General features: G+C 35.7%; 2 protein-coding genes and 1 long non-coding RNA gene across 5 annotated transcripts; 1 reads left to right on the top strand and 2 right to left on the bottom strand.

The window, feature by feature from the left end:
- Window positions 1-2,794: 2,794 nt before the first annotated feature.
- On the bottom strand, window positions 2,795-8,635 carry LOC126810013 (scavenger receptor cysteine-rich type 1 protein M130). Its single transcript, XM_050534915.2, has 6 exons — window positions 8,420-8,635; window positions 6,127-6,441; window positions 4,679-4,996; window positions 4,187-4,510; window positions 2,917-3,311; window positions 2,795-2,818 (listed from the first exon to the last, which is right to left on the bottom strand). Exons 1-6 carry the CDS (start codon window positions 8,505-8,507, stop codon window positions 2,795-2,797), a joined length of 1,464 nt encoding a protein of 487 aa, XP_050390872.1. The 5' UTR covers window positions 8,508-8,635.
- A 32,560-nt stretch (window positions 8,636-41,195) lies between these two features.
- On the top strand, window positions 41,196-43,802 carry LOC126808428 (uncharacterized). The gene is made up of 7 exons (XR_007674636.1): window positions 41,196-41,210; window positions 41,591-41,810; window positions 41,975-42,023; window positions 42,515-42,702; window positions 42,838-43,019; window positions 43,339-43,531; window positions 43,677-43,802. It is a non-coding gene; the product is annotated as an uncharacterized LOC126808428 (long non-coding RNA).
- Window positions 43,803-50,489: 6,687 nt separating this feature from the next.
- On the bottom strand, window positions 50,490-58,382 carry LOC126808425 (uncharacterized). Of its 3 annotated transcripts, none has more exons than XR_007674633.1 (7): window positions 58,368-58,382; window positions 57,592-57,811; window positions 57,377-57,425; window positions 56,982-57,169; window positions 51,562-51,755; window positions 51,010-51,202; window positions 50,490-50,639 (listed from the first exon to the last, which is right to left on the bottom strand). XR_007674633.1 is itself a non-coding variant. In XM_050533128.2 (6 exons), the coding sequence occupies exons 1-6, from the start codon at window positions 52,851-52,853 to the stop codon at window positions 50,536-50,538; spliced, it is 951 nt and encodes a 316-aa protein (XP_050389085.1). In that variant the 5' UTR covers window positions 52,854-52,893; the 3' UTR covers window positions 50,490-50,535. The 3 variants fall into 3 exon arrangements, 1 of the variants encoding a protein (XP_050389085.1); XR_007674634.1 differs by lacking the exons at window positions 50,490-50,639; window positions 51,010-51,202; window positions 51,562-51,755 and adding exons at window positions 55,680-55,822; window positions 56,155-56,347; window positions 56,666-56,847; XM_050533128.2 differs by lacking the exons at window positions 56,982-57,169; window positions 57,377-57,425; window positions 57,592-57,811; window positions 58,368-58,382 and adding exons at window positions 51,938-52,125; window positions 52,326-52,386; window positions 52,643-52,893.
- Between the last annotated feature and the right edge of the window lie 2,566 nt (window positions 58,383-60,948).

The following is a 60,948-nucleotide window of genomic DNA, read 5'->3' as shown; positions in this document are numbered from 1 at the left end:
TTTCCATCGACCTCATATGTATTCAAACTATTAACCCTATTTGTTTTTCAAAGATATATCAAACTCATTATGGTGGAAGGGCTAATTATTGGAGAAGTCGTCTTACGAATTACCATAATGGTTGTCTCAAATTATTGTGTTAGACCTAATAATAGCATCCCATTTCATGTCACAGGTTAATTAGCAAAGGCCAAAGTGGGCTACATCCAGTCCATGTCAACTAACATGGCAATGATTCAGAAAGAAAGGCATGGTGGTAGCCTTTTCGTTCTGTGAACAAAGCAGGGTATGGTTACCCTTTCTACGACCCCTAATACAGCGTAGTGTGGTGTAATATATTATACCTTGAGTTATGGAGTTGCCACCATTATTGCAGGATAATGTTGTGACATAGTTGTTACAAGTTCTACTATCTTCAGCGCTACATTCCATTAAACTGGCTTCATAACCATTACATCTATATCTTTTATTTATACGTGAACGATGAACATTGAAATTGTTTCCTGGAAGGATTCGTCCACCAGATGGAAAACCCAATTCTCTACAAACAACATTGACAGCATTTTGATCAAAGTCATCGGCACAGACTGTTTTATAATCATTCCCTTCATTAACCAGCAGAGCACCAGATGAATTGCTGAATTTAGAACTAAGACGAACTGAAATAAACCAATTAGAGATTAAATAAGATCAATACCAGCGTCCAGTTACCCGTGTACCTTAGTCAGACGTCGTGTACACAGAAGAACATAAGAAATTAATATAATTTAACTGAATATATTTCCCTACCTGAGCCATAACAGTAAATGCCGGGGTTATTGTAGCAGGAATTTGCTTCATAAGTCCAATTTCGATGTTCACATAAATCTAGAACTGGTTCATTATTACGACAACTGAAATAATTTTTCCAATATCCTCCTGTTATATTAGCAAAACGTGGATTATTATATCTTTCGCCTTGTTTATATCCTAACTGTTTACATATCCGAGTGGCTTTTGAGTCGTAGAGACCGTAATCATCACAAAGATAATTCCAGGTATTGTTGTATTTCACCTGTACACGACCATTATTAGATTTATCACCATCAACCAGTCTGTATTCATTTACTGAAAAATAAAAATGACACTGCATTACATACTTTTAATTAATCCTCTGTATTTTAATGATGAAATGTACGTGACAAGGAGTAGGGTCGCCCGTCCATCCTCGTGGGTTTTATCTGGGTCCTCTGCCCCCCCCCCCCCCTGCTAAAGATACCTACGAGCAAGCGCATTATTGAAATAAAATTAAACCATATATGTAAGTCCTAAAATGACAGAGTTTGTGTCGAGTTTACGTTAAACCCCATTTCTCTCTCTTGAATGATGAAATGGGGTTTAGCATCTCATTTACTACACCGACTATATACATTTTAAACATAGCTCTAGTTTATCGCTATAAATAAAATCATACTATAATTTCTTACTGCCTCCGCCGCATGGAGGGGGCTATATGGCCGAATGGTTAGCGCGCTGCATCATGAGTCATCTGGCGTGCTTTCGATTCCCCGATAGTACGTGAGAAGGAGTCGGGTCGCATGTCCAACCTCGTAGGTTTTCTCCGGGTCCCCCGTTTCCCCGCTAACAATAACTTATAAAGAGATAATAATATTTGTCCCCCGCCTTTCGAAGAAATGGGTTCGTCTGTCTGTCTGTCTGTCTGTCTGTCCGTCCGCCTGTCTGTCCGTCACACTTTTTGGGACACAATAACTCTGCTTCTAATTGACCTAGAATGTTCAAACTTGGTGTAGGTGTTTATTAGGTCAATGCCTTGATGGAGTTCGAAGATGAGCATTTTCTGCTTAGGGTAAGCAGAGATCAGCAATTTGATTGGTTGATGCTTTGGGACACGATAACTGTAGTTCTAATTAAGTGGGAGTGATGAAACTTGGTGTATAGTTTCATTACATCAATACCTTGACTAAGTTGGATATTGAGCATTTTCTACTCAGGGTAGGCAGAGCGATAAGCAATTTGATTGGCCGAGACTTTGGAACACAATAACTCGCCTTCTAATTGAGCTAGAATGTTCAAACTTGGTGTAGGTGTTTATGAGGTCAATGTCTTGATAGAGTCGAAGATGAGCATTTTCTGCTTATAGTTAGTAGAGATAAGCAATTTGATTGGTTGATGCTTTGGGACACGATAACTTTAGTTCTAATTAAGTGAGAGTGATGAAACTTGGTGTATAGTTTCATTACATCAATACCTTGACTAAGTTCGATGTTGAGAATTGTCTGCTTAGGCTAAGGAGCAATAAGCATTTTGATTGGTCAAGACTTTTAAACATAACAACTCTGCTTCTAATTGAGGTAGAATGTTTAAACTTGATGTAGATGTTAGTCTTGACTAGTCTTGACTGAGTTCAATGATTCACATATCGAGCTAAAGCTAAGCAGAGATAAGCAATTTCCTTATTGATGAAACTTAATGTATAGTTGATAATCAGTTTGCTCGATACTTTTGAAAAAAATAGATGTGCGATTAATTAATATGTGTCATCTATTTATTTGGGAATTTCGGCGGGGGACATCAGCCTCACTGTTGGCTTGTACGACTTTGGTTTGTTTATAGGTCTGTCAGAATAAACCATAACTATCGTTTATAATATAAATAGATATAGAATTAATTCCAACCAAATAATACAGGTATTTTTATTTTATGTTTCTTGTGTTTTGTAAACTCTTTTGTATGATTGGATCCTATATTCATGTGGTTTGTCTGTTTGTGCCACCCTGTTTTTAGATAATATAACTTATGATTTTAATGGTGAAAGTTTCTGAAGTTCGGAAAAGTCTGAATATTAATGTCCAGAGCGAAAACACAGGAAGCTTGTGGCCAAGGATATTCGCAACATAACAAGGCGTAGTGCCATACCAGATACATTCGGTATTTTGTCTGTCTTGTTATTCCACATTTGTGGACTAAAAAGGCAAAAATAAAATAAAAAAACTTACAATCGTCATCATTGTAACAGTATACTCTAGCATCTGAATGAGAACTACTACAGTAAATATTGTTATTATTCAATTCTGTGGCTTGACAGGACTTCAAACTGGTTTCAGTACCATTACATTCCATAGCATACAGCCACATAGGCTTAGATCTTTCTCCATAATAGTCATATGAGTAGCTATGTTGATAGCCAGCCTCTCTACATGCAACTTGGCTTTCTTCCTCACCCCAACTATCTGAGCAGATTGTACCCCATATACCATGGTAATAAACTAAAACTTGACCATCAGAAGTCATCATAGTGTCTCCATCTTGATCTGAAACAAGACATTGTTAATTTATTATGGTGAAACTGGAATTTAACAACTTATACTTTGAGCTTAATTCTGGAAAATGATTGATTTTAACAAATAAGAATTTTAAGTATTTCAGGTGATAAATTCTTTGTTTTTGTATATTTATGCGTATGTATTACGGTGGATGGGGTCTTCACCGCCATGAATCGAGGTATATATCAAAAATGTAAATAGTCTTTAAATAAACTACTGACAGTGAATAATAAAATATTTTCCCGCATGCGCCTCGATTCAAAATGACCAAAGACACGAGACATGCATATATCACCCGTGCAACAGTTGAGTTACGGACGGAAATAGGTCAACAAGACGGTGATTACCGTTATAATTTTTTATGTCATACAAATTTTAAAGGCTATGGCATAGTCATATAGAATTATATGACTTTGTGAGGCATTTTTTTTATCAATGGCACTTACGCGCACTAAGGGCAATTACGAACGAATTGTTGAAATTTCGATAGCTTTATATAATGCGATATGTATATGACAGTACCACAAAAAAATAATGATTACCAAATTCACTGGACGAACTCTCCATCATCTTGTTTTGCTTTCTTTGCTTAATCAATGAAACTTTTGCTTTTGAAAGTCTGTTTATCTCTCCTTTATATTGGAAGTCATTTAAATGAAGGTGAGATGTCTTTGTTTTTGATTGGCTGAATCGAGGGTCAAGTGGGTAAAAACTGAACCAAGGGAGTCCCAGATTTGTACAAAGACTATACATTATCATATTATCTGTAATATAATTATTTTAAGCAGTATTCTAGAACAGGACGGTGTATACCAAAACATCGAATTGGCGGTTTATCATGTGCGTATTATAAAGTATTCTACCTTGAACAGCGTTATTGCACGTCACTTCTCCATTACTGCAAAATAATGTTGTAACATAGTTGCTACAAGTTCTACTATCTTCAGCGCTACATTCCATTAAACTGGCTTCATAACCATTACATTTATATCTTTTATTTATACGTGAACGATGAACATTGAAATTGTTTCCTGGAAGGATTCGTCCACCAGATGGAAACCCCAATTCTCTACAAACAACATTGACAGCATTTTGATCAAAGTCATCGCCACAGACTGTTTTATAATCATTTCCTTCATTAACCAGTAGAGCACCAGATGAATTGCTGAACTTAGAACTAAGACGAACTGAAATAAACCAATTAGAGATTAAATAGTATTATCAATACCAGCGTCCAGTTACCGGTGTACCTTGGTCACACATATATCGTGTATAATCGTGTATATTTGTTAGTATACTCGTAACACAGAAGAACATAAGAAATTAATATAATTTAACTGAATATATTTCCCTACCTGAGTCATAACAGTAAATGCCGGGGTTATTGTAGCAGGAATTCGCTTCATAAGTCCAATTTCGATGTTCACATAAATCTAGAACTGGTTCATTATTACGACAACTGAAATAATTTTTCCAATATCCTCCTGTTATATTAGCAAAACGTGGATTATTATATCTTTCGCCTTGTTTATATCCTAACTGTTTACATATCCGAGTGGCTTTTGAGTCGTAGAGACCGTAATCATCACAAAGATAATTCCAGGTATTGTTGTATTTCACCTGTACACGACCATTATTAGATTTATCACCACCAACCAGTCTGTATTCATTTACTGAAAAATAGTTTAGGCTAATGATGAATTTAATAACTAAAGATCGCTTATCATTTAAAAAAATATATAATTACTTAGTTTATTTATAGAGCTACCGAATTAAAGTATATCGTTTAAAATGTATGCTCAGAATCTCAATCAGGTAATGTGGAGATTTTTTTTTCTATTCTCCTCGCGTTTTCTGAATTTTAAACGCATTTGTAAGTTTCAAGATCTTGACTAAATGCCAATCATATTCATACCAGATATAATACTATTTTTTGTAGGTTATCCCATCTGTGTTCTGCTTAGTGTGTCGGGGTAGACATAGCGGGGGCGTGGTGACCCATGATCTGGCATGCGGAACAAGATCCCGTCCCGGTCCAAAAAAAACAATATTTATATGTGCGTGCGGGGGAGGGGGTGGGGTCGCAGTTCCCCAGTGCCACCGGGTAATAATGGGCTGTGTGGAACATTGCTAGATTCGATTTGTAGCATATCTGACCCACAGTATATGTTTGTCACTGGTTGAGCATTATGATTATAATTATAATGTTGAAAACAGCATTGATACCGCATGATTGTTTTTTCCTATTTGCGAGAGGCGTAAAAATTCAAGGTGGAGCAAAAACACCAATCAAAAAAAATTCGCCAATGGGCGAAAGGAAGTAACTCGCATTTTATTGCAACTAAGATCGCCGAATCGTTTTGTGTGCATGCCACTTCTTTGATATTCTCATAATCGAGCGTACTTAAGCTGTTTATTGCGTTGACAGTAAACAATGACACTGAGACCTGTATATAAATTGTTTTTTTTAATGGTTCGTAAAATCAACCTGCGATCAAGGGCAGATAATATAAATTCGTGAAAAAACACGTGAATGGATCCAGTGGTTAGTGGAGTAGAACGGAATGATACCACTGGGGATACCGAGGATGGTATATCTTATAAGAAGATATTAGAACACCACATAATTCAAACGCACACAACGTGAAGTTCAGAGAAGTCAGAACATTGTAGTCCAAAGAGCAGACACAGGAAGCCCGTGACCAAGGATAGTCACAATGTAACACAGGGTAGCGCCAAACCACATACATTCGGTATTGTTTTTGCCTTTTTAGATTTAAAAGGAAAGATAAATTAAACTCACAATCGTCATCATTATAACAGTATACTCTAACGCCTGAATGAGAACTACCACAGAAATTATTGTTATTATTCAATTCTGTGGCTTGACAGGACTTCAAACTGGTTTCAGTACCATTACATTCCATAGCATACAGCCACATAGGCTTAGACCTTTCTCCATAATAGTCATATGAGTAGCCATGTTGATAGCCAGCCTCTCTACATGCAACTTGGCTTTCTTCCTCACCCCAACTATCTGAGCAGATTGTACCCCATATACCATTGTAATAAACCAACACTTGACCATCAGAACTCATCATAGTATCCCCATCTTGACCTGAAAGAAAATTTATAATTTCGCACTATCTGCAACCTAATTTTAATGAGTGCGTGTATGCATCCGACGATTTGTTTATTCGTTTTTATGTATACACTGGAAAATTCTACTTAGTATTCTACCTTAATTTTCACCATTACAATGCTTACCCTCTCTAGAACCCCTGATAACACTTTTTATATATTGAGTTTATATAGCTAAATGTATGTCTCATCGAAGAGAAATTTAAAAGATATTTAGACGATGTCTTTCTCATTAGGAAAACTAATCTTGGCCGCATAGCAGATTTGCACAAACTTTTAAAGATACATTAGTTAAGATTTTTATAAAGAGTTTGCCATTCTTGCTATAATAATTAAAAAAAATATATGATAAAAAAACAAAACGTTGAAAATTTCAGTCAAATTACTTTGTTCTGAACGGAATTGTCACTATTGGAAGTTTTCACTAAAAAATATGCATCAATTGTGTCTGCACCGTCTTTGAGAATTGGCGATCGTTTGATTGACAGACGATAACTACACCCACATATTCTTGATAATCAAGTAACATGCTCAATGTTGGCCTTTCGTCACCAGTTTCGGGTAGTAACATCAGCGACTGACTGTAAACGTTAGCTTGGTCCGCCATTTATTCATTTAATTTTAAATGTACGACTGTTTAAATCCAAACTGTATCCAAGGCATGCGTGGTTCTACAGAGTTGATTTTGAGCTTGTCGTGTAGCCCCGATCATCATTACTAAATTCGGTACGATAAAAACATAGTCTCGATTATCCAGTTCATGATTTAATTATGAATGAAAGTTGAGCAGCAAATCGGATCCTAATCCAGTAAATATCGCAGGCCAGGAAGACTATGTAAATTAATGTCATGTTAGTATTATATACTTTTAACCTTTCTTGTACGTTACCTAATATTATTTATAATCCATTGTCATGGAAATCTATTATTCTAAGAATTAATATGTATATATGTATGGTATTTTCAATATTTTGTATACATTATTAATATCTGAGACGCCGATAGAGGGCAGACAGCTAGCTTATATGATTTAATGTATTTCAGAATGAAGTAAAGTGGATAATATTTTACCTGGACGTAATGGTGTAACATAGCTGTTACGAGTTCTACTGTCTTCAGCGCTACATTCCATTAAACTGGCTTCATAACTATTACATTTATATTAGCAGTCAACTTGAATACGGACAAATTCAAACTTAACAATCCAGAGCCCTGTTTCTCGAAATCCTAACTAAAGATAAAATCTAAATTTGAGTAAATACTTTAATTTTGATTGGCTAAGCACTAAAATCAATCTAATATTATCCAATCAAATTACTAAAATTTAGATTTTATCTTAGATAAATTTCCGTGAAATATCCTCCTGGTTCTTATCACACCATAAACTCTTGAACAGGCCTATTCGACGGGGGAGTTGATTATTTTTATATCCATTTCCAATGTATTCAAACTATTAAGCCTTTTGTTTACAAAAGATATGATATCAAACTCATTATGGTGGAAGGGCTAATGATTGGGAAAATTGAAAATTATAAGATTCATTTCATATTTTACATATATGTATGTGATAGATACAGGGTAGTGTGAGGTGAAGCCAAGAGTTACATCCATGGTGTTCACATTGGCTTGTGCATAAAAACAAAAATCCCTGACAGTTCGAAACGACAGTCAAAATTCAACTACCTCGTCTTACGAATTTCTATATGGTTGTCCCAAAATGACCTAAGTATTGTGTTAAACCTAGTAATAGCATCCCATTCCATGTCACAGGTAATTAGCAAAGGCGACGGTGGGCTACACCCAGTCATTGTCAACTAACATGGCAGTGATTCAGAAAGAAAGGTATGGTGGTAGCCTTTTCGTTCTCGTATAAGCAATTCGGTGTGAACAAATCAGGGTATGGTTACTCTTTCTAGGACCCCTGATACAGAGTATTTTGGTGTAATATATTATACCTTGAGTTATGGAGTTGCCACCATTATTGCAGGATAATGTTGTGACATAGTTGTTACAAGTTCTCCTATCTTCAGCGCTACATTCCATTAAACTGGCTTCATAACCATTACATCTATATCTTTTATTTATACGTGAACGATGAACATTGAAATTGTTTCCTGGAAGGATTCGTCCACCAGATGGAAAACCCAATTCTCTACAAACAACATTGACAGCATTTTGATCAAAGTCATCGGCACAGACTGTTTTATAATCATTCCCTTCATTAACCAGCAGAGCACCAGATGAATTGCTGAATTTAGAACTAAGACGAACTGAAATAAACCAATTAGAGATTAAATAAGATCAATACCAGCGTCCAGTTACCCGTGTACCTTAGTCAGACGTCGTGTACACAGAAGAACATAAGAAATTAATATAATTTAACTGAATATATTTCCCTACCTGAGTCATAACAGTAAATGCCGGGGTTATTGTAGCAGGAATTTGCTTCATAAGTCCAATTTCGATGTTCACATAAATCTAGAACTGGTTCATTATTACGACAACTAAAATAATTTTTCCAATATCCTCCTGTTATATTAGCAAAACGTGGATTATTATATCTTTCGCCTTGTTTATATCCTAACTGTTTACATATCCGAGTGGCTTTTGAGTCGTAGAGACCGTAATCATCACAAAGATAATTCCAGGTATTGTTGTATTTCACCTGTACACGACCATTATTAGTTTTATCACCACCAACCAGTCTGTATTCATTTACTGAAATTTTAAAATGAGTCTGTTCACATGTAGTTATATTTGTCAATGGTTATTAATTAGCATTATATTAATTTATATGTAAAAGCTATTAAACAAATAAGAAAATATTTGAACTGAAATGAAATGGGGTTTAACACCTACCCCGACTGGTCTAATAATGATGGTGCATACTCCATGCTTGCTATGATGAAATTCCAACTGTCAGGGGATCTTTTACCTGTACGCCAATGTATACACGAGATCTCGTTTTTTGGGGTTCTATCAGATCGACTATACGTCGTCCCTTGCCAGACCCTCTGTTCTGCACCACTGACAAGGATGAAGCACTCGGAAAACCAACGTCCCGTAGATACATTTGCGTGCACGTAAAAAAAATCCTTGACAGTTGGAATTTGATTAGAGAGTAGACCATAATGTCGCTGCTCGGGCAAAAGTTTCATCATAGCATGTATGGCGTATTCCCGAGTTCATTATCCCAGTTGGTTATAAAGTACATAAAATGTTAGTAAGCTATGTTAGTAAGTTAGTATGTTAGTATTGGCGTCGATGGAAGCCAGTTTGAATTCAATTGAATTTTTAAAAATATCTACATAATCATGCTAACGAACCCTTGTTATAATTGTGAATCAGGTTATTCATATAAGTATAGCTGCGTTTTGATTGGAAAACAATTTTTTACAATAATATGTCAGAATATTGTCTTCATAATCAATATTGATATTTAATTAATATTCCGTGTTCTGCATTTTTAACTTATAAATTAATGGACGTAATTGGAACAAAATAAAAACTTACAATCGTCATCATTATAACAGTACACTCTAACACCACCTGAATTACCACAATAATTATTGCTGTTGAATTCTGTGGCTTGACAGGACTTCAAACTGGTTTCAGTACCATTACAATCCATAGCATACAGCCACATAGGTTTAGATCTTTCTCCATAATAGTCATATGAGTAGCCACGTTGATAGCCAGCCTCTCTACACGCAACTTGGCTTTCTTCCTCACCCCAACTATCTGAGCAGATTGTACCCGTTATACCATTGTAATAGACCAAAACCTGACCATCAGAATTCATCATAGTGTCTCCATCTTGATCAGAAATGATCATTGTATCCCCGTTCCCATCTAAAAAAAAAAGGGATTATCTTTGGCCTAGTGATTAATGCATATTATATAACATTAACTATGTAATCTCGTTAGGCAATAAATAGTTAACGACAAGATTTAGTGGTTGAATTAATTTTAAATTGTCCGGTCCCCCACCCCCACCCATTTGAGAACTTGGAGACATAAAAGATTCACGTACTGATTGACATTCACCATCGTTATACCAGCCTTGCGAACAAATTTACTAAGATACAAATTTGCTCGTCTTGGGAATCGATAGTGACGTGTGTCTATCCTAAAGGTAAAGTCTACTGCTTTTTAAGTGTTCACCAACCGACGAAATGATAGATGTCAAAGGTTTTATTGCAGTTTCTAAGAAGATACACATCAAAGTAATTGCTATTATGTACACAACAAGATATTGATTATCAATTAAAAGTATGTGTTGCAAATGATCAAAAAGTAATGTTTATTATGCAATCAAAGAATCAACAAATGTTTATTAATCCGATTTATATATAAGAGCAATGTTTTTAAAGATCAATATAAAATAATTGAACTTACCACTGCGTTTCAATCGTTTTGAAATTTGCTTTTCTCCATCCTGAAATTAGATTTATTATAGTTATGCTCCTCTATATCTATGCACGAGAAGATATTCGCGACTTTAATCTTTAAACGCAACGTTTCAGCCATCAAATCTCAAACACAGTTTGGAATGGTTTGCTGACATTTAAATCAAGACAGAAACGCAATGCCCATTACTTTAAGAAACTTAAAGGGTAGTATATACAGACAGAGAAAGTGTCCTTAACATTTTAAAACATCTACTGTTTTGAAGAGGAACTGTTTACTCAATTGGATGTCAACTAGTGCAGTCGGTTCCTGCTCCATGTCCCAGGTGGCCGGTCGAGAGTTTGGAGGCATAAACACGCGCCTATATACCCAAGAACACAATACCTACGACACCGTATGGCTGGGATTCAATAATGGGTGGGGCTGTCGGTCACATGATTGTAGGCAGCAGACTTGTGTACACGGATGACAACGCTAGGTCACATCGTTCTTGAGCAGTAACAGCTTTTCTCCAAAATTATCTTTGGACGTCGAGTACAGGCACTGAATTCATCAGTATAAACTCTTGCCCATTCAGCAAATCAGACGACTGTGGGATGAGATAAAGGATGGAAGTTGTCATTCCGGCACGATGTGGGTTTACCCACGTTGTTTACCCGCTATTGATCATTGGTTTCATCAATGCCATCTGACTCTGCACCTCCATTCTTATTGTGACTCCTTTTTTTGCTCAATTACGGCATCTTGGAATTCCTTTCAGAATCAAAATTAAAATTTCAAAACCACATTTGTTTTTCCAAGGTTATATTATCAGGGTTCCAGCACTGAACCTCGTCAGACACGTAATGGTAAAAATTACATGGGATCATTTTCACCCCAAACGAACTAAACTACTGTGTGTTTGAAGGGTATTCATTATCTCGAGGATTCTGTAATATATTCGACGTTTATATTCCCAATATAATAATACTCTCTACAATATATTAATGGTTTATTTATCTATAACAACATGTGTACACAATGCCAATATTGTTCATGCGGTAAGAAATTAATGTCTAAAATGGCCCTTTCTTAAATAATCAACCATTAATAATAACCTCCAAGCATCATTCGTACCACATCCATTCATAGGTGATAAAAAGAAGTCCAGATTTGCCCCTTTAAGGTGTCCTGTCCCTACCCGTATATATTTATATTTAACCCCATCTGAAATTTAAATGTGTTCCATAAAGCTGTCTCTTGTTTGGTCAAATCATTTGTAATAGCGATACCAGTAAATAGTTAATTACCTTAAACTCGACGGTTTTACCACCAGTCACAGGATTCAATACAAGAAATACCAGTAGTAGCTTTGTGAACATTTTGATAGCCAACCTATTCACAAATACAATTCTACAGATAAATAATACATAATTTATACTTTTCTTCTAACGACTCCAAATCGATTATGTCGACAGAATCATATAAAATACCTCAATTAATGACAGGTGATTTAATATTAATATCTAAATTCATGTTTAAAACAAATTTCTAGAACCACAATATACAATCAGCTGCTTAGGTGTGCCGAGTAAGGTATTTTTCAAATAATAACATTTGCCTAATATATTTGGTCACCAGTGGATTTTTTTATATCTTAATTTAATAGAATTTGTCGTATTTAGCCAGTATGCTTTAATTATTTACTCAGGGTAATGTTGTGAAATAATTGGTAATTATTAACCATACTTAGTACTCATAATAATAATAATAATACAAAATAATAATGTACGTTTGTAGAGCGCCAAATATATCCAAAAGCATGATCAAGGCGCAATGAGACAGAAAGTCTAATTCTCATAGAATACCCGAAATAAGTGAGTTTTCAGCTGTGATTTGAAAGTAGTCAAGAATGTTCTGGTTAAACGATTTCGTAGACACTGGTAATGTTAGGCATAGGACCTTAAAGTTAATGCGAGCTGGAATTGGGAGCCAATGTAAAAAAAATTAGAATAGGTGTTATGTGAGATGATGATTTGGTTTGTGGTATGATTCTGGCTGCTGTAATCTGTATTTTATGTAGCTTGTAGAGACTGGTTTGATTAATCCCAGATAGCAAACTGTTACAATAGTCTATTCTAGAGAACTAGTGACCGTACTAGAGATTTGGCGGCGTCAATCGTGACGGGGTGTCGAATATCACTGATGCGCCGCAAATTCAAGTAACAGGACTGATGACAAACCAGGATCTAGATAAATACCAAGATCCTTCACAGCACTATGTAACTGATGGACCGAATCCCAAATTTTAACATTTATTTGAGATATGTTCCGAAGGCGTTTATTATGGTCACGATGCGTCATTTTAGCACAACAAGAATCACTTGCAATTTATACAATATTGTGAAAGATGAATCTCTATTTGGAATATCAGTCCAAAAGGGTTTAATTCCGTTCAGTATTTACAAAGACAATATGGAATTGAATAAGCCCACCACCAATTTTTTATCCGTGAAAAGTTATTTGTAAGCCTGTTTTAAATCCGATTGAATCCAAGCCAACAGACTATCAATAGAGTTGGTATTTTGATATATTTTTTTTATGTTTTAATGAAATGTTCTGAATATATAGTATAGCCTGGATTAAGTTGTGTCAAATTTGATACTGTTTGAAAAATGCACACGACGATTACTTTAACCCCCCAAAAAACAGATTATGATAACTGGAATGGAAGGGATGTTTTGATTTTGTCAGCCGTCCTCATTAGCCTAGTCGGTGCAGGACAGTAGGGCGTTAAACCCCATTTCATTTCGCTTTTCGTCACAACTGTAGAATTCCCCAAAAGTCGTAGGATGAGCGCAAATCTGTCATCAAAAGCAAACTGAGGATATTAAAAGCTACCCGGGTGATAGACAATGGATCACTCGACATATTACCAGCGTTGGGTGCACCTCTCATGAGAGGGTTGAGCACTTTATCGCCAACGAACTAATTGGTCGTCATTTTCCTAACGACTTTTTAGGGTGGCTGAACAAAATTTCTTCCTGACCTGCACCAAGGCCGAGTAGCATTGTTGGCAAAATTGTGTACACCTAGAAGGGGGCTATATAGAAGAATAAATGGAAACTATCGACGTTGTACAGATCTTTCACAGATAGGCTTAGACCTTTTCAATCAGCCCTCGTATATCACAGTGGTAATGGGTTAAGTAAACTAACATTGCTGCTGTTCTCCAATCTTGCTACAAGAATGTGCTTAAACTACATTGATCAAATAAGATTTGATAAATTGGGTTAGGAGTTGTTTGGAAACTTCTGGTTTTGCTTATGGGAAACAGAATAATATAAGTACACCAATGTTTACCTAGTACACTGGGAAATAACACTTGCAGACGAATGTTGCGAGCAGCCATTTTGATCTACCCTTAGTGTGGCACTTTTCCCGGGGTTATAAGAGGATGAACTGATTGTTTCAAATGTGGTGTGCAGGACGGAGGGCCTGACAAAGGCAGCTGCCTATTCGTTCTAGTGGACGAAAAACCGAGGAACGGTGTAAATTTGCGTGAACGCAAAAAAACCTTTGACAGATGGAATTCGATATACATGTAAGTGCTGGCCATGTAGGTGCAGAAAAGTAGGACCTTAAACCCATTTCATTTCAGTATCTTCTCTTGTCCCCACGTTGTGTTTCAATAAACAAAATAAAACTCTGTAAACCCGTATTGTTCCGAATCTGTGTTTATATCTATCTATAAAAATAAAAACAAAGATGTGTGTACATGTATATGTGTGTATATTCGCTTTCCAACCCCCACATGTGGTATCAAATTAACCATCGAATTTGGGCCCAGGCGAAATTGAGCATCCGGGCGAATTTGGCCCCGGACGAATATGAACCCGGGCAAAGTTGGGTCCCGGGGGAATTTGGACCCTGGACGAATTTGGGCCCCGTACGAAGCCGGGTATCCCGCTAGTATGTTTAAAACATCAGTAATATACAAACCATTATACAGTTATGTCAAATATTGGATAACACTAGTAGTCACTTCACAATAACGAAAAGTAATAGCCTACTGTTCTTGTCACTAATGTTAGCTTGCGAGCTCGAAACCATTGCTGTTAGAATATATATGATATATAGATACAAGAAATACGAGTTCCATAATATAACTATAAACTGTACGCTAGTGCTAATAACTATTCCCCACAGCTAGCCATCCCGGATAATGCAGTATTGCCAGTGAACACCGTCTATGCTGTTTGATTCTGTCTTTATAAAGGGGAATTCCCATTGAATTGAACACGCTGGAGACTAACCTCTGGCATTTACAACGTAGTATTTGTTGATTGGTCAACTGGTTGTTAATGTTTGACCCAAAGACAGAACTTATAAGGAACCGTGTATTTCTTTTCTAGCAGGGGGGGGGGGGGGGGCGTTGTTTTGTATATGCCCAAACATACAAGGAATTTGTTAAAAGCATTATCTTAATACTAGTGTTCAACTTTATTTGACGGCCCACATGAATGTGAAGTATCACCTGGCACTCAACTGCAACATCCTGAACCCTAACGGTAGTATTAATGGTCAACATTGAAAGAAAAACAATTTATACATTAAACATACATTATGCAAGAGCTAAATCTGCCTATTTCAGGTCTTTCTTTAGGTCTGAAATGTTATCTAAATTATTAATTAGACATTAATTAACCTATCCAGGCCATAATCAACTCTAGATGGCAGCGCTAGCCTGCGATCTTTAGTGGATTGTAAGCCGATTTACTGCACAACTTTCCTTCTCGATTAAACGATTAAATGGATAATCGAGACTATGCTGTTTATCGTACTGACTTTAGTAATGAATATTGGATAAACACGATAAACACATTCCCAAGTACAAAGGTAAAGGCCACTACGGGGTCTAGGTAAAAAACTGGCTACATATACAAACTGTTCTTCTCGGGCATAACATGAACCATAAGTTTTTGAACAATTCTGAATTCAATCTAGCCAGAGCCAAAAATCTCACTAGATCTATTTGGTGCAAACACACCCTTGTAGCAAGACTGAAGAACAACAATATTTTTGGTTTTCAGTAACTTAGCCCATTATGACTATAACATATCGAATTCGTAGTGACAGCAAAATAAATTCCAATAGACTCGTGAATGACAATCGTTAATTGATCTGTGACGACAAAAACTGACGTTCATCCTACAGCCTTCTTGAGAATGAATCCACGGTTAAAAGATATTTTGTTACTTTTGAAATTAAAACATAGGTGATTTTTTTAGGTTAACCGCAGGTATATATAATGATTATCACTTACGTCATGCTATTAACCCGAATAAATATTTAAAGCATACTGACTGAATATCACAAATTATTTTATATTAAGATAAAGAAGAAACCATGGCTGACAAAATATCATGAAAAAATATTATTTTAAAAATACATTACTCGTCAAGCCTAATCAGCTGATTGTATATTGGTGGTTCTAGAAATTTGTTTTAAACATGAATTTAAATATTAATATTAAATCACCTGTCATTAATTTGAGGTATTTTATATGATTCTGTCGATATAATCGATTTGGAGTCGTTAGAAGAAAAGTATAAATTATGAGTTATTTATCTGTAGAATTGTATATGTGAATAGGTTGGCTATCAAAATGTTCACAAAGTTATTACTGGTATTTCTTATACTGAATCCTGTGACTGATGGTAAAACCGTCGAGTTTGAGGTAATTATCGTTTTACTTATAGTTGTTGAGTTTGAGACTAGTCTGATTATCCTTTCAAGGACACCAAATTCCACTTTCCATTATGAGACATTACTGTGTACGAATGATACTTCAATTAACCTACTGCCGTGTAAGAAATTACAGTTGCCTGTTGATGAAATAGATGTACGTTTAGACCAACCAGTAACGAAATGAAATAAGGTTTAGCTAGGGGCGGATACAGAGGGGGTGGGAATGCACGTCCCCTCTTTTCTTAGTAATTTTCTTTTGAAAATATATCTTCCCTACAATAAAAAAGTTTCTCGGGATTAACACTGTTTACGATGTTTTCTTCATCATTTTATTTGTCAATTCTCTATAAAATGGCAATATCCCATATTCTTCATTTATTTATCTTTATTTACTGCGATACCTAACTATTCTGGGTTCGCATTGCTCAGTTCGGATGGTCGTATATATATAAACATACAATGTGCTTTTATATACTACCTTTGCTTGACCTTTAACTTATTACTGATTAGTCAATATATATTATCATGTAAAATGTTATAAAATCTGAAAAGGCACAATCAACATAAAGCGTAAAGATTTATTATATATATATATCAAGCTTCAAAGTACCAGCATAAATGTATTTTGCTGTGTCCGCAATAATACCGGGAATATTGTCGGGAATAATAGGTGCATCCATAACATATAAAACAGAAATACGAATGTCACAAATAGTTTAAATGTAACATGTAACAAATTGAACTTTTTAATTGACTTGCCGTGGGTTTATTCTTGGAAAATCGTAAGAAAAAGATCCAAAAACTTCGTTTGCACCCCACCACCTATTCGCAATTCATGTATCCGAACCGGCTTTTAACGTTCTATTTTGAACTTTTTCGGTCAACACCGGGACCAAACTCCAGCTCCTAGACCAGTATCACTACAGTGGACTCTGTCACATCCGACATCGTGCGGGATCGTTACAATAATTCGGATCACACAGCGTTTTGGAATACCGAGTTTTCTCCAAAACCGGAAATAGGCCTACCGTACTGTAACTTCGAAAACCGGAAGTATTTTTATATTGTAGCTTCGAATCACCAGATTGCTATTCCCTTTATAAATGATAAACTTTTCTGTACTTTCAAAATTTTATTATATTAAATAATTAACAATAACAATGCATGCGTACAATATATTCATAAATCGTTTACATGTAATATCAATGCATGCGTACAATATATTTATAAATATCAATGCATGTAATCGTTTAAAGTAGTTTGCTTAGTTAAGATTACCGGAAGCATATCGTAAGGCGGAGTCCTGGGCAACATCTTCTAACAAATGAATTGTTGCGATCATCTTTTCGTCCTTAATCTGTACGAAGTGTTTAATGTCGTTGAGCATGTGTAGGAATTTTGAATAGGTCAAGTCTGTCGTTAATGTATATTCTTCATCGTCCCCGTCTTCAGTCAATTGTCATTTATAATCTGTCGTTCTATGTCCAGTTTTTCAAGCCAATCAAAGTAAACGGCACCTGTCATCCAAGCTTTGCGATTGGCCGACCAATTGACTGGCAGGTAGATCTTGTCCACTCCCTTAAAACAACTCGGGTTCACTGCTTTACCGATCAAAGTAATCAACACAGTTTTAATCTCACCGATAATTGATTGGTGATTACAAGTTAATCTTTTCTGGCTTCACACCCATTGAGTTTTAATCTCACCGATAATTGGATGCTTCACACCAACCGTTTGAAGTACGGATTATACGGTGTCGATTCAATGGAAATTATGTGACGGGACGGCTGATTGATTTCGGAATCCGGAACATACAGAATTCGGATTTACCAGCGATTTTTTGGCTGAAGTAATAAGGAAATAAATCGGGACATGAAAATCATACCGGATGTCACAGCAATCCTGAGTGATCAGAGATCGGATGTGACAGAGTCCACTGTATAACAAACGACACAGCTTTAATGAATACACTAAATCTTATCAAATCCAGATGTGTTTTTAAATACATTTGGTCGGACCCATAACGGCAGAGCATGCATGCATTGAAGGGACAAATATAGCCGTATTTGTCTAACTGCGGGATGGATTCCGACGAAATTCGACAGGTATATATAATTGCTTAAAGGTGATTGTTCAGATTTAATCAAAGAAACGACATTTTGAAACATTTTTATAGCACGAGTACATGAAGTGAAATTTATTTTCACAGATAAAGTCTGTCATATCTTCTGATTCTCTTTCTGAAGCATATTTTTTTTGGAATACTTTCTCAATCAGTGTGTACTACAAACTATGCGAACTATGTTTGAGATTTCATCGCTGAACCGTTGCGTTTAAAGATTAAAAAACATAAATATCTTCTTATTCGTAGTTATGGAAAAACATAACTAGATAAATATAATTTCAGGATAGAGATAAAAAAACTTCTAAAAGACTGAAACGTAGTGGTAAGTTCAATTATTTTATATCGATCTTTGAAAACACAACACAACCACACTGCTGGTGAGAATATTGCGTTTTTATATACTATATACAGCTACAACATACTGCGATACATTAGAAATATTGGTAAATTATTCACAGCTGTTTTCCACTGGTGTCATTAGCAGACGTCCGGTATCAAGGAATTCGGTCCGGAACATTCGTTCATTCATGGGGTTGAAAGTCGGCTTTCACCTAGGTTGATATCGCAGACAAGTGTCCCGGAACTTCTAAATACCTGTTATAAGACCCGTCTGCGATATCATTTGTCGATTCTATGATTACCCAATAAACTTTACTAATCCTTTCCCACGCATACTTTTAATTGATAAACAATATATTTTATTGTGAACATCTTTGCTCGCTGTCACTATTTTCAGTTTGTACACCAGAAGAAAGAAATGGTGATATAACCGAGATAGACTTCCCTGGTTATGGTTCACAATATGGCAACAATGATAATTGTGAATGGATAATATGTACAAATACACTAGAAGCTAATATTAATATTAAGAGAATGGACATTGAATCGCATACTTCCTGTAATTATGATTCAGTAGCGGTTCAAAGTGATAAATATTGTGGAACGTCCGGGAGAAATATGAATGGTAAGATCTGTCATTTATATTACTTTCATGGCATATCCAATTCAAACATCTAATTGAATAGCACAAAATATCTTTATTATATTAAATGCTTCAGTTGCTACCACTAACGGCTGTATTAAAGTGAAGTTCACCAGTGACGATAGCGTGACAAAGACAGGATTTAAACTTGAGGTTACACCAATTGAAGGTAAATCTACATTAAATTAAGATAAATGTAAATAATTCCAATCCACATAAATCATATTACAACACCCGAAACGCATTCTCATTTATTTGGGAAATTCACAAGTTAACACTTGCTGTTATGCCTATGGTGTATAGCAGCACTGTCATATTTTGTATCATTCAATTGTTGAGAGTTTTAACAGACTGGGTATCTGATGCGAATGAATAAAAAATGTTATCCCTGAAAAAGAAACGTCTTTAAAAACTGTAGTAAATACTGGGTACTTAATTCAAATAACCATGCTCTGCGTACAGTAGAAATACCGAATCTATTTATTTTCAAAATACCAACATAACTGTGCAACCGAATGCGAACGTATTTAGCAATAGCAACCCAATCGTCAAATAACTAGTGGTAATTGCTTGAACTTATTTAATTTAAAAACTCTTATTGATTATTGCTATTATTTTTTAAAGATTATACAAGTTCTGAACAAGTGTATACCACGGACAGCTACTACAGTTCCCAGTACTATCCCAGTAATGATTATTTCAGCTCCCAGTACTATCCTAGCAATGACTACCCCAGCTCCCAATACAATCCTAGCAATTATTACTACAGCTCTCATTACTATCCTAGCAATGATTACTACAGCTCCAATTACAATCCCACCAACAATTACTACAGCTCTCATTACAATCCCAGCAATAATTACTACTACAGTTCTCATTACTATCCTAGCAGTGATTATTACAGTTCCCGTTACTATCCCAGCAACAACTACTACAGTTCCCAGTACTATCCCAGTAATGATTATTTCAGTTACCAGTACTATCCTAGCAATGACTACCCCAGCTCTCAATACAATCCTAGCAATTATTACTACAGCTCTCATTACTATCCTAGCAATGATTACTACAGCTCCCATTACAATCCCAGCAGTGATTATTACAGTTCCCATTACTATCCCAGCAACAACTACTACAGTTCTCATGACTATCCCAGCAACAATTACTTCAGTTCCCAATACAATCCTAGCAATGGTGATTACAGCCCCCATTACTATCCTAGCAATGATTACTACAGCTCCCAGTACTTCATGAGCAATGATCGTTACAGCTCCCAGTACACACAAACATCTGAAAGTTACTACCGTAATACAATGGCGGACATTCGAAATGGTGAGTGTAATCTGTTTAAGATCATAACAAATGTCCACTGCATTTGTCTTCTTTTTAAGGAACATATTACACATTAGTGCGATATGATCTTAAAGGGAATATCCGCTAGTTTATTTCTTCAAATTCTGGTGTTTGATTAGCAAAATTGTTTACATAGACACGATTCGTTCGTTGCTTCGGCTGCGTTACGAACATCTGATGTAGTATTTCCAAACACTGAAAGTCACCAATCGTCGTGTGCTTTTTCGGACAATGTATAATTTTCACGGTTTAATCAACGCTAATATTTACTCAAGTAGGTTATTAAAAATTTAATAAACAACATTAATTTGGAATATCAAATTTCCAAGTGTATTCAATCGGATTAAAAACAAGTCCATTACCATATTTTATCCAACAAGGTTGTGCTGGCTTGTTTATAATGTCTGCTGAGGATGCCGAATGTTGCTAATGTTTCAGTATGTAAATACTGAACGGAATCGAACTGATATTCCTCGTAGAGATTCAACTTTCACAATATTGCCGTGTGAAAGGATTTAAAATCTACCAAACGTAACGCGCCAAAGATATTACATGATGTCTAATGACTTGAAAGCGGTCTTTTTTATAATGGACACATTACATCAATACACTTATCAATGTTCAATGTTGACAAAAATGTAGGACAGCTGCTATGTTTTTGCACACTGTTGTTATGTATGTTGTATAAAATGAAATAATGTCGGTTATGTTAGATTTATAAATACATTGTATAACTTACACTGAAATACCAACGTTGCGCAGACAGATCAATACTTGAAAATTCTATATTTTAAATTGCTTGACTACTTTTTACTACAATGTACACAATTTAACAGTTAATGCATGTCAGTTTAGGTTTCGGCATCAAGACATCAAAGTATGGCCATTAGCAGGGCAATTATTTTGCAAAAGTATCAGTGTAGATTAGGATGTTCGACTAAAATAATTCACAAAAATATTCTGGGCAGCTCGGTTAAATATTCAAATACATCATGCAAGTGCTTTAGGCCAATGCATCGTTCTTGTGGAGTTGCCAACACGATGCTACCAGAAATTAGTCCGTGGCTAGTCCTCATTTTGAAGACATAAGCAATGGTCAACGAGTACGGAATCGATCTGGCTATTTTCGCAAATGTTCTAGCATCGTTGTAAATTCTAGTGGTCCTTTAAACACATACAGCTTAAACAATTGAGGAATATGATATGGTTCCCAAGGCAAGGAATTTGAGCGACTCCTTTACTTTTGCAATTCCTTTAAATGTCTAAAATTTGACCAACGGCAAATCTCCGATTACTGATATTTCTATCTTTATGTGTATTAGTCATTAAGGCCAAATTGTGATGAAAATCTTTCAGATCAAGATGGGGAAACGATGATCAGCTCTGATCGTCAAGTTTTAGTCTACTATAATGGTTTGTGGGGAACTATCTGCCCAGATCGATGGGGTGATGAAGAAAGCCAAGTTGCGTGTAGAGAGGCTGGTTACCAACATGGCTACTCATATAGCTATTCTGGAGATATTTCTAAGCCTATGTGGTTATCTGCTGTAGAATGTAACGGTACTGAAACCAGGTTGAAGTCATGTCGAACAACAAAATTTAACAGCAATTTCTATTGTGATCCCCAGTCAAGTGCTAGCGTATACTGTTATAATGATGGCGATTGTGAGTTTTAACCATTACCTCATTTATCAAAACTGAATATGGAATCAGACTAGTAATTATATCTATATTGACTTCAATGTTAAATCCTTGACATTTAGCTTTCTTACATATTTAATTTTGTGTTTGATATTTAAATATACGTTGACATATATAAGGACATGTGAACAGACTCATTCTTAAATTTCAGTAAATGAATACAGGCTGGTTGGTGGTGATAAATATTTTAATGGTCTTGTACAAGTGAAATACAACAATACCTGGAATTATCTTTGTGGCACTATCTACTCTTCAAACACCGATCTAATATGTAAACAGCTAGGATATAAACAAGGCGATACTTACAGTCATCCACGATTTTCTAATATAACAGGAGGGTATTGGAGAAATTATTTCATGTGTATGGGTAATGAACCCGTGCTGGATGTATGTTTACATGGAAACTGGACTTATGAAGCAAATTTCTGCCCCAGTACACATCCCATTTACTGTTATGGTTCAGGTAGCGTAACTTACTCTCCCGTGATGAACAAAGTTTCTGGGGTGGTGCTGGTGGGGAGGGGGGGGTAGTGAAATGGGCTCCGTTTGTCCGTCGGTCCGTCCCTATTTAGTTTCTCGAACATATTTCATAAACCCATCCCATTTACTGTTATGGTTCAGGTAGCGTTTGTCAATTTCTTATTTTTATTCTTTATCACGAATATAAATATATGTTTGTAATATTTTACTTGCTTGAGTTCAACAAAAAGGAATGAGAAAATAAGAATTTTGTCCCTAACTCCATCTAAGTTTTGAGAGTAATCCTCATCGAAATAACCAGTTTTATTCAATGAAATGTATCTGAGATTTTGACACTGTAATGAGATACCATTTTCTGGCTACATAGATAATGTGTGATACGTATTCATATGTAATTATACATATTAATTACAGATTAATATTATAGGAGATTGTTGATGTTACCATATAAATAAATGTCCGGTACAATACTATTTAATCTCTAATTTGTTTATTTCAGTTCGTCTTAGTTCTAAGTTCAGCAATTCATCTGGTGCTCTGCTGGTTAATGAAGGAAATGAATATAAAACAGTCTGTGCCGATGATTTTGATCAAAATGCTATCAATGTTGTTTGTAGAGAATTGGGTTTTCCATCTGGTGGACGAATCCTTCCAGGAAACAATTTCAATGTTCATCGTTCAAGTATAAATAAAAGATATATATGTAATGGTTATGAAGCCAGTTTAATGGAATGTAGCGCTGAAGAAAGTGAACATTGTTTAAAACCAGTTACGACATTGTCCTGTAGTAATGGTCATAACGCTGTAAATCATGGTAGAGTATTGCATTTATATGTCCTGTTAGGTTTTAAGACTTTCGTCGAAGAGCCTATTGTGATTACTAAAATTCTTATTCTTATTATTCTTTACCCCTAAGGCCTGTATCTCGAAGACTGTGAGATATCGATCAGGGGTTTCAGTTTTTGATGAAAACCATGTATGGGCTACTCGGAAAATCAATTTCAAAGTTCTACCAAGAACGAAAGTGCCCGAATGTTCGAAAACCGGAAGTCGAACGTAGTTTCGAAATTTGTTTAGCTATTCCAAAAATAATTACATTTTTGGATAACTTGTCACAGAGTCCTAAAGATAGCAGTTGAACATTTCGATATTTCGAAACTTCGTCGTTGACTTCTATCGTTCGGAAATTGAAAATACGATGTTTACGAGCCAATTTTGTTATTTTTCAAAATTTTCCAATTTGACCTACATTTTTAGATATCTGAGGTTCCATTAAAATAAGTATCATTCAGTGTTATCGCCCTTTATTTTTCGAATTTCTTCAAATTTTTCAACCCTTATTTTTTTTAAACGGCCAAAGTGATGTTTCTGGAACTTCTGGAACATGAAGCCATATGGCCAAACTGACGGATAAAGCGATAACTAAAGTATCGATGGATAGCCCGATGAATGGATTATCGTGTGATACTCAATTCATTACAGATACGATAAATAGGAAGCAAATATGACTATCGTATGTTACTCAATTCATACAGTTACGATAAATAGGAAGCAAACTATGACTATCGTATGGTACTCAATTCATACAGATACGATAAATAGGAAGCAAAATATAACACGTTGAATACCAAGTATTTTCTAATTTGCAGCCTTTTTGGACGCCTTTATCCCGAAAACTACTCCAGCGATTTTTTCTTAAGCCCTTCTGGTAGTCTTGTGCAGGAAGACACCCAATAAAACTTTGAAACAACTGGAATATGACAATGATTCATTTGCCAGAAATAATTGAAAAAATGAAAAAAGAAAGGTAAAAAAGTTGGTGCACTTCTAGAGCCCAGTCCACAACCTTGGTATAACATACTTTTACACTATTTATGTACAAGGGGCGGCCATTACACAAAATTCGAACACAACCATCATTAGATCGTAACGGTGATGTATCCAAACGGTTTTTGTAAATCAGATGAAAATTGTGACCTCTAGATGGAGCACGGGCAAAAAACGTGATTTTTCGTACAATCAAGGGCCATAATCCAGGAAGTTACTTTCCGATATGCGTGAATATCGACAGGAACCAGGATCTTTTGGTTATAAACATATATTTCAAGTTTCATCAAAATCGGATCAATATTGTGTCCTCTAGAGGGACCACAACCTTGATATACCATAAATTTACAATATTTGCCTACCAGGGGCGGCCATTTTGTTCGGCAGTTTAGGTCCAATTTTACGAAATTGAAACTCAACTATCATTAGGGTGTCACGGTGATATATTCAAACGATTTTTTTTAAAATCGGATAGAGGATCCACAACCTTGATATATCATATATTTACACTATTTGCGTACGAGAGGCGGCCATTTTGTCCGGCAGTTTTGGTCTCTTTTGCACGAAATTCAAACTCAAACATCATTAGGGTGTAACGGTGATATGTTCAAACGTTTTAATAAATCGGATAAAAATTGTGACCTCTAGGGGGACCATAAGCCAAATACGCGATTTGTCGTACAATCAAGAGTCATAATTCAGGAAGTTACGATCCGATATGCGAACATATCGACAAGAACCAAGATCTGGGGGTTATAAATATTGTGGCCTCTAGAGAGTCCACAACTTAGATATATCATATATTTACACTATTTGCGACCGAGGGGTGGCCATTTTGTCCGGCAGTTTTGGTCCGGTTTTCAAAAAATTCGAACTCAACCATCATTAGGGTGTAACGGTGATGTACTAAAACTTTTTTTTTAAAATCAACCATCATTACGGTGTAAAGTGATATATTCAAACGGGTTTTTAAATCGGATACAAATTGTTACCTCTAGAGGGACCACAATCAAGGGCCATAATTCAGGAAGTTACGTTCCGATATTCGCAAATATCGAAAGGAACCAAGATCTGCGGGTTATTAACATGCATGTCAAGTTTCATCAAAATCAGATGAAAATTGTGACCTCTAGAGTGTCCACAGACTGAACACGTTATTTTTCGTACAATCAGGGGCCATAATCCATGGAGTGTCGATCCGATACATGCCAATATCTTCAACAAAAAATGTTCAATGGATGTTTCTAAAACTTCTGGTGCAAAAAGTTATGTATCGAAACAGCTTGTTAAAACTATCCCGACAATGATACAAAAAGTAGTCGAAAAAATATCCGATATTTTTTTTAAAAAGCTAACAAAGTAAAAAAATATGGTGCTTTTGCGAAAAAATTGATTACTACGCCAGATTTAACCGGATCAAAAAATTAAAGTGTCATTGGATAACGAGAAGAAATTATACAAATTCGATGGTTAGGCAATAGATTATGCGATGCTGAAAATCTAGTATTTTCCGTTTTGGAGACTATTCAGACGCTTTTATCTCGAAAACTACTCTTCTGTTTTGGGTGTGAATCCAAATGTAAAAGTCTCGATATGATATAAAGGGTCCAAAAAGGGCCTCAATCTTTGAAAAAAGTCGATAAATCGTTAAAATACTGAAAATGCTCTTCTATTTTTTTTTATAAACTGCCTAAAAAAAAAAACAATAAAAAATTGATACCCTCGCAAAAATCGCGATTTCTCCGTCGTATCGTTTGGTAGCTCGATGAATAGGCTATTGTAATTTGTATGACACCCTTCCTGTCAACTTCCTGAAAGCCAGTTTAGTGCTGCTTGCAGGTCTAGTTATTATTATCATTATTAATACAGCATATTTATAGTTCGCCCTTTCATACAACATGTTCAGGGGCACTTTACAAGGTGGCAATGTAATCATAAATAAATAACAAGATTGGGGACATGTTAACGATTGTATATAGAGTCCCGCAAAAGCCTGATTAAATAAATGAGTTTAAGCTGGGGTTTTTTTCAAAAGAATATGGAGATGTACAACATCTTAAACTAAATGGTAGATTATTCCATAAAACAGGTGCTTGATAACTAAAAGAGCGCTGGCCATAAGAGAGTAGTTAAACAGTCGTGGGCTTTAAAAGTAGTCTATCTGATGTACATAATGTTCGACCAGGTTTATGGTAAACAGGGGCTAAATTATTTAAAGAGCACATAAGGTGAAAAACCTACATTAACTTTACGATAAGTTAACATCAATCTGATTAAAATTAATTCAGCTATCTTTACTAGAAGTCGCATGTATCGAAAACTCTCTTAATCCCCCCAGACGCCAGTGAGTCACAGTGATTAAATGCATATTAGGAATATTTATTTCTTAATTATCTATATATAGCCGGCATGTGTATTCATTAACAATTTCCAGGTTCCGTCATAGTTCTGCCAGACTGTTGTCACCAGATCGAGAATATGTCCACCGTTATGAATCAAAGAAGGAACATGTTGTGTAAAAGATCTGAAATCTATTATTCAACATTTCACAAAAATCAACCACGGTAAAGTCATCGGAATCATCAACATGAAAATGAAAATCCCCCAAATAATAGTGCAACACTAATTAATTGGTCCGGAAATATAATCCAAATTCTTCCATAAACTTTTGACATAATTTGCTATTGGGCGGGCGGTAAATTGTAATAATCCTAGTTTCCTTAGAGAACAATCCATAATTTTAAAAGAATCAAAACGTTCATGACGGATTTTCTTACACTTAATAGAAGACTTAAACGTGCTACACCTCCTCCACGTGAACCTCTAGCGCGCAATGTTGTATAGAATAACCATCGGATACTAAAGCTGCGATTGTCGATGAATCCGAACAGACATTATTCAGCCACGTTTCAGTTATTCCGCAAATATCAATTGAATTTTCAATAATATAATCAGATAAAATAGTTGTTTTATTCCTTGCGGATCTGGCATTAATTCATTTTTGACCGCCTTTCAAATTTGTATAAGACTGTTGTTTATTTTCTGTTTTGTTCTAAAGAGTTTGATCGGTTTGTGACTTTTGATAGAGTTTGAGGTGAGCTGGATGAGATTGCTATGATTAATGATAATATTCAGTGGATTGGTGTTTAGAGGTTCATATGGGCTGTTGGTGGTGATACTTCTAAATGTCTTTGATTATTTCTTCCTATTACTACATTAATATCAATTTTGTTGTCATATATATAATCATTCAAAGCGGTTGTTTTATATTGGATGGGCCTTGCATTAAGGCACAATTTTGTGTTGTCTAGGCGTTGATCGATTTGTTCAGAAATTATTGGAATAGTAACACCTACTATTATTAAATCAATGAGATTGGGCTTGGAGGTTATTGTGTTTGATATTAGGTGAGTTGATTTAGATAGCTCACTAGCCACAACAGATACAAATACACAGCTGCCTCTTAGGCGCTTAGAGAATGTCTTCAACAAGAAAACGTTAACTACCTTTAAAAGGAAAAGGAGGAAAGCGTGGAGCAATACGGTCCTTGTGGAGTTACCCAGAAGGAGGATCTTTAGGTTCCACAGGATGCCAAGATGAACACCAGTGTGGTGCAACTTAAAATATGCTACACAGTGTGGTGTCGCCCAAAAGGAGGATCTCTGGGCTCCACAAAATTCCAAGATGGAGACCACTTTGGTGCAACCTAAAATATGGTACACAAGCATACGGACCATGGTGGGTCGGCTGAGGAAACGCGCCAAGAAGAGTGGAGAGAGAGAGAGAGAGAAATGGGGTTTAACGTCCACTCGATACAAACTAGGTCATTTCGGGGCTAACATATGGTTTAATTTTATTTCAATAATTCGCTTGCGCGTAGGGGTCTTTAGCAGTGGGAGGAAAAGGAGGATCTCTGGGCTCCACAAAATTCCAAGATGGAGACCACTTTGGTGCAACCTAAAATATGGTACACAAGCATACGGACCATGGTGGGTCGGCTGAGGAAACGCGCCAAGAAGAGTGGAGAGAGAGAGAGAGAGAAATGGGGTTTAACGTCCACTCGATACAAACTAGGTCATTTCGGGGCTAACATATGGTTTAATTTTATTTCAATAATTCGCTTGCGCGTAGGGGTCTTTAGCAGTGGGAGGAAACCGGAGGAATCGGAGAAAACCCACGAGGTTGGACAGGCGACCCTACTCCTTGTCACCTACAACCGGGGAATCGAAACCCCGCCAGTTGACTCAATGACAGACCGTATGATACAGCGCGCGCGTGCTAACCATTCGGCCATCCAAGCAGACGTTGGATGCCAGAAATGTGGCCTCCTTTGCAGGAATAGTAGCACTAAACACCCCCCCCCCCCATGCACACACATACCTTCACCAGCCAAACCCCAAATGTTGCGTCTATCTGTATCCCTAGCAGGACTCAAACACTACCACCTCTAGCCTCCCAGCCAGCATCCTAGCCATGGTCGGTACACACAAAGACCAAATAAACCTTTTCAATTTCATTTAATGGAATCGTCGATTTAGGACTTAAAATGTCGGTCAACTAGCTTGGTGTCTGTTCTCGGGCAGAGCTAACCGTAAACAGACAACGAAGGTGATCGGTGTTGCCAGAAACTTGCGAGTTCGGCCTATACTGATAGGGTCACCACCTGTGACTTTAACCGTGTGTAGTTTTGCAACGCTATTAGCTCCTCCAGCCTCAATTGGGTGTCTGTGTGAGCTATGGCCGTACACAGAACTCCCTGACAGCAGCTCTCCTGGCCCTTTGAGGTTGGGGTTGTGGCTGGCTGCTGCTCGTCTTCTTCCCCGGCGATATTGTTAGCATACAGTAATAATGTCACATTGCCATCATCCTGAATGCCTGTCACCATCCATAAATGTGGCTTGTAGTTTTCACTTCGTAAAAGTTCAGGAGATAATGAAGCCCATGGCCAGTCGGGCTATATTTATATATATATACCCGTTGGGGTCCAATCGTAGCTCAAATCAAGATTTCTCTTGATCTCTATCGTGAAAGACATTGCGACCACAATCGTATCCTATCGCAACAGAACGCATCGGTTGCTGATCATCGCATCGGAACTTATCCGAACGTACCTGCACATACCAGAGTGAACCAAATAGGGAACCCGGATCGTGGACTCAGTAGGGGCAATCTATCGGAACTCACCTGGTCGTATCCGAACGGGAGATCATATCGTGACGATAACGCTCCACTACGTTTCGAATCGCATCACCTCTGATCCGAACGTGAAAATACAGAGACGTAAACAAAACGTAATGAGTATATCCCGGCTAAAAATTTATATACTTTAATACAGTGGAAATTAAAATAATGTTGAAAAAAATGGTGAACATTTAGTCCTAGTATACATGTATATTAACAACGACCTCTTGTTTCAGATCAAGATGGTGATACGATGATCAGTTCAGATCGTCAAGTTTTGGTCTTTTATAATGGTTTGTGGGGAACAATTTGCCCAGATCGATGGGGTGATGAAGAAAGCCAAGTTGCGTGTAGGGAGGCTGGTTACCAACATGGCTACTCATATAGCTATTCTGGAGATATTTCTAAGCCTATGTGGTTATCTGCTGTAGAATGTAATGGTACTGAAACCAGTTTGAAGTCTTGTAGGACAACAAAATTTAACAGCAATTTCTATTGTGATCCCCAATCAAGTGCTAGCGTATACTGTTATAATGATGACGATTGTGAGTTTTTACCATTACCCTTTAATCCATTACCTCATTATCCAAACTGAATATGGAATCAGACTAGTAATTATATCCATATTGACTTCAATGTTAAATCTATGACATTTAGCTTTCTTATATATTGAATTTTGCGTTTGATATTTCGGTAATCATTGACATATATAAGAACATGTGAACACTCATTCTTAAATTTCAGTAAATGAATACAGACTGGTTGATGGTGATCAATCTAATAATGGTCTTGTACAAGTGAAATACAACAATACCTGGAATTATCTTTGTGGCACTATTTACTCTTCAAACACCGATCTAATATGTAAACAGCTAGGATATAAACAAGGCGATACTTACAGTCATCCACGATTTTCTAATATAACAGGAGGGTATTGGAGAAATTATTTCATGTGTATGGGTAATGAACCTGTGCTGGATGTATGTTTACATGGAAACTGGACTTATGAAGCAAATTTCTGCCACATTACCCATCCCATTTACTGTTATGGTTCAGGTAGCTTTTATTAATTTCTTATTTTCATTCTGTATCAGGAATATACTAATATGTTGGCAATATTTTGCTTGCTTGAGTTCAGCAAAAATGAATGAGCAAATAAGAAAATTTTCCCCAACTCTATCTGATTGTTGAGAGTAATTCAATCGAAATAACCAGTTTTATTCAGTGAAATGTATCTGAGATTTTGACACTGTAATGAGATACCATCTTCTGGCTACATAGATACTGTGTGACACGTAGTCAGAAACCATCTTCTGACTTTATAGATAATGTGTGATACGTATTACTAGGTAATTATACATATTAGCTGATGTTACCATATAAATGACCGGTACAATACTATTTAATCTCTAATTGGTTTATTCCAGTTCGTCTTAGTTCTAAATTCAGCAATTCATCTGGTGCTCTACTGGTTAATGAAGGAAATGAATATAAAACAGTCTGTGCCGATGATTTTGATCAAAATGCTGTCAATGTTGTTTGTAGAGAATTGGGTTTTCCATCTGGTGGACGAATCCTTCCAGGAAACAATTTCAACGTTCATCGTTCAAGTATAAATAAAAGATATAGATGCCATGGTTATGAAGACAGTTTAATGGAATGCAGCGCTGAAGAAAGTGAATATTGTTTAAACTCTGTTACGACATTGTCCTGTGGTAATGGTGATAATGCTGTAAATCATGGTAGAGTACTGCATTAATATATATATATCCCCTGAATTTTACTCTGGTGTTCCACAGAGATAGGCCCTCTATTTTTTTTAAAATATATATACATGACATTGCAAATAACATAAATTCAAACATCAGATTATTTGCTGACGATACCTCTCTATACTTTAAAATTGGTACCATGACTTAAATTGCATTAAAAATTGGGCCGAGGCATGGCTAGTTACTTTTATCCCCTTAAAAGACGCTAACAATTACTACTAAACGCCAGATAGTTTAACCACCGTTATGTATGAACCAGGTACAAATCAGAACATAATCTTTCAACATAATTGTAAATGAAATTATCACATAGATAGCATTGTAAGTAAAGTATCAAAACTAGTAAATTGCCTTTGCTCTCTAAAATATACTTTTCTTCCACACTTTGACTATGCCGATATCATCTAGGATGGGTGCAGCGATTACTTAGGTAACAAATTAGAATCCATACAATTAGATGCACATCGCACTACGTTTTGGGGCGGTTAGAGGTACTGCATGGCTCTTGCCTTGCCCTATAAAGGGACTGGGTTTGCTCCACTCTCGAAAACACGACGAAGTCATAAATCAAAATTAATATATAAAATTAGTCATATCTCTCTGACCTCACCCACCCCCTCCCCTACTCCTAGTAATTATACCCTTAGTAACAAAGTTAAAATAGATGAAATCAGATAAAGAACCGAAATTTTTCCCGAATCTTTCATCCCTTCAAGTACACACGAGAATAAACTTGACGTTGAAATTAGAAACTCTAAGTCCCTCACTATCTTTGGAAATTCACTAAAAAAAAATAGATACCATCGTACCACCATATTACTATTTAGGGAATAGATCATTACAAATAATACACCGTAAACTAAGATTATGTGTGTGAAATAGCTTTATCTTGCATTCGCTTCCACCGATGTGATATCGCAGACAAGCTAAGATTATCGTGCTCAAACCTACAAGGCCATAAATTTCTCAGACAGGTCGATAATCACATCACGAACATTATTTGCTCTTATGCCCCTTACATTCAGATGCAAGAAAACAGACAACCCAAAATTTCAATATAATTAAAAGACTATCAGTTGTCTGTTGTATGGCTTAACAAAACTTAGTCCTTAAATAAACACACTTATTTTGCAAGAAGTTCAACAATTTATTCATCTAACAAAAAGATTTAAATTTCCATAAAACAATTCTTACATTATTTTCAGCCCTTCACACCGTACAATCATCGTATATTCTCACCTATCGTAACTGGTTTGTGAGATTTGGAGATGTTAGATGAGTGTACGCTGTGTAGGCTTTATACCTTACCCAATAACCAGTACCAACCAGTTCTTTCAGAATCAATTGCTACCTATTAAAATATTTATAAAAAATATATGTATTCTCCATTATATGTATCCAATATGTTCTATATTTATGTAATTATATGTGTATACTATATTTATTTTATGTAATTATGTATGCATACTATATTTATTTCATACTGTGTGCATGTAATTATATCAGAGACATGGGTTACACAGAGGCATTACCTGTTGCCCAATCCAAATTCAGATATTTACTGAATATTGTTTATAAAAAAAACCCCAGGGCGCACACAGCTTATTAATTGATAGAAACCTGCAGTTCTAAAATAATAATTAAAATAATTATATTATAATATTATATACGCTTGGAGATTTACTAGGACTGATTCAGTTTTAACTTTGGCAATTAAAAATAGGATATAACCAAGCTTAATTCTCGAAAAAAATTAATTTTCAACAAAGATTTCAAATTATTGCCGCCTATATATGTTTAACATGCGACGCTAGGTTAGCATTCGGTGCGTGCCGATACTGTTCCTCTTGATTTTACAACGTGCCCCCTCCCCCTCCACAAATCGCCCGCTTAGGGTACGAGCTTCAATGCCTAACCGTGACGGTAAATCTTGTAAATTCCCATCAAACAAAAGAAAAAGAAAAAAAAATTAATAATAATAATATTCATAACTTGTAATTGGGTCATTTTGTACAGAAGTCCACTAGGGTCAATCAAACTTATTTCAAGGTCGCCACACACTGATTTATCGAATAGCTAAGTCAACGCCGTACTTTATTTGCTGTTACAAAATCGGCACATTCATGTCATGCTTCCATAAATATCATTCTTTATTTTCATGCCTGCATTGAAATCATAAAGTTCATAGTCTCATTATAGTCATACTCCCATTGCTATCAGTTATCAATTTCATGTTCTCCTTAAAACCACAGAACGCTATTTATATTTTTCTAAAAAAATCGAAACTGTTCGCGTATTTCACCGAACATAATTGATTAGAAATTACAATATTTGTTTTTCATAAATTGAATATAAATCACTTTACATACCTTCATATTACATTAACATGTGCTTTTAGAACCATTTTTGTATATTTCAAGATTAAAAAAAAATAGTGCCATTGGCCCTTTAATAAGAACCCACTGATGTATATTTATGTAAATTTTTATAACATTTTTGGCCGTTTTGTTTTGCTCGTTTTTACTTTACACAGTTATATAAATTTTAGTCTTTTTGGATTAGCGCCGTTTCGTCTATATCCCTTTTAAACAAGTCGTTACCATCTTTACGTTTCGCTGAACCCCTTTGTAGTGCCTCTATTTAATTCGATTGAATCCAAGCCTGCAAATTATCTATCGTTGCGCTCTTGATTTGATTTCTTTAATACTCAGGCTTGTGTATATTCAGACTTGGATTAACAAAATTTTCTGAAAAATCTAAATGGCGTTCCGTGGCTTTAAGGAGAGCATGGAATCAATGAATCATTAATAAATGAGAGTATGAAGGTTGTGGGACTATGAAGTTAATGAGTGTATGAACTTAATGAATGGTTTTTAATGAGGGCATGAAATGATATTAATGGCAGCATGACCTGAATGTGCCGATCCCGTAACATAAAAAAAGTACTTCGTTGGCCTAGCTATTCCATACATCAGTGTAGGGCGACCTTGAATGCACTACATGTAGTTAGAACAGTTTTGTTTCATGTGAATGACCCTAATGGGCTTCTCCATATCTTGTAGTTACAAGATATTTTGTTTTGTAATTACGGGATAGTTTTCTTGTAATTATATCAGTTTACGGACCAATTTGACAACCCGTGTTTCAATGCTGTTTCAGCTAATAGTTAACACGGAAATGCCTTGTGGTCTTGTTCTTTAGCAAAATTTAAATTAAAGATGTATAATGTAAGGTTTAGATAAAGGGATGGTCGTCCTTGCCATAACAGTTCAAAAATAGAAAATACAAAAATGAATATGTTGAAAATTTCAGTCAAATTTAAAAGAGAAGTTATTTATGTTCGATGTTTTGTTAAGCTTTTGCTCAAATAGTTTCGATAATAAACAAAGCCACATTATACATTTTAACGCTAAATAATTAAACGGGACGGATGTTCTATCGAGCTGATTATGAGCTTGTCAGGTAAAATACATATCTAAATAATAATTTATATAACATTTGAAAACAAAATAAAGACCTGCAATAGGCCGATATAACTTTTACTAGTCTTACATAAGGTATCTTTAAAATTGTGGTGAAACACACTATGAGATCGTAGTCCTATAATAGATTAACAATGGCATCTTGTTTCAGATCAAGATGGGGATATGATGATCATCTCTGATCGTCAAGTTTTAGTCTACTATAATGGTTTGTGGGGAACTATCTGCCCAGATCGATGGGGTGATGAAGAAAGCCAAGTTGCGTGTAGAGAGGCTGGTTATCATTATGGCTACTCATATAGCTATTCTGGAGATATTTCTAAGCCTATGTGGTTATCTGCTGTAGAATGTAACGGTACTGAAACCAGGTTGAAGTCATGTCGAACAACAAAATTTAACAGCAATTTCTATTGTGATCCCCAGTCAAGTGCTAGCGTATACTGTTATAATGATGACGATTGTGAGTTTTAACCATTACCGCATTTATCAAAACTGAATATGGAATCAGACTAGTAATTATATCTATATTGACTTCAATGTTAAATCCTTGACATTTAGCTTTCTTACATATTTAATTTTGTGTTTGATATTTAAATATACGTTGACATATATAAGGACATGTGAACAGACTCATTCTTAAATTTCAGTAAATGAATACAGGCTGGTTGGTGGTGATAAATCTAATAATGGTCTTGTACAAGTGAAATACAACAATACCTGGAATTATCTTTGTGGCACTATTTACTCTTCAAACACCGATCTAATATGTAAACAGCTAGGATATAAACAAGGCGATACTTACAGTGATCCACGATTTTCTAATATAACAGGAGGGTATTGGAGAAATTATTTCATGTGTATGGGTAATGAACCCGTGCTGGATGTATGTTTACATGGAAACTGGACTTATGAAGCAAATTTCTGCCCCAGTACACATCCCATTTACTGTTATGGTTCAGGTAGCGTAACTTACTCTCCCGTGCCGAACAAAGTTTCTGGGGTGGTGGGGGTAGTGAAATGCGCTCCGTTTGTCCGTCGGTCCGTCCCTATTTAGTTTCTCGAACATATTTCGTAAACCGTTCAAGATATCTTTTTGAACTTTGTACACACATCAACCTATTAAAGTAGTTGCGCCTTTGGCTATTTAGGAATTTCTGGGATTTATAATTTTGTGCTTCCATGGAAAGAAATTTGACTTAGTTTTTGTGTACAATTTTGTTTCCGGAGCATATCTCATAAGTCATTCAAGATAAAACCTTCACGAAACTTTGTATAAACAACAACTTATTATAGTAGGTGTTTTTCTTTTTTGCTAATTTGGAATGTCTCGGATTTAACATGTTTTATGTTTCCATGGAAACAAATTTCTCTGTTGAATGATTTTGGAATTTCTACAACACATTTGACTTAGTTTGTAGTATATAATTATTATTCTAGAGCATATTTCAGAAACTGTTCAAGATAATGTAATGTAGCGCTGAAGAAAGTGAATATTGTTTAAACTCTGTTACGACATTGTCCTGTAGTAATGGTGATATCGCTGTACATCAAGGTAGTAACGCTACAAGCCAAGGTATAATATATTACAGCACTACAGCAAAATAGTGTGCCATGTGATCTAGAAACGCATAACAGGTTTCGTTCACAACACCTGTCAATGCTTTTAGCTAACTGTAGCAATGTGGATTTTAAACGCCATAGGGCTGTTGGATAGAAAATAACGTAGGTATAGTTTTTTCTGAATTACAACAAGGCTTGTAGTAAACTTGGAATGACTGCAACTTTCGGTGTAGTTATCTCTCTTTGTTTATATAACTCTTTCTCGGCCTTTTAATACAATACAATGCGAAGGTTATTTGGAAACAATCACATATTAATTCGTATTACTATGTTTACGTAATTGACTAAGTCCTTTTACCAGATAGCGTTCCTAACTGTCGAAGGTTCTTTTATGCCCACCACAATGTATTAACCATGTATTTTGTGCGTTTCCGCTGGAAAATAAGTTTCACCCATGCGTGTTTTAATAGTTCTGTTTTGAAATAAGAGTTGGTTTCTTTTAAAGTTGATTGAGCCGTAGTTGCTCAGTGAGTAAGGCGCCGGCTTTCTAACAAGGAGGTCGCGGATTGGCCAAGAAAGTTCCTTGTGATTTTCCGACGCGGCTTCCCCTTGTCAGAGCTGCTAGGCGGAGGACCTGGCAAGGGCCGTTTCTTGACATTTGAATGGGGCAAAAAAAAAAAGCCCGATGTAACGTGTAAATATTGACTTGCACGAAAAAGATCCCATGAAAGTCGTCAATAGTTCAGTCAGTGCAGAAAAGTAGAATAAAAAAACCCATTTCATTTCATTTATCAAAGTTGAGTTGGTCCTTTAATTATGAATCGTGCAATTATTACGATGCCCTGGATACCCTATTTCTGAAGTCATGTGATATTCATTCTACATGTAGGTCTAATCCCTTATTACTTTATTTTTTCAGGAGGAGAAGGAATTATGTCAATGATAGAAAACGAGTTGATTGATATCAGGAGCGAAGCTGTAGAAACTGTGGATGAAGCTAACGATGTAGTCAATAAAGTAGATGAATTATTAAGAAATATCCAAAATTAGATGCATCGATGCAAACCTTTACTGAAAAATTAAAAAGTATAGAAATGATGACATGGTTATGTTTTTAATATCTTCGTCCGTATACAGTACAGATTTCTTAAAACCGACAGTCAGCATATACAATTTAAGAAATGGTCCTACAGCCCAACCTATCCTCAAAATTAAACCACAGTTCGGGCATATCATTAATTTGTGTAAAGCACACAAATATATATGCCTTAAAGCTACGTTCCCAGAAAAGTATTTATCGAGTGGATATTTCCAATAAAAGTATGCCAATTTTGGTATATATGGGAAGTAGAAATATCCAATCTTACTAGAAAAATACTGGATTCCCTGAAAAACACTCTTGGAGCGCATACATGACAAAAGATGTAAGGGTTTCCCTAATCGACAGGCCGACCCTTAGGAGTGTCTGCACGTGTGACGTCGAAGGTTGAACGCGGAGATTGAGCGCTTGATGTACATGTTGATAAACTTTATGAAGAATTAGACGTACAACACTTTCTGAGATAAAATTCACGGAAAGAGATGTGGGCGGTGGATAATCCGAGAATTTAATTAGGCTTCGATATTTGTAATAAATTGTCAGAGATTAAAGACAACATCGTCTTGTGTACGCAATGAATTCTCCTCCTACTTCTTATCGGTACCGAGAGGGGTAAGTCACGTGACACAAAGATGACCTTATTTGATCGATTTTTTATAGCCAGGGTATTCCCGACAATTGAAGCAAAATTATGATAAATCAATTAGTCTGAATATGTTTTTAGTCCAAATATATCATCAAATCTCCCAGTTGGTACCCGGAAATGTATCTTTAATAAAGTTGAAATGTGTTATGCACCTAATAATTCCGCCAATTTATGTAAAACCTGCAAAAATGATTGTTTGGTATTGAATGCCATACTAAAAGTTACCAAAATCGGGATACTGGAAAATCTGAAATTTTCAGGGTAAACTCTTAGTTTTTGTTAAGTCGTTTTCGTGAAATCTCATAAAAGCATAAAGACGTCAATTTTTCAGAGAAACAAACGGTTTTCATAGATTTCCGATGCTTCCTTCTATCATTTTGACATATTTGGCACTGTATCGTCATGAAATGGCAAATTTGGTAATTCTTTCTTTTGTAGATACCTATTTGTATTAACTGGTCTATTATACCATTTTCACCTGTACACCTACCACATAACCTGCGACTGAAAACGTAAATTTACGAAAAATATTGCAAATTTGGTATCTGAACTAATGTTTTTGGGGTCAATATTTAATTTGAAGATTTAACTGGTTACTTAATACTATTTTCGGACAGTACAAGGTTATAGTATGCATCATATTTACTATAATACAATCGTAAAGCCCCTTAGAAAAAGCTGCTGCTTTATGTGATGAATTGGAGTTAAGAGGAAGTTACAATGTGTGCATGTATCTTCAGATGAGGATGTCGACATAGTATAGGCAGCTACCGAAGCGGTAGTATAGAGTTGCTTTCAACGACATTGATTGTGGAGGGCACTATGGAAGCCTATATGATACCTCAATATTAAATTGGTAGTATGTTAACATTATTGTGGCTGTGCGTTCATGAACTATCATGATAATATTTTCTGGGCGGTTTACAAGACCTATAAGATGACAACCACCAAAAGACATGGCGTAATAGTACTTATAAATCTATAACGTTAAATCCCTTTGATCTTTGGGGTATAGTCTATGGCCGGAATAACTTGCGGTCTGAAAGTCGGGGGCGACTTTGGATATATACAGTGGAATTTGGGATTATTCTTCTGAAAGATTTTCTTTAAACCTGTAACAGGTTATTCTTCCAAGGAAGGTTTTTATTTTCCTTATGAAAACATGATATCAGGTTTTTCTTACTGGAATTCTGTGATATTCTCATTGTACGTACATGTACACATAGACGGTTTATAAGCAAGATAAAGTCCTCGACTGGGGAAGAAAGACCTCAAAAAAAAAACCGCTAGAAAAACCTCGGCTTGCTGGCCTCGTTTTTTCTTTTTCTCGGGTTACTTTCTTCAGTCTTTCTTTTCCCAGCATAACCTCAGTCTCGTGCTTTATCCTACATATCATAAACAGTTCATATTGCGTCATTGTAATGTCAGGCGTAAATATATGGCTAAATAACGTCATACTACGTTTAATGTGCTCATTTGGCATTTTGATAATCCTATTCCTATTATGCTCAAAAACGAAAGTGGAAGTTTTAAAAAATAATACGGAGTGATAAAACTGTTTTTCATTTTAGCCGGTGGTAAACACAAGTGGTAAATTAAGAAGCTCAGGTCCAGGCATAAAAAAATAACAACAGCTATACACCAACCTTAACACGTGCTAAACACGAGACTAGTATTCAGCGATGTAGCGTAACACCTTTAAAGCTTAATCTGTGCCCTAAAATATAACTCCAGTTAAACACTATCATTAACCCGAGTTACATATATGTGCTAGTCTAGTGTTGAACAAGTGTTGGCTTTTGTCGAGTTGACGTTAAACCCTATTTCTCTCGCGGAAGCCGAGATGGCTCAATAAGTAAGGCACTGGCTCGCTAATCATGGCTCGCTAACCAGTACTGGTCTTGTGTTCGATATAGTTGTTGGCTGAGAAACTTTTCACAAAAAAAGAACACTTGAAATAAGAGTAGGCCGTAGCGCCGCAGTCCGGGCATACTTGCATGGCGTTTGCATGTCTTCATCACCCGGTTGCTGCAGAAAAAAAGGACGTTAAACCCCATTTATTTAATTTATTTATTAGCAGTAGGATAAAAATAAAAAGTGTGATGATATTTCTTACTAATATTTCCCCTTTTTATCGGCTAGGAAATTCACCACTTTTAAAATCATTTAATAAGAGCATTGACCTAATCTGACTTGTTTGCTCATCTAGATTAACATTTGCTAAAAAGGTGTCAAAATTGCGTCGAGATTAAAATTGTATCACAAGATAAGAGATACCCTACATAATCAGAATCTATATATAGAAAACAATATCAGGAACATGCATGATTTTCTCCACGGAAGAGTATAAAAGTCAACTGGAATTGTAAGCTTACCCCATTGCCTAAACATCAGACAATCTGTAAGTATTTCTAAATGTTCCCTCCAATCTTATAAAATGTTGTTTAGTTAATTTCTTAAATCTCGATCGACCATTGAATTCTTTCTAGGATATTAACGCGAATCGACGTACTTGTAATTTTTGTTGTTATTCCAATTTTCGAAATTTAGTCATCGTAACATACAAAAAAAGTGCAAACCATTTTACCCCGCCGTCTAAAACAGGGCAACTCTTATTATGTCGTTTTTATTCAAATATAATTCACACTGACATAACCAGCTAATTCAGCACCAGTGAGATTTCAATTGATCTTTTAGATCTTGAAACTGAACGTATATCATTTAAAACGGGTATAAATGAAAATCACACGAATGTAACCACATTATTTATTTTTGTTGTAGAAAGCAACAATGAAATATTTTGCCATTCTAACCATTGCTCTTGTCTTAACTGGGGCCAACGCCGGCTTCTTGGATTCATTCAAATCCACTCTTAGTTCCATTGGTGATAACATCAAAAACGTATACAATGGAGTTAAGCCCCTTCTCAGCAGTGCTGTTAGTAAACTTGTCGGAGAATTGAAAACAACTGGATCCCAAATCTTAGCCCAGGGTGCACAAGGTAATTACTTCAAGTTCTATTGACGTGTTGACTTAAAAGTGATATCATTCTAGCAAAATTTGGCACACGGTTACATTGAATTTTCCGTTATTACTAATGTGAAATGACTCCGAACTGATTTAACATCACATACGTCTGTAGGCTTCCTCACATTCTTATTCCAGCTCTTCTTGGTAGTCTTTCTGGAGGCACAACCACCACCCGTGATGTTGCGTAAGTATAACAGAACAACACCATCAAAAACTAATTCTGTCTTCTGAAATGTTACTTGTTTTTAACCAGAGTATCCAATGATAAGTTATCGACAAGGTACAACCTGGGCCCTTATTCACGAAAACTTAAACTAAGATACAATCGAAATTTTAAGAAATACTGCAATTCGATTGGCTGACCAGTACAATCAATTTGCATATATCCAATTTGCATATTGGTCAGCCAATCGAATTGCAGTATTTCTTAAAATTTCGATTGTATCTTAGTTTAAGTTTTCGTGAATAAGGGCCCTTTCTGTTGAAATTAATTTTTAATCTAAAACTAATTGCCAAGATATTTTCGAAGCAGAGTATCCTTATTCTATGTAAAACACTGATACTATTTTGCTAATTGGGATTTGAGTATTGTGATGTCCACAGTATATTCACTCGACGTTTGGGTTTTCTTTAATGAATTTAGTATTAATCACATTAGCTTTATATTATTTACAGTCTTCTTGATAAAGTTGGCCAATTCGTCAAGAATGGCGAAGATATGATCTCAACTCTCTCCCACACCATTGGAAATCTTTTCAACGGTGCTGTTGCCAAGCTCACCGATTTAGCAGGAAAACTTGGAAACGCACAACTCTTCGGACAACCCATCAGCAAATTCATCAGTGAAATCGAAGAAGTTGTTTGTAAGTAATAAAAGAGAATTTTCCTTGTATGCTTATTGGTGTTTGTGAATAGTTATGCATCCATAAAATTTCAATTTTTTATTTTTAATAGAAAAACAAAACAAAGGGTTAATCGTGAATGTTTATCTTTTGTAGCAAGCCACAACCTTCTCCAGAGCTCCATCCTTAAACAATTGATTGAACAACCAGCTAAATTGTTGTCAAGTGCTGCCCAACATCTAATGGGACACAAGAGAAGTGCAATCAGTGATCTTTTGTCCTCTATCGGACAAACATTGGCCTCCACCTTCAAGCCAGCCATTGATACCGTCACCAAGGTAATCAAATATTATGTAATATCCAAAAATTTGAGATTCTGTTATGCATTTATTATAAAGCGGACGGGCCTTTATGGTAATATGGTGAAAACTGTCTCAATTCGAGAGCAGTCAAATGTGTTGTTATATACGACAAGGATCTAAAATGTTGATACATATCTAGATGTGAAAAGTTTGTATGCTAATTACGTTCGTAATGGATCTTCAACATATGTAATGCCATATAGGGGGTTTACAGCCCATAGAAAAGTGAACACACAGAATAGGACATATTTGAGACTAAAGCTTGCTACAATTTATTTTATTTTGTGTCTTGTAGCACATTACCAATTTGGGAGCAACTTTGAAAAATGCCGGTACCGCTCTTTTCGGAGCCGTCAAGCCCACCATTGATGCTTTGACTGGAAAACTCACCGATCACGTCAACAACTTGAAACAAGTCGGAACTGAACTTTTAGGACATGGAAAGAATGCCCTCAGTGCTCTCACTGATGCTGTTACTGATATTCTTGGTAAGATGGAACAAATTTTTAAATTACGTTAATTCCTCTATTTTCTTATATATTATTGCCTGTGAATTGCATACTACCATGACAAATTTTATTGTAACTTGTATTCTTATGGTTGTCGTTAATTATTTCCCCATGTTTACTTCAGGACAAACCTTCCACAACGCCCAACCCACCATCCAGAAAGCTATCGACACCGCCAAACAAGCAGGTAAAGATACCATTGGCACCCTTTTGGGAGGAGGAAACTAAAAAATAAATTAGTTGCTTAATATCTTCAGTGTTTTGTCTTCTATTTGTCAAGAGATAAATGACGCATGTGATATATCACCATAAACGGTTTTTTAAGTCTGAATACGTGCCTGGAGAAGTTGAATTTTTATGCGGTGGCATAATGCTCATTATGGAACTTGATCAAGGTATGGATGCAATAAAACTGTACAACAAGTTTCACCAGTCTCACCGAATGAGAATCAATTTTATCGTGTCCCAAATCCAATTGTTTATCTATGTTTAACCTGAGGAGAAAATGATCACCATCGAACTCAGTCAAGAGATTCGATTGATGAAGATCTGCACCTTAGTAGAAAAAGAGCCGTTGAGCATAATTAGTCATGGAATTGCAAATGAAACTAAAAACCAAATTTCATCACTTTCAAAGATATCGTGCTCCAAACAATCGAATTGCTTTTCACTCGCTTTACCCCGAGAAGAAAATGTCGACCACCATATCAAACATCTTCACCAACATTCTACTTGAGTCATTGAGTTTTAAAAAAAAGTATGATAGGCAGGTAGCCAGGTCGGAAGACAACACCAGAAAACCAAGGCTGTTTAATGTTGACTAGACATTGCGTAAGAGCGACCGACGACATAGGTGGATATTTTGAGGTAATGCCGAATAATAGATACTTTAACGATGAAAAGTCACAATTAGCCGCCTTTTGAGGTGGCGTAAATCTGTTGCATAGTACAATGTACCCACCTTCCATGTAAAAATGGGTTTGGGTTTTGATCATGTTGGTACGGAACCCTTATTTCTACGAATTCCATGTAATGAATAGGCATTCATTATCTGTATTTAACCAGAGCACCGAACTGAATGGTGATAAGAGAGTGTTTTAAGTTGTACTACCTACAGCTGCACCATTCATTAAAATATACCGTGATGTTCTTGTGTTCTTTAACATGAAAGGACTAATAAAAGAAATGTGCAATTTATAATACTTCGGGGTGTTGGGTGGCCGAATGGTTAGCGCGTGCGCGTTGTATGATAAGGTCTGCCATTGAGTCAACTGGCGTGGTTTCGATTCCCTGTTGTAAGTGACAAGGAGTAGGGTCGCCCGGGTACTCCGGTTTCCTCCCACTGCTAAAGACCCCTACGCGCAATCAAATTATTGAAATAAAATTGAACCCGAAAAATGACCTAGTTTGTGTCCTCTCTATCTTATAATACTTAATTTCGCAAAACAAAACAAATTGAAATATTCGGATGGATGAACAGAAATGCCAGTAAACAATAAAATAGCAACTCGAATCAATAAGATGCATTTAATATTTAATAACAAGTCATTTCACTGTGACGGGTTATAAACAATAGAACTAACCATCTGACTGTGTACTCCATGGTAAATTAACTATTGTCGTCGCGCCTTTCCTGTTTCTTTACTCTACAGTATTTGAAGAAATTCACGGTAAATAAATCGTTAATCCCTTTATTGATTTATGGGTCTTTTTTAATGGCATGGAAACTTCTATCTTTGTTCCTTGTTAATGTTAAATACATGACTTGTACTGCCTGAAAACGATTTTAACATGAAATGCAGATTTAAAGAACAATGTTAAATCAATTTTACATTATGCGTTAGAAATGTTTAAAGGAGCCAAGTCTCTAACTCAATATTTTCCATAATATTCGAAAATTAAAAACAAAAATTAGCATTCAATATTGATCCATTTCAATCCATATTAATGTTATGTTGCCGTGAAAATGTGGGATCCTAATATTTAAGACACAGTGAACGTTTTAAAGTATTAAACACGAGCCGTGTACCATATCGTGTACCATATGATAAAATAATATAAAAAAAAACGTGCAGAAGGGGCTAATTAGGCGTAAACGATTGTTGTTCAGTTTGGTCTGTTCGCATATTTCACCGAACATAATTGATTAGAAATTACAATTCTTTTTTAAAGAAATGAATATAAATCACTTTACATGTATATACACTCATATGACATTAATATGTGTTATTAGTCCCATTTATGTTCCCAAAAAGAGATACATGCGCCCTTTAAAGAGCTTCCAAATATACGTAGAAATCTTTGCTTAGGTTGAACCGTAGCAACGACTTGAAAATGCCGGAATAGACGCAAAAAAACGGAAAAAAACGGCTGAAAAAGAGAACGGTAATGGTTGCACGAACTGATAATTGCCCTGAAGACGAAATGTTGTTTTGTAAGACGTTGAGATGATAACTGTTCGAAATCCACAATTTATAAGACCGAATATTGTGACACTATCGGGTGTCACACCATCCTGTGATAAGTCTGCTAAATAGGGACTGTAAGACTATTCGAGTTACGGTCACCAAATAACGAATGTGACTATTTTATTCTAACATAACGTTGTGTGCACAAAAACAAAAGGCTGGAACAGTAGTTTTAGTAATAATAATAATATGCGTTTGTATAACAGAATACATCTCAAATGCACAGTTTATAACAGCGAAGATTATACGTATAAAAACATAATCCAAACATCAACAATACTACTAACAGACACACTGCGCCACTCACCATAATTTATTTGGGGGGTAATGAACTAACCCAAACAAGCTGTCCCTTCTAGAAAGCTCACCCAAACACATGAAGACAACTGTATGGTTTAAGCTATTACTTTAATCTAGCTTTAGTAATATATTACTAACATACCAAGGTTAACATTATGCCAAATAAAAATATATAGGTAAGGATCACAATACAGCATAACATTACTTTTTTAAATAGCATTCTCACTTATTTTTTCGTGACAGGTGCAACAGTAACCCATACATTTATAAATTCTACGACTAGCCACAATTCTTATATGGCTACCCCCATGCGTAAATCGACACACGCTATAGATACAAGGGTGGCCAATAATTGTGACCAACATAGCTATCTAGTTTCGTTAGTAGACCAGTTTATATTTGTCTTATAGCTGAGACTAATTTTTGAAGAACTTTGAAAAACTCCGGAACTGCCTATGGCTTGGTAATATTTTAATAATTGTTAATTTATGTTGCCTAAATTATAAATTATGTTTTCAATCTCAATCACTTATAGTCTTTCACCCCTTTCCCACCTGTTAGGTGACGAAAAATTGGTGAAAATTTAGAGCTTGCCAAAGAGACGAGAATTAACAATATATGGACAGTGGAAACTTACCACCAGAAGTGTCACACGTATTTTTTTGTTATTAACCCAGAATTAAATGTTTACCAAATTATAGCTATTTTTATGTGTCTACCCGTCACTCATTATTTTTGGGCGTGAGATCACTTCTCTACAAGAATAAAACCCAATAATTTGTTGAAAATATAATATAATGCTGTCACGAATTTAAAGAGTAAAAATACTACCAATAGTCTTACATATCTCCTGCCATCCAGGAGCTGATGATAAGTTCGAGAGCAACCATCTATACCACACTGTTGAACATGTCTGCAATTCTTAGCATGATGAGATAAAGTTAAGCAGCGAAAACAAATTATTGTCCTTAGCAAATCTCCATCTCTGATGTACATACAGGACACTTTAAATAAAAACTTGAATTTGTATTATTTGTAGCGAATTCGGTCTGGTGGATCAAATCCAGTTTTATTATGCGATGTGGCTTTTGGAGAACAGAAACCGTCTACCCTTCTTCGGCTTCAATGCGATATTTCACGTCTGATGATAACCATAAATGTAAACTAACTAAATTCTCTTCTTTCTTTTCTGATGCTGACGATCTCTTGAAGTGTGCTATAGTAACTGGTGATTTGGTTTGTCTAAACTGTAAAACACTGAATCTTCTTGAAATTCTATCGGTAAATTGTTCAACACTTTTCAAATCATTGCACATGTTAGGTTTCATCGGTGTAACTGCATCGAGGTGCAATAAAACCCTTCGCATTTTACCACCATATTTTTCATATAATCTTCTTCTGGCAGAATTATATCCCACGGTAGTCGCAGGAAATCCATCTACGACCTTTTAAGAGCCTCTCTATCCAAGTATTGGCGTAACTGTCACATTTTATAACCATCACATCAATGTACCCTATCGATGCATTGGTCGAAGGTATCTTTGAACAATGGATATTCTTTTTTATTTCCTATGAACTTTAGAATGGCGACTTTTTGTAACTATTAGTGCATATTTCTTTCGATTTCATATTTTGGTGGATTTGGTCGATTTCTGTAATTGAAATTAGGTTGACTATTATTTAGAGTTGTCTTCCTTTGAGTCATTTCTACAGGACTAGGCCCTTCATTGCGAATGCTTACTTTCATCAACGATAAATAATATGTACATTTACTGACGATATCATTTATTTGAGAGATATCATTAATACGACTAATTCTGTTTCATATTTATCTGAATCGATATCACACAAGGCTTCTAAGACATTGAAAACACGAATTATTTGTCAATTTAAATCAACATTGATGTTGTGATCTTACCGGGAAAAGATGGGCTTCTGATATCCAATATTTAAGACAAAATGAACATTTTACCATTGGTACACGAATCGTGTACCACAATGCGTTTCAGGCCTATTCTAACAAGGGACTCGAAGAACGAGGATAGACATTAAAAAAGTCATGTCAAACGGTGACGGCATATTCATATCGGGAGAGTATGCGCAATAAATACTATGTAGACTACAATACCCAGACGCTAGAAATTTTCATTCGATTGAGACTTCTGACATGTTTCGCCGAACGTAACTGATTTGAAATTAGAGTAAAAATGGAAACGATTGAATGTAAATCAGTTTATATATATTCCTATTACATTATTATATGCGTTCCGACCCATTTGTGTCAATTTTAAGGTCCAAAATATTAGCGATTTAGCTCCGTTAAATTGCAGTAGTACTTAATAAAGGATAAAATATACATTTAATGGTTATAGCATATACTCTATATTTTACCAATGGATATGAGGATTAACCACAAATAGTGCACGCAATCTGAATAGTCGACATAATGTAGTTGACTGTTCGGTTAGCCTATCTAATATCGGGTTTTATTTCCATTGGAAGTTTAAGTTTAATTACCACTTTGTTCATGATTAACTTGATCATTAAGGATTTTATTTTTCAGTTGTGTGCACCATTTGCCCGACATTAAAAATTGTTTATTCTATAAAAAAACATGTTGCATAAAAGAAAAATCAATTTTCATACGCCAAAACTTTGTTTGTGGATACTCTACAGGTCACAATTTTTGTGAGATTTTGACGAAACTTGAAATGAAGGTCTATCTCCCACAGATCTCGGTTCCTTTCAAAATTAGCATATATTGGCCCATAAATCGCGTTTTTAGCTTGTGGTACCTCTAGATGTCAGAATTGTTATCCGATTAACTTTCGAATACATCACCGTTGCACCATAATGTTGGTTGAGTTTGAATTTCGTGAAAATCGGACCACAACTGCCGGAATGTGTAAAAATAGTGTAAAAATGTGGTATATCAAGGTTGTTGACCCTTTAGAGGTCACAATTTTCATTCGGTTTTGATGAAAATTAAAATGCATGTTTATAACCCAAAGATCTTGGTTCCCCCATTGATATACGCGCATATCGGATTGTAACTTCCTGAATTATGGCCCTTGGCTGTATGGGAAATCGCGTTTTGAGCTTGTGGTCCCTCTAATGGTCACAATTTTTATCCGATTGAAAAACAAAACTTTTGAATATATCACCGTTACACCATAATGTAGGCTGAGTACGAATTGCGTGCAAATAGTGTAAAAATATGGTATATATCAAGGTTGTTGTCCCTCTAGATGTCCCAATTTTGACCCGATTGTGATGAAACTTGAAATGCATATTTATAGCCCAAAGATATTGGTTCCTTTCGATATTTGCTCATATCGGATATTAACGTCCTGAATTATGGCCCTTGATTGTTTGAGAAATCGCGTTTTTCGCTTGGGATCCTTCTATAGGCCACAATTTTTATCCGATTTAGAAAAAAAAACCTTTTGAATATATCACCGTTACACCATAATGTATTGAGTAATGTGATGTAATGAGTACGAATTTCGTGTAAATCGGAATAAGACTGCCTGACAAAATGGCTGCCCCACGAACAAAAAATGGTGTAAAAAATGTTGTATATCAAGGTTGTGGATCCTCTAGAGGTCACAATTTTAATCCGATTGTGATGAAACTTTAGATTTATGTGTATATCACAAATACAGCGTTTCCCGTCGATAATCACGCATATCTGAACGTAACTTCCTGGATTATGGCCCCTGATTGTACGAAAAATCGTGTTTCTTAGCTTGTGGATCCTCTAGAGGTCACAATTTTTATCCGATTTTAATAACCGTTTGAATATATTACCGGTCCACCATAATGAAGGTTGAGTTAGAATTTTAGGATGATATTTACCAGTTTTGTCACGTGACACATACACTGTTCAAGTTAACGTTACAAGGCTCAAGACCTCTTTTAGACCAAAAATAAACGTGTCTATTTGTTTGAGCATTATGTGTCGATTTGTTATTTATGGGATGAAAATCTTTATCAGACTTTGTGTTCAATAGTCGGAATAAATTGAACAGAATTAACATACACTACGTATGTATATCAGAATTGTACGAAAACCAGTTCTTGATTCCAAAGAGTTTTTGCTATTATGAACATACTTATATTTTATAATTATTTAAAGCTCATTATTTAGATAAGGAAAAGGAAAACAATTTTGAAATATTTAAATAAATATTTTATTATTCTACTTTAAAACATTTAGTTTCCTCCTCCCAAAAGGGTACCAATGGTATCCTTGCCGGCTTGTTTGGCGGTATCAATGGCTTTTTGGATGGTGGGCTGGGCGTTGTGGAAGGTTTGTCCTGTAATACAATAAAACAATATATACCATTAAGTAAAACAGAATTACGGTTGCCCATGTGTGCAATGACAAATTCTGAAATGTTCAGACGGATTTATTAATGAAATAGATTGAGGTAATATACCTGTTATTATAGGATGGACATACAGTTCACTTTTCTACAATTTCCTGCTGACATGACCTGTTATACATGCTTACTTTTCAATTGATGCCGGCCGTATCCATTGCACCTTAGAGCATTTGAACCCACGATATACTGGTTAAGTGGTGAATCCAGTATATTACTTAAACGTCTTTACTTTTGAACTCAATATACAAATTACCAGTTTTTAAAGTATGTTTCCTCAAAACAGATTTAGCAAAACACTTACCAAGAATATCAGTAACAGCATCAGTGAGAGCACTGAGGGCATCCTTTCCATGTCCTAAAAGTTCAGTTCCGACTTGTTTTAAGTTGTTGACGTGATTGGTGAGTTTTCCAGTCAAAGCATCAATGGTGGGCTTGACGGCTCCGAAAAGAGCGGTGCCGGCGTTTTTCAAAGTTGATCCCAAATTAGTGATGTGCTATATCACAAATAATGATAAAAAGGTTAGAAAAATAAATAAGAATTGTGCACTAAAAAACAAAAAAAGACAGCTATAAGAAGGAATGAAATTTGATCATATTGCACACTAAAATACCTGATATTGCTAAACAAAAAATAAGCCTTTTGATAAAATATTAAAAGGATTAGGAATCTGGTATTATATACATTAAAGGAGCTAAACATCTTGGATTTATGTCAAAATAAAGTACTGGCTTCATCTTTAGATGCAACACTTCAAGAGAAATTATCATATCATTGAAATCCAAAGAGTCTTTGTGTTTAGATAATAGACCATAATCCAGGTAGTGAACTTCCGAAAAGAGGAAAAATAATTACCGTGTTGACGGTGTCAATGACTGGCTTGAAGGTGGCAGCCAATTGAAGTCCAATACTTGAGAGTAAGTCGGAGATACCACTTCTCTTGTGGTGGGACAAATCACCAATCAGATTTTGAGCGGCACTTGACAACAATTTAGCTGGTTGTTCAATCAATTGTTTAAGGATGGAGCTCTGGAGAAGGTTGTGGCTTGCTACCACAGATAAAAAATTAAATTAGTTGGTCGTTTAATAAACTGTTTAGGGATGAGAAGGGCATGGCTTGCCTCAACTCAACAGATGAAAAGTAGTTTACATTTAGTTGTGATTTTCTCAAATTATTATAAATGGTGATAACGCGTTAACGAATTGGGGAAAATACAAACACAATACTTACAAACGACTTGATCAACGGCGTTCTTGAATACCTCCAATGGGTTTTTAAGGATATCCAAATTTCCAAATTGACTGGCAAGTCCGGTGATTTTGCTTAAGGCACCTTGGAAGAGAGTTCCGATGGTGCTTGCTACTTCGTGCACTTTACTTTCTCCATTTTGAATGAATTCCTGGATTTTGCTCATCAAACTAAAATTAGAAAGTATGATTTTTAGTTCTTATTTTTAGCATTGGCATCATTTCAACCCCCTTCCGTTGCTCAATTTCTTCAAATATATCTACTGGATTATGTAATTGAATGCTGATTTAGATCTATTGTATTTAATCAAGTGTAAATTCTAAGAAAGTATATAAATAATGGAATTACTTATGATATTTTAAAAGCTTACCCAAGATCTCGTGTGCCCACTGATGGTGTTGTTGTCTGACCACCTAGACTTCCCAATAGAGCTAGACGCAAAATAAAAGGAAAAATCATTTATCATATTTATGACGCTATCCTGAAAATCGTTAATTAAGTATGATTACAAAATTATCAAATGTTTTTGACAATATACAATACCTAATCTCTAACCAAACCTGTTGTCTATTTGTCTGACTGATAAACAGAATTTCAAGTCTAGGCCAGAATTCTCCAATGGAAATAGTATTACACTATTTTAGAGATGTAGATACAGATTGATCCACACAAACGTTTACTACATACCTTGAGCACCCTGGGCTAAGATCTGACTTCCAGTAGTTTTAAGCTCTTCAACCAGTTTACCAGCAGCAGTGCTCAAAAGTGGAGCTACTCCAGCGTAGACATTTTTCAAGGTTTCGCCGATTCCCTTGAGGGTTGTCTGGAATTGGTCCAAAAAGCCAGCGTTAGCTCCAGATAAAACGAGGGCAATAGTGAGAACAACAAGAACCTTCATAGTTGCTGATCTGTATGGATAACAAAAATACAATTAGTTTCCTGAAATTTGTTGACTATGTACAAAAATTGTAACAACCTAAACTCGTAGAGACCGAGAAAGGAGATAACCACAACAAAATACCCGAAGAAATACTTATTATGGGACTCAAAATCCTCCAATGTTATCAAAGTCAAATACACGATGAACGGATCCAACTTGCACTTCAATTTTATAAGATAAACCCTTCTTCAACACGTAAGCTAAAGCCTCGAAATTTCATACTTACTATACGATTGTGATTGCAGCAATGGAAGATATGCTGTTAATTCGACGCATTTAAAGGATTACGCGAGGGACACGTGACGTGCACAGCTGGGATTTTCCATATGATGTTTACTTATTTCCTTAGATAATCTCCCTAAAAAAATATGTCACCCGACATTTATCTGGTGCATGCACATGTTGTGAAGCAATAGTTTGAAATTTCTGTCTACCGGTCTGTTAAAATCTTAGAAGTACTCACGATTGTTCTTCTATATCTGCTACAAAATATACGAAAGCACATATGCTCCAACTATTTCAGGCTGGAAATGTTATAGCTTTCGTTTTCAAATGGTTAATAAATAACCTGACACGCGACTGTTATGCAAGATACGCCAACTTATTGCAAGAGATGGGCGGGGAACAGAAAAAGTAATAGGGTCCCAATGCTTCACATCGAATTTGAAAACAAAATCAGGTCAACCTGATTCAAGGTTTATCGTTATAATTTAATAACTCATATACAAGCTAACAAAGCTGTTTTAAAAGTAATGTTCTTATTGGTCAAGGCTTTTGCAAAGTTTTAGGAAACATTCCCAAAGTTATGTGGCTGATTGGTATGTCGTGATGTCATGGTGTCACCCTTCATACGACATTTTTAATGTGGTGGTGTCGGGTGAAAATGTCGTGATGTCAGGTTGTCGTGGTGTCTTGTTTTTACGCGACAATAGTACATTTTTAATATCGTGTTGTCGGGTGAAAATGTCGTATTGTCGGGTTAAAATGTCGTGGTGTCGTGATGTCGGGTTGTTGGGTTGTCACCTTATATAGGGCGACACCACGACATCAGGACAAGATACCAATCAGCCACCATACAAATTGGATACAATGAACAATGATCAAAATGTACAGTGTTCAATATGTTGATATTCTCTATCAATAATCTCCATTCTACAAGGAATTAACAAATACATTTTTTCAATAATGTACATTAAAAACACCAATATATATCTGTGTAAAACAAGTGTATTTCCTAAATAATTCAATAAGAATTAACAACACAGGCTGTATCAAACAAGAAATCGGGTTTTGATGTGCACATATATTTGTTAAGCTTCATCTGAGGGTCCACAAACTTTATACCTATTTCACATTTTGCGAAAAAAACAGGGCTACAATTCCACCAAAAGGCAGAGGACATAACTCTGGCACGAAAAATCCAATGAGTAGCAAATACGAACTCATCCAATATTTGTTGATGCCTAACAGACGTGCTAAGTTTCATCGGATAAAAGCCGTGACATGCTTTTACACTATTTGCGTAAATGGAAGTGGCCATTTTGACATGAAGTTTCGATCCGATCATCATTAAATGCATACTGAATCGTAAGCATGATGTAACGGTGATATTATTGAACTGTTTTGAAAATGAAATATAAACGGTAATCTTTAGAGGGTCCAAAAGCTAAAAACGCGATTTTTCCTGCAACCAGGATGCTAATCTAGGAGATTACGGTCCTATATGCGTATTATCGACGGGTACCGAGATCTTTGAGATATAGGCATATAGTTTAAGTTTCATCTACATCAGTTAAAAATGGTGACCTCAGCGGCATTTCCGGAATTTGAGAAAAAAAAGAGAAACAAAAGTAACCCATTCAACTCATCCTTTCCCGGAAAGTTAATATGGTCCATAAGATATAAATAATTTTATTGGATGACTGGTCATTTTTGCATCGGTAGTGGGAGTAATGTTTATATCTAGTCAAAATGTGCCCCCAAAAACGTAAGTAAACACTCAAGATTGGTCATCTGTTTCAAATGATCCATGGGCATTTGCAGTTAGGTTGGATTTATGTCTTCGTCCTCCTTGACACTGAAACATTGTTGTTCCATTGTTTGGTTGACATTATTATCAGACACCTGTTAACACGAAGGCAATTTCTGTCTATATTTAGTTGTTTCAATTTGAAGTTGTTTTTTTTAAAAAGTCAATTGGGGTTAGGTTTCTGTAACGCCTGTTTTCATTACGATTATCTACTGAAGAATCGACGGAGATACATTCACTTTAATATTATGTGACTATCCCTTTCCCATAAATTATAGGCCTGATGTCCATATGAAACCTTATAACAAAAGATAATGCTAGGCTAGAGGCCCATATATTTATCAGGTAATCTTCCATGGCATGAGTCATCTTATTCCAGGCCATGGCAAGCAGGATCCAATAATTATGTGTTTATTTATTCTTTCTTTAAAAGTTAAAACGTCCGTAAAACCCGATTGAGATATATTAGCGTTACTCTTCCTTTTAACTGTCATTCGAGTGAACATATGGACGCGTAAATATATGTATATCAATATTTGACATAAACTAGATTCTTACATTCTATAATAATGAAAGGGTAAAATTGTCGTAAGATTGAAATTCATCTAGTAGTTGCATCATTTGACTCAAAACCCCATATCTTGTCAAATCGAGAATACAGCATCAAGTGTTCTGTGTGGAGTTTCAGAAACCACCCCTTACTAATGCCAATAATAAAAAACCTTGATGTAACAAAAAGAAGAAACAAATTTGAAAATACTAAACAAATATTTTATTATTCTACTTTAAGACATTTAGTTTCCTCCTCCCAAAAGGGTACCAATGGTATCCTTGCCGGCTTGTTTGGCGGTATCAATGGCTTTTTGGATGGTGGGTTGAGCGTTGTGGAAGGTTTGTCCTGTAATACAATAAAACAATATAAATCATGAAGTAAATCTAATAGATAATTACGGTAGCATAGCTCTGCGATATATTTCAGAAAAATTTAGTAATTAAATGAAATGGCGTTACTCGTTACTTTGAGATTAACATCTAGATCACTTTCAGCGACTTCCAAACTGGCAAGAAATCTGCTGCACCCACTTCCGTGTTATTTAACTCATCACATCCGAACTCCTGAAAATGTGACCACTTCGTGAATCCTGTACCATAACCATACTTCTACAATTTCCCCTTGAATATTTACACTAGACAAGCTCTATATTACAATTTCTAAACTAAGACACTTACCAAGAATATCAGTAACAGCATCAGTGAGAGCACTGAGGGCATTCTTTCCATGTCCTAAAAGTTCAGTTCCGACTTGTTTCAAGTTGTTGACGTGATCGGTGAGTTTTCCAGTCAAAGCATCAATGGTGGGCTTGACGGCTCCGAAAAGAGCGGTACCGGCATTTTTCAAAGTTGCACCCAAATTGGTAATGTGCTACAAGACAAAAATAAAATAAATTGTAGCAAGCTTTAGTCTCAAATATGTCCTATTCTGTGTGTTCACTTTTCTATGGGCTGTAAACCCCCTATATGGCATTAAATATGTTGAAGATCCATTACGAACGTAATTAACATACAAACTTTTCACATCTAGATATGTATCAACATTTTAGATCCCTGTCGTATGTAACAACACATTTGACTGCTCTCGAATTGAGACAGTTTTCACCATATTACCATAAAGGCCCGTCCGCTTTATAATAGATGCATAACAGAATCCCAAATTTTTGGATATTACATAATATTTGATTACCTTGGTGACGGTATCAATGGCTGGCTTGAAGGTGGAGGCCAATGTTTGTCCGATAGAGGACAAAAGATCACTGATTGCACTTCTCTTGTGTCCCATTAGATGTTGGGCGGCACTTGACAACAATTTAGCTGGTTGTTCAATCAATTGTTTAAGGATGGAGTTCTGGAGAAGGTTGTGGCTTGCTACAAAAGATAAACGTTCACGATTAACCCTTTGTTTTGTTTTTCTATTAAAAATAAAAATTTGAAACTTTATGGATGCATAGCTATTTACAAACACCAATAAGCAAACAAGGAAATTCTCTTTTATTACTTACAAACAACTTCTTCGATTTCACTGATGAATTTGCTGATGGGTTGTCCGAAGAGTTGTGCGTTTCCAAGTTTTCCTGCTAAATCGGTGAGCTTGGCAACAGCACCGTTGAAAAGATTTCCAATGGTGTGGGAGAGAGTTGAGATCATACCTTCGCCATTCTTGACGAATTGGCCAACTTTATCAAGAAGACTGTAAATAATATAAAGCTAATGTGATTAGATAGAATAAGGACACTCTGCCTCGAAAATATCTTGGCAATTAGTTTTGAATTAAAAATTAATTTCAACAGACAGGTTGTACCTTAGCGATAACTTATCAATGGATACTGTGGTTAAAAACAAGTAATATTTCAGATGACAGAATTAGTTTTTGATGGTGTTGTTCTGTTATACTTACGCAACATCACGGGTGGTGGTTGTGCCTCCAGAAAGACTACCAAGAAGAGCTGGAATAAGAATGTGAGGAAGCCTACAGACGTATGTGATTTTAAATCAGTTCGGAGTCATTTCACATTAATGTAACCGTGTGCTAAATTGTACTAGAATTATATCTCTTTTTTAAGTCAACACGACAATAGGTATATATTGTGAGCAAGAACTCGAAGTAATTACCTTGTGCACCCTGGGCTAAGATTTGGGATCCAGTTGTTTTCAATTCTCCGACAAGTTTACTAACAGCACTGCTGAGAAGGGGCTTAACTCCATTGTATACGTTTTTGATGTTATCACCAATGGAACTAAGGGTGGATTTGAATTCATCCAAGAAGCCGGCGTTGGCTCCAGTTAAGACAAGAGCAATGGTTAGAATGGCAAAAAATTTCATCGTTGCTTTCTACAACAAAAATAAATAATGTGGTTACATTCATTGGTACTAAACTAGCTGGTTGTGGCAATGTGAATTACATTTGAATAAAAAACGACATAATAAGAGTTGGGCTGTTTTAGACGGTGAGGTAAAATGGTTTGCAATAGTTAAAAATTTCATTTTACTGCTTTATTGTATAAAAAAAACAAGAAATAATAAGACATGCATTCTAAAATTCATGAATTCTAGCATTGTATTAGAAACGTTGTATTTATATATATTACATCTTTTACAATGTGTTTACTGATAAATGGCATCCTATTATCTGAGAACATATACCCACTTCTCCAAACAATAGCAATCGTATTCATCAAAAAAGTAGGGTTTAACGTCCTACTTTTCTGCACCGACTGGGCTCGTGAAGACGGCCAAACGACATGCAGTGTGCTATGGGTTAAATTTTTACCCTGACAGCGGAACTATGGCCTACTCTTATATTGAATTGCAACTTCAAAAAAACAACCAACCAAAGACGGACAACAATTTTAATCTCCTAGTGAATAACTTGACAATCTATACTTACTAAGGTCTTTGTAATGAAATGGTTACTGACAATCTTGGGAGGAAATCCGTTGTCTTTTATACGTTAGACCACCTGGACATCGTTAATTTTTTCTCTGAATTGACCCGTCCATAAATAAATAACCTTTCTGATAGCACCATATTTCTGGGTCAAATTCAATTAGATCAAAAATGATACGATCATTGTTATATCTATTAGTTTCATCCATGTTGAGCATAGTCATGTTTTGTATTTTCAAAGGGTTATAAATGCAGGAATAACGCATGGAATATGTCATGTCGCATGGACAAATTCAGCTTTGCTTTATGAAATCTTAAGGTGTAGACAGGTGCATATCATACGTTTAACTTGTCAATTAACTATTTTGTAAATATCGTAAATATCAGCGAGGGGTGGGGTGCGTCATCATAGAGGTAACATGAACAAAATATTAAACAGAAGTCTGGAGAGTTTATAGGCATATATGACCAAACTGTACCTTAAAATCTCCGGCAATTTAGGGTAAAAGTTATAGATTGTGGTATAGGTTTGTGAAGTAAAGGATCTTAACTTGTTTTCCATAATAGTCGAAATTAAAAACATGAATTAGAAATTAATATTGGTCCATTTCAGTCAATATTGATATTATTATCCTGCCGTGAAAATATGGGATCTTAATATCAAATATATAAGACACAATGCACATTTTAAAATAAGCACACGATCTTCGCGATGGTTTCGGGTGCCATAAGTAATTAACAAAGAAAAACCCCTCCTACAGGACACCCCAAAAGTAATTAGTAGAAGCGTCTAGAATGGAGTAAGCAGTTGTAAACGACTGCATTCAAATTTGGACTCTTTACGTACATCATCGAACATAATTGATTATAAATTACAATAAAAAAATTGAATATAAATCACATTATGTACAAATGTTTAAAGGAATTGGTAGGTCAATACTTTACAGATGTTATGGGTACTTTAATTTCTTTGTCATGAGATGATAGTATGTAAATCAAAATCGTGACAGTCTTATCAAGGAGAGATATCAGATAGTTCTCGAATGCATAAAATATAGGTCTTAGAGGCTATGAATAGAAACATTTGTTAACGATTTTCAAAATGTATCGATACTAAGAACCTTTAGTAAATATAAGCAGGTGAAGAGTTGACAATTTGGGACTTATGTTTACTTTATTTTTATCTTTTATTTCGACAATTCGTCCAAATCATTGCATTCCATTATCGTAGCGAAGCCCATCGTACAACAAAATAGCACGGTTAACCGAATTCGAACAGCTCATAAACTATGTCGGTGATTTCAAAATGAACAGCCTCTGTTTGAGTATATAGACAAATTGGTGCTTTAAAATGTCCAAATGAAATGGCGTCTAACACCTAACTGCTCTGTCCTATCTGGGCTAATGAAGACGAACATACGACGTGCAGTGTGCTATGAGCGAAATTTTGCCAGGACAGCGGCGCTACTACCTATTCTTATTTTGAATTCCAACCGACTGCCAAGGGTATGTTAATATGCACTCTAATGTGTACACGTGGCACTTTTCGTTCCGTTCGTCCGTCACCCGTCCACAATTTTTTTTTTGTAATCATTCTACAGGTCAGCGATCTTTATGTTTTCAAATTACCAAGGATTGTTTGTCGGTTATGAAGAAGATCCGAATCGAAATTTAGAATTTACGTTCAATATATGAAATCTTAAAGATGCATTATGGGAGATTAGATAAAGGGCTGGTAGTTCTCATTATAATAGTTAAAAACTAGATAATGTAAAGGGAATTTGCTGAAAATTTCAATCAAATGATCCATCCTGAATCGAGTATTTAGCTATTTAATTTTGAGCCTAGCCTCTATCATCATTACTAAAGTCGTACGATAAAAAAAAAACCCCAACATTATCCATTTTTTGATTTAATCAGAAGCAGCAGACCGGGTTCTAATCCTATTAATATTGCAGGCTAGCGATGCCACTGAGAGTTCATTATGGTCTGGATACGTTAATTAATGTCTTTCCATTCTTATTTTGATTGGGACAGACTATTTTTTTTTAACTCGTATGTTGGATTTGTTGATAGCCCCGTCTATGTTATCTTTTGTTTACATAGACTGTATTCCCGGAATATAAATCATAATCCGGTGAATTTTTCATAATAACTGATGTTTTGGCTTTAACGGTTCAGAAATAGAAAATGAAATGAAATGTGGTTTAGCACCCTACATTTAGGCGACGATGAAGACGGACATACGCCATACAGTGTGCTTACACTGTAAAAAAAAAGTTTGTGCATTTTTACCGCAAAATGACTGACAGAAAGCTGCCAGTAGAATGACTGTTTTTTTTACACTGGCATGTAAATTTACATCTAGATGGTAGATTTAGATTTACAAACGCCATGTAAACTTATAGTGAATGTAAAATAACTTCGACGTAAATTTACGTTGTGCTTGTAAATTGAAAGTGAGGTAAATTTACATTCACGGTAAATCCACATTGTGCTTGTAAATTTACAACAAAGTTAATTTACACTCACTGTAAATTTATATGGTATTTGTAAATCTAAATCTACCATTTGGGTGCAAG

Source organism: Patella vulgata, chromosome 1 (genome assembly GCF_932274485.2).
Source record: "Patella vulgata chromosome 1, xgPatVulg1.2, whole genome shotgun sequence".
Lineage (NCBI taxonomy): Eukaryota > Metazoa > Mollusca > Gastropoda > Patellidae > Patella > Patella vulgata.
The sequence above is the reverse complement of the archived record's forward strand: the minus strand, read 5'-3'. Positions and strand labels throughout refer to the sequence as shown.

Coding starts and splice junctions, on each gene's coding strand:
- LOC126810013 (XM_050534915.2), bottom strand. CDS start 8,507: ATGGAATGTAGCGCTGAAGATAGGAGAACTTGTAACAACTATGTCACA. Junction 6,442..8,419: donor TGGCAACTCCATAACTCAAG/GTATAATATATT, acceptor ATTTTCTTTCAG/GTCAAGATGGGGATACTATG. Junction 3,312..4,186: donor GTGCAATAACGCTGTTCAAG/GTAGAATACTTT, acceptor GTCTTGTTTCAG/ATCAAGATGGAGACACTATG.
- LOC126808425 (XM_050533128.2), bottom strand. CDS start 52,853: ATGAAGGTTCTTGTTGTTCTCACTATTGCCCTCGTTTTATCTGGAGCT. Junction 52,126..52,325: donor GTGGGCACACGAGATCTTGG/GTAAGCTTTTAA, acceptor TTCTAATTTTAG/TTTGATGAGCAAAATCCAGG. Junction 51,756..51,937: donor CGCCGTTGATCAAGTCGTTT/GTAAGTATTGTG, acceptor TATCTGTGGTAG/CAAGCCACAACCTTCTCCAG.